Here is a 72089-nt window from a genome sequence, read left to right on the forward strand (position 1 = left end):
ATAACACTCCCTTATTAATATTAACTACTTCCTTATCAATGAAAACAAAACACTAAGCCCCTTTAAGAAGCATAATTACGTAAACATTTCCAAAGTATTGGAAATAATTTATGCCAACAGCAAAATAATAGTAAGCATTACAATGAAAGCAGGGGAGAAGAAAAAGAATTCAAATATAGAGGCACACATATACACATATGTAAGTGTGAACACACATACATACATGCACATATGCACAGAAATCATGATAAACTAAGACAAAGAAGAATAACCACAAAACCAAAAATCCCATAACATGAATTCTTAGGACTTAAAAGGTAAAAAGTAGCAAGCGGTCCTCACAAGCTAAAAATTACTTCCTTGGCACAATAAGATCTTTTGTGAAAGCAGTTTTTCAGCAAACACATTTTGACAATTGACACCCCATGAGTACCATTTGTGAAAAACATTTTTTTTAACTGTAATTTGATGAAGCAGGAAGTGGAAATCGATAGGACGTTGCCAAATGTGTTCTTTGCCGATGCTCTGTCTTTCTCTCCTTTGCTCCTGTTCTGTAGTAGATAAGAGATAGGAGGAGCTCAGAACACATATAGATTTTTTTCAAAACACAACAGAGGAAGCCACAGAACACTTTTAACTCCAGAACTGTTTTCAGCACCATGTTGCAGATTTGCTGGGTAGCAGAGCAGGCCGATTTCAAGCCCACAGGTGTGTTGGGAGTTTATATGATCCCTCAGAACTTTAGAGAGAACCTTCCTCACTGCAGCACCCATCTCTGCCTTCTCAGCACTGTTGGTTTCCATGACAACCAGGCCAGTGTCTAGTTCAGTTTTGTAAATACTTCCCAAAGCCCATTAGGCCTAAAATCTTCTGTATAGCCTCTCAAATCTGCCTTATTTCATCCAACTTTCCTACGGCATCCACTTCCTTTAATCTTCCTCAACTTGTGAGAAATGCAAGATTCTATTGCAGCAAGTTTACTTAATAGCCACACAGTGACAGATATCAGAGTAAACCAAGGAAAAGGAGCTGAAGTGGTGCCCAGGTTCCCTTCATGTTGGCTGCCTGGTCGTTGCTCAGTTTCTCATCTTGTTTTAGACTCTGGGATAATGGTCATGTGCATATTTGCTTGGCTCTTCTGAGCAGATTTGCTCCAAGTGGAAAAATTAAAGTGATGGTGTAACATAGAAGCAGAAACACAATTCTAGGAGTAAAGACCTCAGTGCTAACCTTGAGCTTCTGTCTCACTGACCTTGAACTACTCTAAAAGGACAATGGGTTAGAGGATCTGGAGGAACTTCCTGGTTTTACCATTCTATGACCTAGTATGAGCGGGTCTAGTCTCCCTGCCTTCAAATAAATTGGCTTTTCCCTAATCAAGTATTCTTGCTGCAGGCTGCTGATTAAACAGACCAATCCTAATCTTGACTCAAGAATAAGACAGAAAAAACAATCAGTTACTGTTTAGAGTATCAGAAATTCCCATTTTGTTCCACATTTCACAGAGCAGAAATGGAACTTTTAGGAACATCTCTAAAAATACAATATTTCTCTTTCATTAAAGTCAGTGCTCAGATACATGCTGGCATTTACCTGACAGATTTATCACTGATTTAAATGTTTCAAAATCATGCTACATTAACTAAACTCTTCATGAAAAACCTCTACCAGAAAACATTCTGTAAAACAAAGCTTTGTTAAAGGAGTTATTGGAATTAAAGGAGTAATTGGTCCAATGTAAAGATATGTTTACTTTTTCTGCAATTCTGCTCATCGCCAGACAAGTCAAACATTCTACTTATCTTCAGCCACCCACCAAACTCAACACAAAGGCTTGTCTAGCAAATGAACCCATTGAGGGTCATTTACATGAGACCCTCATTTATAAATGACATTGGTCATTTCTATATGAAGCAGTGCCCCTTTGTCAGAGCACTTTATGAGATCATTTTCTTACTATCATGTCAGATACTTAATTTCTTTTGAATAAAAACTCCATATGAGAGAGAGTTTCACAGTAGGCCTGATAGAGATTATACTTGAGGGGTCTGCAGGAAGGAGTGCTATGGTGAGAGAAATTACAGCCTTGAGGATGCTGGGTCCTTGGTGGGGTAGGAAGAGATCTTACTGAATGCTTTTTGGACCAACTATAATTATGGAAGTCCTGCTTTTTGTTTCTCTTGGAGATGAGGGAATTTGATTTTTTTGTGTGTGTGATTTCTGACTTCCTGGTTTTAGTATATTATATCAGAGGAGATATTATGAGACCAGGCAAATCATTCATGTTTTTAAAAATCTTCTAACTATGGGTACTTGCAGGATATTGTCTTGGGAAGTCCTGGACCAGTCCTTTTTTCTAAATCTAAGCAAATCACACCTGTTGATAGAGTTAATTTGATTGGATTAAAATTTGAGTCCCATGCCACCTTGAATGTGCCATGTTCAGATGGCTCTGTAAAGTGTTACATTTCATGGAAATGTTAGGTCATTGAAAGGGAATAAAGGTCAGTAGATATGGAAAAAGTCTGGCCTTTGGAATCTTGGTGATAAATGGACATCTTTTCATTTTCTTAAGGTTACCTGTATTGCCTGAGAAGGAGAAGGTATTTTCGTATGGGAGATAAAGGATTTGGCTGAATGCATTGCTTTTTCATTGAGCTGGGTCCTAACAACAGCCCTTTGATTACAGTTACCTTAGTTTCTGTCAGCTTAACATAAAAACACAGTCACACGCTCTCTCTCACACACACACCTAAAAATACAAAGCCTGCAGAGCATTGTTCCAAAGTAAAATGAGATCTTTAAAAATAAGCTGAAGGCTCAGTAATTAATCAGTTTTCAAACAACTGTGTTAATCCAGGAAAGAAGCCTTTTCATCCCGAATGTCCCCAAAGGACTTGGGATGTTCAACATTCTGTCGCCATCTTGCAGACCTTTGCCTTGGAAGGTGCTTTCACAGCATTACTCAACAAATTTGGAGAAAATTCAGAAAGAGGCTTATACATCAAAGTGCAGGAAAGCCAACTTAAGCTTTAGAATAAATACCTGAATCTCTTATCTTTTCATATTAGTTATTTGTTCTAATCCTTCCAAAGCAACTTCTAATAGGGCAGGGAGTGGCTGGGAAATGAGGAAGGAGGGAAATCATCAGGTTTGCATATCTAATTGAAAACAAACAAAAATAAGAATTCCAACATTCTTAAAATGTGAATTGGAGTGTGAGGGTAGGAAGAGGAAGAAGGGAAGTGTGTTCAAAATCTTTATAGTCATAAGAAAAACATATCCCCCAGTGAGAATAATTTTTCTCAAAGATTTACTGTAATTTAACTGGTGGGTTCTGATTACCATCAGGGAGAAATAGAAACTAAATCCTTGTCATTACACCCTCAAGTTCATGAACTAGAGAAACAAATATTAATAATATCTACCACATAAGTTTGGTTTTTCTTTTTTGGTACAGATTAAAATTGGTAACTACATGTAAAATGTTTAGGATAGTACCTGGTATGTTGTAAGTCTTGTGTTGTTCAGTTGCTGAGTTGCACATCAGGCACTGGAAAAGTCTTGTGTAAGAGTTTGCTATTATGATGGTTATATCCAGGAATAACGATAAGTAACATTTAACAATCCCTTAATACAGGGTTTCTTAGCAGCGGCACTGCTGACGTTTTCAGATGGATAATTCCTTCTTGTGGGGGCTGTCAGGTGCACGGCAGCATATTTAGCAGCAATCCTGGCTTCTGCTCATTGGATGTTGGTAATCCCCCCTACCCCCATGCAGTTGTAACAACCAGAGAAGTCTCCAAACCTCCAGATGTCCCTAGAGGAGCAAAGTCGGACTCATTTTGGAAATACTGCCTTCATTTATCTCTGGCACTAAACCCAGTGCCTTATTTATGTTATGCATTTAATAGGTACTATTTTCATTCCCATTTGATAGCTGCAGTAACAGAGGTGCTTAAAGGTTAGGTGATCAGCCAGAGTCATGTAACTAAAAATGCTAACGTCAGGATTTGAACTTTACAGTCTGACATTAGCCACTATATTATAATGTATGTGAAGCTTTTAGCAGAACAAACTACCATAATTATTTATTATTATTTTCTAGGTAGCGTCTTCTTGTCATTTGGGATGCTGGTGACACGGTTGATTTCTAGAAACAAAGAATACTTTTCATGTCCTGCCTCTTGTTACCATGAGATTCAACTAAAATACTGGTAAAATAGTGATATGGATATGTTAGAGTTCCTTGAGTTTTCTTTTTATTTCAGCTGTCAAAATAATGTCCTTTCATCACAATTAAACAAATACTGATACTGATTGAGCATCTAAAGATATGAGACCCTGTGCTACAAATATCTTTTAAAGACTGAGAAAGACTGGTTCTCCTGGGAGAGTTTTTCTTCCCCCCATTTTTGTAACAAGGGAGCCTGCATGCTAGCGTAGTGGACCCATGCCTCCTGGGAGCACTGTCCCAGGCCAGGAAATTTAAACCGTGAGATATCAGAGAGACTGTGTTCTCCCTATTATGGAGATGCAGGTGCGAGGTAGAAACTTTGGGAGTTAGTAGTGTTAAGGCCATCTGCGGTGACAGATACCCTGATACTCAGAGAGAAGCAAGGGTGAGATACAAAGTCTTGGAAGTCTTGAAATCCTTGTCTTCTGTTGTTTCTGAGACTGAGCTACCCTTCTGAGCCTCATGTAGCTCGATTGTTCAGTCCATTCTGATACCTGTGCCAATGAGCTTCTTTGGGCTGCTAGCCCAAAGTAGCCTGTTCTTTGCAACCAAGAGACTCTTCATTAATATTGCACCTGTGGTCAAGACATTTACAAGGCTTAAAGGTATTTGGTGGCACAGAGTATGGAGGTCTCTGCATGTCTACTACATTCAGGATCTTTTGTGGAGATTAGATAACTCTTGAAGTGTGATGAAGGCTGGTTTGTGAGCTAACAGATACCTCTGGGTAGGAGGCCTGGGGGGAACTACTGCAGAAATTCAGGGAGAAGGAAATGGACTCTTAGAGTACAGATAAAGTTGAAAAGAATGGAGATAAATTGGAGAAGATGGATAAGAATCTCTAAGTATATAGTATGATATAGGAATCAAAGAGTTGATGTTGATAGCTGTGTTCCTTTGAGAACTTGGGGTACCTTATGTAACTAAGGAGATTTTATTATCCCTGGGTAGACAGAGAGTCACAATAGAGATGAGCAATATATTTATTTCACTCAACAAATGTTTACTAAGAGCTTACCACATGGATAGTGGATGCTTTCCTAAGTGCTTGAAAGGATCAGAGGACCACAAAGACAAAAATCTATGTCTCCTGGACCTTCCAAGAGTGTTGGACAATATATGCAGACTTGAAAGTGTCAGGGAATGAAGTCAGAAGAAATTTGCAGTTTAAAATCAGAGAGGGCCCTCTGAAAAGATAATGTGTTTGTCTCAGAGATACATTTTAAACCAAGACTTAAACAGACCTCAGGAAACCTCTGTCCCCAGCAGAGAATTTACAGTTTTCTCACAATTTTACCCCTCTCTAAACATAGCAAAAGCCACCCACTTTTATGTTTAAGAGAGAGAGATGCATGCTGGGTATGGATGGGATGGGTACCTCACTACTGCAGTCTTTGCTCTTTGCCTCGGAAGTTCTCTATCTTCTTCCTGCAGCTTCCTGCCAACTGTCATAACCACAGAAGATATCTCTCTTTATCATCTCTCCTGGAACATGGGACTGCTCTCAGGTTTAGAGTCAGTAGGTATAAACAACCACAGTTGCATAGATCCCACATAACTAGCAGGAGAAAGGGGAAAGGCATAAGACGATGCTGTAACCCAGGCTGTCACCCAGTATCTTGGTTTAATACATATAAAATGCAGGCAGGAGCTCAGATATTGCTGTAGAACAGCACTGCCCCCAACAGTCTGTCTGCCATGATGGAAATGTTTCTGTCTGTGCAGTATAATACTGAAGCCACCATTCATAAGCCATTAAGAACTTAAAATATGACCAGAGTGACAAAGAAATTATACCTTAATTTAAATAGCCATGAGTGGCTAATGACTACTGGATTGACCAGCAGCCTGGGCCCTTGATTTTTATATGAAGAACCCAGGATATCCTCAGAATCCCAACTAAATCCACTGTAATATCATGAGCTATTCATTCCAAACTGAAAACCTCTAAAAGCTGAATTATACTTTTAGGCAACTAGAAGCATCCTTCAGGAGACATAGGCTCCACAGTTATCCTTGTGGATTGAGTGTCCAGAGTGGATACTCTAGTCTTTTGGATTGAGTGTCCAAAAGAACAATTGAGCACCTCCCCCCTCCCCCAGTTTATGCAGCTGCTAGAAAAGGGGAATGCTTAGCAGTTTCACTAACAGCAAAACTGTGCTCTTTCCAGAGCCCATTCCAAGGAGCAAGTACATTCTTGGTTCCACTTCCGGTGAGGCCCCTTCTGGGAGTTCCCATCTGGAGAGTCACCAAGTGTGAGGGATATATGTGGTGGCTAAAAAGCAGGTCTGTTTTTCTCTCCTCCTGTTAAGCTGCCAAAAGCATCTCCCTAGCTTACAATAGATTTCCCTACCTCCTTTCCTCTCTCCTCTTCCCCCAGGAGAGATAATTGGACTGTGTGATTTCCATTAAATGTAATGTACCACATGCAGATGAACACAATAGCAAAATGCATTAAGATAGAATCTCTTGGAAAAAAATGGTCTGGGTGTTTTTCCATTTGTTAAAATTAGCTACCAAATTATTTTTATGTTTGCACAATTAAATGCAAAGCTTTCATTCACTCTTTTTAAAGCTTATTTGCATTCCATACTCTCAAGAATGAAGATCTTGTTTTTATAAGAAAAACATCACAATTATTTTCTGTTGTTGTTCTGCCATATATGTGTGTATGTAATACGTATGTGTGTATATATATTTGAAAAAAATATATACATATTCACATACTCACGAACAGACCACATAGTGGTGCTCTAAACCTGCCAGAATCACACAGAAGAGCTTTGCTCTTGTTAGGTGAAAATGCAGTGAGCCCGACTGCAGTTAGAATTCTCTCTGAAATGGACTACTGATAAGTTTCCTTTAAAAATATGTCTTCCAGCATTCATCATTTGGCAAGATAGATCCTTTGTACACACTCTGAAATGATGAGCTGAACAAACAGCACTAAAGGAGAAAAGGCCATTTGAGAAAGCCCTGTCTCATCCATAAACCTGAAATAACAATTTCTTTTTCCTTCCATAATTATCATATTATTAGGTTTTAATTAAGTTCATGCCACAGCTCAGTGGCTAGGTTAGGAATCACATGCTCTGGACAAAAGGCAAAATGAGTTCAACAGTATCTATTTCAGACACCTATTTAATCAGTCTCCTTGTCCCATCCCCAAACCCTCTTGGCTGACAGTTGTATTTGGTTGGCTTCGAAACAGTTCAGAAGGCCAAGGTCAGAGGATTCTCACACCAACATATGCTATCAGGAACTAAACAATTGACTTTATCCTTTGAAGATGCTTGGGTTCTACCAATTAGATGGAGGAAACATGAACAATGAATTCTGCAACCTAGCACACATGTAATAAAAGTGCAGTATGATAAAAAACACTGGTTGGTTTGTTTGTTTTTAGCCAGACTGGATTGTGCTGAATTGAATTGTGTGTCCAAAGCCAATTGTCTTTTCTTTCATGACTGGCCTTAGTTATGACACTACATCCCTGTGGGGCACTAAAATTCACATGTAATTTAATTTTGTTTAGAATTGTGGGAATGAATGATTGGGGATGACCAGAGTAAACACTCTTTTCTTTCTTCTGGTGATTCAGGGAATGTGTGGAAATTGTTCTTCAGTAGTCTTTTAGAAAAGGTTTTGCCTTTTATTTGGGTTATTTACGAATCAGCTGGTTCACATATCAGTTGTCTATCATCATGATGACGCTGTGTAACAGATAACAAAACCCAGTGTCTTAAACAGTAAGAACTTCTTTATCTCATGAATATGGAGGTCTGCTGGGTGGGTCTTCTGGTTTCAGGTAGGTTTAACTGATCTCTGTCAGGCTTCTTCCTATGACTGTAATTAGATGCAAATCTGCTGGGGGCAAACTGGTCTAGGATGAGATGGCTGAGTTCTTTTCCATGTGGTCCCACATCCTCTAGTAGGCTGGTTCAGGCTTGTTTCTCTTGGCAGGAGCTGCATTCCTAGAGAGGGAGAGAGCTGAAGCATCCCGGGTCCCTTGAGGCCAAGTTCAGAGCTTGCACCCTGTCACTTCTGCCACAGTCCATTCTCCAGAGCAAGTCACAAGCCAGCCCAGATTCAAGGGATAAGAAAACAGACCTCACCTCTTGATGGAAGGAGAATCAGGGCCAATCAATCAGGAAAATATTTTGTGATGAATCTACCACAATCTATGTGCTTTTACAAAGGTAGTAGAGAGAGCTGAACTCTAAAAGTATTTCGGAACCAAGCTTCTGAGAAGTCTAACTTACTTGTGATTTAAACCCTGCCCACTGCCATCAGAGCATGTGAGATACTTAAGAAAAAAAAATGAGTAAAGAAAAAAATAACGAAACTTGACCTGTTCATGGACATTGATCAATATTGCACCAGAACAATGTTTCTCCATGTCTATTGTAATCACACCAGCAACAGGCTAGCTCAGAACTCCAGTGAAAGCAGTCCAGTGTTGTCCATTGAAGATAAGAATCTACATGATCAATTAAAGCTGTGTAGTCATAATACTGGCTATTTTTTGTGACTTGGACAAAACAGAAACAGAAAACCATTAAGCTAGAATATTTGCAATGAGGTCCTTCCTGGAGAAATTGTTAGAAAATCCTCTTGCATCAAGCTTTATGTAACCCAGAGATTCACATCATAACCCTCATTAGCCTGCATGGCAGGTGTTAGTCCTGTTAGCCAGGGGATAGAGTTCATTATTATATTCATTTCCCTTCTGTTCTGAACATAAAACTGTTCAAATTCCAACACAGGGGAAAAAAAAAAAAAAACAGCCAGACATAATTTCTCTAGCAAATCTTTGTTCTTGTTATTAGATCACATTTCTTCATATACAAGTTGCTCGAAGTTGGTGGGTGTATGTATGAACTTCTGCTTTTTTGCTGTAATTGTCAGTCAGTTCAGTCAGTTGTGTCTGACTGTTTGTGACCCCATGGACTGAAGCACACCAGGCCTCCCTGTCCATCACCAACTCCTGGAGTTTACTCAAATTCATGCCCATTGAGTCAGTGATGCCATCCAACCATCTCATTCTCTGTTGTCCCTGTCTCCTCCTGCCTTCAATCTTTCCCAGCATCAGGGTCTTTTCAGATGAGTCAATTTTTTGCATCAGGTGGCCAAAGTATTGGAGTTTCAGCTTCAACATCTCTCCTTCCAATGAATATTCAGAATGGATTTCCTTTAAGATGGTCTGGTTGGATCTCCTTGCAGTCCAAAGGACTCTCAAGACTCTTCTCCAACACCACAGTTCAAAAGCATCAATTCTTCAGCACTCAGTTTTCTTTATAGTCCAACTCTCACATCCATACATGACTACTGGAAAAACCATAGCCTTAACTAGACAGACCTTTGTTGGCAAAGTAGTGAAAAGGCTGTTATTGTGGGATGTCTAAAATGAAGACAAACTCTGGGATGATCTCTTTGGTCGCTGGTTTTCAAAACTGGTAGCACGTTAGGATCATTGAAGAATCTTTTTTTTTTTTTTTAATTTTATTTTATTTTTAAACTTTACAATATTGTATTAGTTTTGCCAAACTCAGATCTTTTCCTTAACCAAGATGAGCTCACTCTGAATCTTTGGTGAGGACTGCCAGGTATAGTATTTTTAAAAATTTCCCTGATGATTCTAATGTTTAGCTATGGTTGAGAACCACTTTAAGTGAATGATCAAAGAATCCTCTATTGTTGATTCAAGATTTGAGCCTATTCATGTACCCATTGCTTTTCCTCTCTTTTATTTCAGTCTGTAAGTGCACAATGTTGCTTGAACATCTAGACTAAAAGTTAAAAAGCAAATCAATTATCTTTATGTATATACAGTTGATTATTTTACTTTTTATCTGAATGCTTTGGTCTTTGGAGACAGATGCCTAAGAATATCTAGTGTCTCTGGAAACTTATGAATTCTTCTTGGGAAGAGTTTGGGAAGATTTGATCTCTGACAACCTCCTTTCAAGCATAAGTAAAATCCTAAATTATGATTTTTAGGCTATATAGACCTAGTTTGTTAGACCTGAGGGTAGGACAAATTCTCCCTAATTGCTAATCAACAATCCTGAGGAAAGATGAAAGAAACATCCAACATCAAAATCTTCTCTGAGTAGCCTAAGACCAAAGAGGGCTTCCCTTGTGGCTCAGCCGGTAATGCAGCCATCTGCCTGCAATGTAGGAGACCTGGGTTCGATCCCTGATCCAGGAAGATTCCCTAGAAAAGTCATTGGCTACCCACTCCAGTATTCTTGCCCAGAGAATTCCATGGACACAGCAGTCTGGTGGGCTACAATCCATGGGGTCACAAAGAGTCAGACATGACTGAGAGACCAAAGATGAAGACTAGAAAGGTGAAGGAAAAGTTTGCCCTTCTTTGTTTTATTATTAAAAGCTTACTTTGAAATAGTTTCCTTTCTGTCTCAATCTACATGAAAAGAAAGAAGGAAAGATGGGTCAGTAGAGGTTTCATTGTCATTGTACAAAGTTATGAGAGAGAAAACAGGATAGACTAATACCCGCTGCTCAGGTGTGGTGGTGGATGAACCAGAGAGTGTCTTCTTGCAGCCCTGTTGTCTAAGAGGTCTATTTAGCAGACACTTGAGTCTCATAGGAGATCTCTATCCCAGGATTGCAGCTCCTTTCCAACCTCTGGTCATTTTTGACTTGTTCAATATCAATGGAAATAGAAGTTAATGGGACAATTATTGTGTCCCCTAGACTGGACTGGGCTAGGTACTTATTCATACAGTATCTTATTTAATTCTTACAGCAGTCCTATAAAATAGCTACTATTATTATACACCATTTGGAGATATTTGTTGTTCAGTCCCAGATTTGTATCCTATTCTGTGACCCCAAGGACTGCAGCACAGCAGGGTTCACTGTCCCTCAGTATCTCCTGATCCGTTAGTTCAGTCACTCACTCATGTCTGACGCTTTGAAAAACCATGAACTGGAGCACACCAGGCCTCCCTGTCCATCACCAACTCCTGGAGTGTACTCAAACTCATGTCCATTGAGTCGGTGATACCATCCAACCATCTCATCCTCTGTCGTCCCCGTCTCCTCCCGCCTTCAATCTTTCCCAGCATCAGGGTCTTTTCCAATGAGTCAGTTCTTCACATCAGGTGGCCAAATATTGGAGTTTCAGCTTCAGCATCAGTCCTTCCAATGAATATTCAGGACTGATTTCCTTTAGGATAGACTGGTTGGATCTCCTGGCAGTCCAAGGGACTCTCAAGATTTTCCTCCAATACCACAGTTCAAAAGCATCAATTCTTTGGTGCTCAGCTTTCTTCATAGTCCCAACTGTTACATCCATACATGACTACTGGAAAAACCATAGCTTTGATTAGATGAACCTTTGTTGGCAAAGTAATGTCTCTGCTATTTAATATGCTGTCTAGGTTGGTCATAGCTTTTCTTCCAAGGAGCAAGCATCTTTTAATTTCATGGCTGCAGTCACTATCTGCAGTGATTTTGGAGCCCAGAGAAATAAAGTCTGTCATTGTTTCCACTGTTTCCCTGTTTGCCATGAAGTGATGGGACCAGATGCCATGATCTTAGTTTTCTGAATGTTGATTTTTAAGCCAACTTTTTCACTCTCCTCTTTCACTTTCATCAAGAGGCTCTTTAGTTCTTCTTTGCTTTCTGCCATAAGGGTGGTATCATCTGCATATCTGAGGTTATTGATATTTCTCCTGGCAATCTTGAATCCAGCTTGTGCTTCATCCAGCCCAGAATTTCTCATGATGTACTCTGCATATAAGCTAAATAAGCAGGGTGACAACATAAAGCCTTGGCATTCTCCTTTTCCTGTTTGGAACCAGTCTGTTATTCCATGTCCAGCTCTAACTGTTGCTTCCGACCTGCATACAGATTTTTCAGGAGGCATGTCAGGTGGTCTGGTATTCCTGTCTCTTGAAGAATTTTCCACAGTTTGTTGTGATTCACACAGTCAAAGGCTTTGGCATAGTTAATAACACAGAAGTAGATGTTTTTCTGGAACTCTTTTGCTTTTTCAATGATCCAACGGATGTTGGCAATTTGATCTCTGGTTCCTCTTCTTTTTCTAAGTCTAGCTTGAACATCTGTAAGTTCACATTTATATACTGTTGAAGCCTGGCTTGGAGAATTTTGAGCATTACTTTGCTAGCATATGAGATGAGTGCAATTGTGTGGTAGTTTGAACATTCTTTGACATTGTCTTTCTTTGGGATTGGAAAAATGACCTTTTCCAGTCCTGTGGCCACTGCTTAGTTTTCCAAATTTGCTGGCATATTAAGTGCAGCACTTTCACAGCATCATTGTTTAGGATTTGAAGTAGCTCAACTGGAATTCCATCACCTCCACTAGCTTTGTTCGTAGTGATGCTTCCTAAGGCCCGCTTGACTTTGCATTCCAGGATGTCTGGCTCTAGGTGAGTGATCACACCATTGTGAGTATCTGGGTCATGAAGATCTTTTTTGTATAGTTCTGTGTATTCTTGCCATCTCTTCTTAATATCTTCTGCTTCTGTTAAGTCTATACCATTTCTGTCTTTTATTGTGCCCATCTTTGCATGAAATGTTCCCTTGGTATCTTTGATTTTCTTGAAGAGATCTCTAGTCTTTCCCATTGTATTGTTTTCCTCTATTTCTTTGCATTTATCACTGAGGAAGGCTTTCTTATCTCTCCTTGCTATTCTTTGGAACTCTACATTCAGATGGGTATATCTTTCCTTTTCTCCTTTGCCTTTTGCTTCTCTTCTTTTCACAGCTACACATGGACACATGGACATCACCAGATGGTGAATACCTAAATAAGATTTATTATATTCTTTGCAGCCAAAGATGGAGACACTCTAAACAGTCAGCAAAAACAAGACCAGGAGCTGACTGTGGCTCAGATCATGAACTCCTTATTGCTAAATTCAGACTTAAACTGAGGAAAGAAGGGAAAACCACTAGACCATTCAGGTATGACCTAAATCAAATCCCTTATGATTATACAGCGGGAGTGAGAAATAGATTCAAGGGATTAGATCTGATAGACAGAGTGCCTGAAGAACTATGGACGGAGGTTCATGACATTGTACAGGAGGCAGTGATCAAGACCACCCCCAAGAAAAAGAAATTCAAAAAGACAAAATGGTTGTTTGAGGAGGCCTTACAAATAGTATCTCCTTGAGCTTGCTCAAACTCATGTCCATTGAGTCAGTGATGCCATCCAACCATCTATCCCATGTCACCCTCTTCTCCTCTTGCCCTCAATCTTTCCCAGCATCAGGGTTTTTTCCAATGAGTTGACTCTTCACATCAAACAGCCAAAGTATTGGAGCTTCACTTTCAGCATCAATCCTTTCAATGAATATTCAGGATTTATTTCCTTTAGGATTGACTGGTTTGATCACCTTTCAGTCCAAGGGACTCTCAAGAGTCTTCTCCAACACCACAGTTTGAAAGCATCAATTCTTTGGCACTTAGCCTTCTTTATGGTCCAGGTCTCATATATCGGTAATGACTACTGGAAAAACCATGACTTTGACTTTACAAACCTTTTTCGGCAAAGTGATGTTTCTGCTTTTTAATATACTGGCTAGGTTTGTCATAGCTTTCTTCCAAGGAGCAAGTGTCTTTTAATTTCATGGCTGCAGTCACTGTCCACAGTCATTTTGGAGTCTAAAAAAATAAAATCTGTCACTGCTTCTACTTTTTCATTTTCTATTTGCCACAAAGTGATGGAACCAGATGCTATGATCTGAGTTTTTTGAATGTTGAATTTTAAGCCAGCTTTTTCACTCTCCTCTTTACCCTCATCAAGAGGCTCTTTAGTTCCTCTTCACTTTCTGCCATTAGAGAGGTATCATCTGCATATCTGAGGTTGTTGATGTTTCTCCTGGCAATCTTGATTCCGGCTTGTGATTCATCCAGCCAGGCATTTCACATGATGTACTCTGCATATACGTTAAATAGTGTGATAATATACTACCTTGATGTACTCCTTTCCCAGTTTTGAACCCAGTCTGTTGTTCGATGTAAGGTTATGTCACTTCTTGACCTGCATACAGGTTTCTCAGGAGACAGGTAAGATGTTCTGGTATTCCCATCTCTTTAAAAATTTTTTGAGATATAGAAATGTACAATTAAGATCAGATAACTCTCCCAAGGTTATTTATCAAGTCATCTAGCTTGTGACTATATTGGGTAACTGAATCTATATTATTTAAAACTGTTATACAATGTATCAGGTATACAAACAGAAAGCCAATTCTGTTTAAAATCCAAGAAAACTTGGGGTGATGTTGTGACTTCTTTAATGTGTATTTTGGCCGTGAGTGTGGTATAGATTCTCAGCGTGTGCACATGCACACACATGTCCGTGCATGTCCGTGCATGCACATATGCGATCACACCACAGTAATTGGTATACTGCTTACTTCCCTATGACCAATAAAGTTAAGTGAAACTATATATTTTACACACTGTCAGCCTCTTCAGTATCTTTGTTCTCTCTGGCAGCAAACTGTATTTTTCTTCAGATGAGTTATGTTCCTTTTGCCATTTTTACCTTCCAGAGCTTGGAGGATTGACAGAAGTTGCTTATGTATATGCTCTGTGCTGTGTGCTCAGTCATGTCTGACTCTCTGTGACCCCATGGACTGGAGCCCACCAGGCTTCTCTGTCCGTGGAATTTTCCAGGCAGGAATACTGGAGTGGGATGCCATATCCTATTCCAGGGGATCTTCCTGACCCAGGGATCAACATGGCATCTCTTGCATTGGCAGGTGAATTCTTTACTGCTGTGCCTCCTGGGAAGTCCCCATACTACTACACCTGATCTTTGTCAAAAGGCCAAGAAGTGATATGTATATGTGTATATGCTATAAAATTTCAAAGTCTGTTTCCAGACATATGAACATTGAAGGAGTCTGGTAATTAATTTGGTTTGGCATCTTTTTAAGCAAAACCGGTCTCCTGTGAGATGATCTTGCTCTGTTTTCTTCATAGGTTCAATTCAGTGAGGAGTTTCTTTTAGTGAATTATACTTTTTCTCAATTCTAAGGAAGGCTCCTGTTTCTGGATCTCCCCTGTGGTTTCACTTAGGCCAGGCTGGATGGCCCACCATGCCAAGTTGAATTTTCTGGAACAGAATTCGCTCAATGAGCTGTCATCTCTCCAAAATTTTGGATGTGTTTTCAAAATAGCAAATGTGTATTTTGGGAGCCAATTTTTCAAAGGTCAAAACATTGCATTTTCAAAGTCTGGACTAGATTTTTGTTTCTACACACTTGTTCTGGCACATTTAGTTATCTGTATGGGTAGGCAAAGAGCTTAGCCATTTCTCATTAAATTGTGTACATATAGGTATATTTGTGTGTGTATACACATATATATGTATATATGCCAAGGTATGTCTAGAATATAGTACATAAATGTTTTAGAAGGAAAAATACCAACCAGAAGGTGCAATAGCCAATTTTTATTTACAGTTGGAATGTAACTAGCCTCTTCTAGTGAGAAATTGTTGGTACACATAGCTTGGTGGAGTAGGAACTAGGGTTATTATCTATGAACTGCTGTTGGATCAACTGTGTATCATGCCAAGTTTGGTTTTCTTCAACAATCAAAATGTAGTTGCTCTATTGTACTGTAAGCTACTTTAACTTGCCTACACTAAGATCTATTAAAAAAAATGATTACATCAACATGCATCATTTGGTAGAGCAGAAATGAAGCTACTGTATTAGAACATTTTCTTACAATCAATGTTTCTCAATTTGCCTCGACATTTACTTTCAATAAGTAACTAGCTTTACCTTGGCATTTATCTAGCAAGAGCGAACTATTATCTTATGACAGTGTTCCAACCCAATGACATTCTCTCTCATATGGATATTTTGAAAAATATATGCGGTAATGAGAAGCACATTAGGAAGAGACAAATAAATGAAGTAGCTAGGTAGGTAAATGATAAGTATTATTAAGATTCATATTCAGTAACATAAAAACAAAGTAAAAACATGAAATATATTTTGAAATTTACACTGATAACTTTGCCCAAATGGCCCCTAACATCTCTTCTTTAGGTTAAATATTTTCTTGTAGTTCTTCTTCCTTCTATATTTCTATTTTCTCCCAACAATGAGAGCTGTGGAAGTTTTGATAAAAATCCTTAAACATTTTATGATGAAATTCTGAAAATTGATGCTTCATCTTATAATAGGTACATCGTGCTTGAGTATATACGCATATAACTAGTCTTGGGGAAAGGAACAAAAGTTAGCTTGTTTCGAACAATCTGTAATAGCTTCCAGGGTCAGTCAACTGAAAAGAATACTCTAGCCTCTGCTCATGGCCAGAGACACCTAGAGGGTGTTAATAGTAGGGTTGATGTTGCTTATTTTGTCTTTAAAAAAAATTCTATTTTCTTATATTTTGTTGTTTGAGAGTGAGTTTTCCTTTACCATAAGCACAGTACCTACACAGTAGGTATGTGGTGTTCAGTTCAATTCAGTTTGGTCACTCAGTTGTGTTCGACTCTTTGGGATCCCATGAACCAAAGCACGCCAGACCTCCCTGTCCGTCACCAACTCTGAGTCCACCCAAACCCATGTCCACTGAGTCGGCGATGCCATCCAATCATCTCATCCTCTGTCATCCCCTTCTCTTCCTGCTCTCAATCTTTCCCAGCATCAGGGTCTTTTCCAATGAGTCAGCTCTTCACATCAGGTGGCCAAAGTATTAGAGTTTCAGCTTCAAAATCAGTCCTACCAATGAACACCCAGGACTGATCTCCTTTAGGATGGACTGGTTGGATCTCCTTGCAGTCCAAGGGGAATATCAAGAGTCTTCTCCAACACCACAGTTCAAAAGCATCAATTCTTTAGTGCTCAGCTTTCTTTATAGTTCAACTCTCACATCTATACATGACCACTGGAAAAACCATAGCCTTGACTAGACAGACCTTTTTTTGACAAAGTAATGTCTCTGCTTTTTAATATTCTATCTAGGTTGGTGATAATTTTCCTTCCAAGGAGTAAGTGTCTTTTAATTTCCTGGCTGCAGTCACTATCTGCAGTGATTTTGGAGCCCAGAAAAATATAGTCAGCCACTGTTTCCACTGTTTCCCCATCTATTTGCCATGAAGTGATGGGAGCGGATGCCATGATCTTAGTTTTCTAAATGTTGAGCTTTAAGCTAACTTTTTCACTCTCCTCTTTCATTTTCATCAAGAGGCTCTTTAGTTCTTCTTCACTTTGTGCCACAAGGGTGGTGTCATCTGCATATCTGAGGTTATTGATATTTCTCCCGGCAATCTTGATTCCAGCTTGTGCTTCTTCCAGCTTGTGTCCCTTAATAAGCTACTGAATTTAACTGCTAATTCCCTATGGGATTTTTGGACAAGTCATGGCAACTCTTTGGGTTTGATTTTCCTCATCTGTAAAATGGAGAAGCCTGCTTGATATCTTAAGTCTAAGCCTGCTTGATATCTTAAATCTTTCAAGTATTATGACTCTATTAAAACATCCTCAAAATACCAAAATTATAGTGAGTCAACAGTACTGATGTTCTAGTAAACTAAATTGTTATTTGTGCGATCTTCCTTGCACTCTGTTATCTTTCAGAATAGAAAGTGCATTTACTCATTCAGTACTACTTTTGGAATCAGATCAAGTATTACTGCTATCTCAAGTTCTCACTTTTTATTTTCCATGTAAATGAAATATCTAAATAAGGCATTGTTTTGCTTTGAGGGTCATATCCCATATTTTGGTGGTCAGGTTACTGTATTCTATATCTTGTGAATTTGATAGCTAGGTGTGTGTCCTCCTGAGCAGTAGTAACACATTTTTGTTGCTAAGTGGCACTCCATATTTGAGGAATAGAATCAAGTCCAGGTTTTTTGAGACCTTCTCATTTTTCATGTAGATGCTTGATCATTGCTGTTGGATGGGATAATCTGCCAAGTTGAAATAACGGTGCAGGTAATATTGATGGGGCTATTATATGATTAATATCACCCAAAGTATCATCGTATAGTAAAGAGAAAGAAGCATACTGAGTTAAGTCAAACTCTTCATATGTATTCCTTTTAGAATACACTTTGGACTTTGGGGATTTTTTTTATTATTATTAGAGGGGAGTCTTAGCTGATGATTTGCTGTGGCTCATTAACAAACTTTGGAGGAAATATTACTTAAGTCAGTGAAAATAATATGTATAGAAGTCTTGTTTTTCTTAAGTGGAGGTATTTTGTTAGAGAAGCATTTCTTGAAGGTTCTCCTGTTTTAGAATTTAAAAAATAATTCTCAAGTAATAAAGATAACTAAAGCAGGGTAAATAGAATCAATTAATTATCATTTTATTAAGACAAAATAATGCATCATTTCTGTACTTCTGTCTTTAAAACATATAATTCCATTGTATTTGTGTTACCAAACACATGTATTGAATTGAATACCTTTATGATTTCACAACTTAAAGAAAGTGGAAGTAAAATTGTTAATCACTCTGTTGTGTTAGACTCTTACAACCCCATGGACTGTAGCCCACTAGGTTCCTCTGTCGATGGGATTCTCCAGGCAATAATACTGGAATGGATTGCCCTTCCTTTCTCTAGGTGATTTTTCCAACCCAGGGATCAAACCTGGGTCTCTTACATTACAGGCAGATTCTTGACTGTCTGAGCCATCAGGGAAGCCCCATTATCTCAAGATAAAAACGACTATGTTAATTAGAGAGACCACAGTAGTGTTTAATTATGAAAGGAAACTGAATTTACCCTGATTTCAAATCCCCTATTTGCTTTATAATCACCAACAGAACAATTCTGTAAAATCATTCTTGGCTAATGACTTTGGGGGAAATGTAAGGTGAATCACCTAATAGCCTCATTAACTCAAATCACTGGCTACAGCTATCCCACTTTCAGATCCTAAGGCTTTCACTACCTTACACACTAATCTTAAAAGCAGTCATGGTTTCCTGTAAGTCCCAAAATATAATTTTAAATATGGCTCAGTTCATCTCTTTTAGATAACTTGCTAACCATAGTCAAATCAAGAATTATCTCTTTTGGATTGAGCAGGGTTGTTAAGATCAAAGGAAAAAAAACTAGTCATAACTCATCGTATTGACCCACTAACTGATCCATGATGTGCGTTATCATCCAGGATCTAAGGCTGTTGAGAGAAGAGCATAGACAGCCTGCTGGTAATCGATTTGGTTCTATTGGATTCAATCTGGCAGATATTTATTATAAATATTTTCAGGGATGTAAAAGATAGAATGATATATAAATTCTAGAACCTGTCCTCTAAGAATATGTATTCAGTTTAAAGGGATGTGATGAGTATAAGCTAGATTTAGAAAAGGCAGAGGAACCAGAGATCAAATTGCCAACATCCATTGGATCATAGAAAAACCAAAGGGATTCCAGAAAAAGCATCCACTTCTGCTTCTTTGACTATGCTAAAGCCTTTGACTGTGTGGATCACAACAAACTGTGGAAAATTCTTAGAGATGGGAGTACTAGCTTACCTGCCTCCTAAGAAACCTTTATTCAGGTCAAGAAGCAACAGTTATAACCAGATATGGATCAGTGAACTGATTCCAAGTTGGGAAAGGAGTACATCAAGGCTGTCACCCTGTTTATTTAACTTATATAAGAGTATATCATATGAAATGCCAGGCTGGATACATCACAAACTGGAGTCAAGATTGCTGGGAGAAATATCAATAACCTCAGATATGCAGATGACACCACCCTTACGGCAGAAGGTGAAGAGGACCTAAAGAGCCTCTTGATGAACGTGAAAGAGGAGAGTGAAAAAGCTGGCTTACAACTCAACATTCAAAAAATCGAAGATCATGGCATCCAGTCCCATCACTTCATGACAAATAGATGGGAAAAATGGAAACGGTGACAGAGTTTCTTTCCTTGGGCTTCAAAATAACTTTGGATGGTGACTGCAGGCATGAAATTAAAAGACGCTTGCTCCTTGGAAGGAAAATTATGGCAAACCTAGACAGAATATTAAAAAGCAGAAACGTCACTTTGCTGACAGGGGTCTGTAGAGTCAAAGCTATGCTTTTTTCTAGTAGTCCTTATGGATGTCAGAGCTGTACCATAAAGAAGGCTGAGTGCCAAATTGATGCTTTCGAATTTTGCTGCTGGCAAAGACTCTCGAGAGTCCCTTGGGCTGCAAGGAGATCATACCAGTCAATCCTAAAGGAAATCAGTCCTGAATATTCATTGGAAGGACTGATGCTGAAACTGAAACTCCAGTCCTTTGGCTACCTGATGCAAAGAGCCAACTCATTAGAAAAGACCCTGATCCTTGGAAAGATTGAGGGCAGAAGGAGAAAGGGGAAACAGAGGATGAGATGGTTGGATGGCATCACTGACTCAATGAGTTTGAGCAAATTCTGGGAGATAGTAAAGGACCAGGAAGCCTGGCATGCTGTAGTCCATGGAGTCAGAGTCAGACACGACTGAGGAGCTGAGCAACAACAAAATGATAAGTGTGTGTGTGTGTGTGTGTGTGTGTGTAATAATTCAAAGTAAAAATATAAATGCTATGGGTGATAAAATATGAAACAAAAGTTCTAAGAAAAGAACGATGCTTTTAAATTGAATGGGTTAGAAACATTGCAGGGATTAATAGCATATGGTAAGCAGAAGTGGGGAAATAACATGAGCAATGGCAAAAGTGTGGATTGAAAGTGGAGAGCAGGTTATAGTTCTGGTTTGAAAATCATCTAGGTCAGGTGTCGCCAAACATTGTTCATAAAGGACCAGAGAGTAAATATATTGGAATCTGTGGGGTATATGACCTCTGTCATCACTACTCAGCTCTACCTGTGTGGCATGAAGTCAGCAGTAGACGATACATAGAGGTGAGAGTATACACATTGTTAGTAGACATTGACAGTAGTATGGGAGGGTGAGTTTGGAGCTAGCAATACATAAATAAATGGATTTGGTTGTATTCTAATAAAACTTTATTTACAAAAGTGGTGGTGGTCTGGATGTGGCCTGTGAGGTGGGCTGTATCTTGTTGACCTTTGCCTAGTTTAGAGCCTTAAAGTATGTGGCAGTGGGAGATAAGATAATATGGGCCATATTGCTTAAATCCCCTATTGAGGAATTTGTGCTTAAGTTGGTAGCAAATAGGGAACCATTGTTAGTTTTTGAGTAAGTATAATAAGCTATATGTATTTATGCTAATTATATACTAGGTACTGTGATATGTACTTTCTAAGGATGGAATATGAGACAAAGTTGACTGGCTAGTGGGATTTTCCTTGAATTGGCATCCTTCTAAGGACCTCTTCTATCACAGAACATGAGCAAAAGCCTTAGATACTGGCATTAAAGACTATTTCTAAATATTTCCAGAGAAACTTGTAGTTAATTACACAAAACAAGTCAATTAAATGGCATTTGTGCTATTTCTATTATGTGCCAGGAAATGGGCTGAATATTGCGTGTGCAAAGATGAATAAGGCATTAGGCCATGTTTTCATGGTGCTCACAGTCTAGTAGAACATAAAGATATGTAAATAAATTATTATAGTACTAGCTGACATATAGCAGGGTGTACAACCTAAAATTGTACTAATTATAAGGGAGTGATTCTATTTAAGGAGGTCAAGAAAAGCATCACAGAAGTAATATTTAAGATGGGTGTTGAACAATATTTAAGCCTATGTCTCCAGAGGAAAAAACGAGATGATTCCAGGACAGTGTACAAAAATATCAAGATGTTAAAGTGGACTAAACATGGCTACTAGTTCACTGTATGTATTAATTTAATGTGAATAATTTTAACTAAGCATAAAGTTGTTAACTAGGTAACAGAATGCAAGAAAATAAAAAGAACAGTAACTTATTACAGAGGGATCTATTACAGCAACCAAGGTTAGGGGGAAAATGGGAAGAAATTGGAATCATGAGAACCTAGAAGTCTGGAAAAGAGGCTGTGTGGGGCTGTGGCTCAGACACCTGAGGAAGGGGAGCTAATTGCCCAGTACTGGGGTCTCTGAGGGGACCACTATGAGGCTGGTTCTGCAAATGGTAGAAAAATTGTGAACAGAATTTAGCCCCTTACATGGGAAGAAACTGCTACATCTGGGTCAAAGAGGTGTTGCTAGGATAATATACACAGTAACAAGAAGTAAACAGGAAGCACACAGGAGAAGGAAGGAATACTTTTCTATCAAAAGTAGGGAGCCTCCATCTATCAAAAATAGGGAGACACTAGAAATGCAGAAATGCTATTCATGAAGTCCCAGCCTCAGCATCACAAAGCCAAATATAGAGGAAGGTGGGTTTGGAGCTGAGAGACAAAAGTGTAGTAACTGCCACCCTAAGTATATCTAGCACATAAGGTATGTATTTGAAAATTAGGCAGAATGTGTAGTTTCATGCCAAGAGAAGGGTCTGGACTTTGTTCTGTGGGTGATGGAAGTCACCCAACGATGGATGGAAGAAGTAATGTACAGCATCATTCTTGGTTTTATGGCACAGCATATTCTCAGTTTCAGTGGAAGCTGGTCTAGTATTCTGCTTTCAGAATGGTTGGGTAATGGTAACACCTGTTCTGTATGTTCTTGAAGAGTTACCACTAAAAGGGGGTGCCAAAGCTTGGCATAACAATGATCCTATGTTTTGGATCTATTAGTAATCATTGTATTAAATTTGTTTTTATTAAGGAAGATTCACTGCTGACTCAGTGGAGTGAGTGTGTGTGTGTTTGTGTGTGTACAGTTTTTTTCCAACTCAGACTCTGTCTTTCTGTGTGTAAACTGAAGCTCTTTTTAGTTTATCTGTTTTAGAAAATGAGCTGGGCATTCTCTGTGCAGAGTGCTAAATGCTCAGGTTTCACTGTGAATTCTCTAGACCAGGCAGATGAATTGTAAGAACAAAGGAAAGAGGCGAGAAAGTCATGGGCAGGAGAGCTGGGCAGAACAGAGAGTGGTCTGTGAGTGTCCAGTAGGATCAACACCTTGGTTTGTCTTCCCCAGAAATATGTTGCTGGACCAAGAAACACTAAGAAATATTGAAAAGTGTTCAGAATCGAGCAGAGTTGTTATGGTGGATCAAGAAAGGCTGAAAAAGACTTAGAAGAGTTAAGGAGGAGGAGTGGGGGATTTCAAGGGGAACTGTTCTACATAATTCAGTGGATAGGGATAAATCCCATTCTCACTCATTAACTTGACTTTTTAATATCTTAAGGTCTTCATCTAATTTTAATAGGGGCATTTAAAATTTGATGGGCTAGAGGAAGATTGAAACTAATAACCAAATTTAGAATTAACATAGACTTATTGATGGGCTTCCTTAGTCTCAACTGTTTGCCCTATTCTTTTCTGTGACAAATCTTTTAAAATAATTATTAGTGCTTCCAAATAGTTTTAAAAAAACCAAAAAAAACCCCAAAAAACTCTGAAGCAAAATTATTTCTTCAGTATAGAATTTTTCTATGCCTGGTGTGTCATCATTTAATGGATTTGATATTAATAAATTATTGCAATAGAATCTAATAACAGTGGGTTCTTATGTGACAAGAACAAATTTTCATTGAAAGTGAGAACATATATTATGATTAGAGACAGTGGGCTTGAATTGAAGATCACCACTCCATTAAAATAAAAAATAATGAAAATGATACTAGAAAGGAAAAACATGTCAGATGGAAGCATGCTATAAAGTATAGATTATAAAAAATGTTTTCTATTAACTCTTCATGCTACTAGGGTTTTGATATGTCAACATTTACCCCTAAAAAGTACATTATATCTTGTTAGGTGACCTGTCTTGGGATTACAAATAATTTCACTTGTTTTAACTTGAAGTCTTTGATAATAAGCCATAGATTTCTTATAAACCAATAAATATCCCCAAACTACAAACCCTAATTAAAATACACAGGCAGCAATCCATTCCTGAATTCTTGCCTAGAAGATTCCACAGATAGAGGAGGCTGGCAGGTTTCAGTCCACAGGATTGCAAAGAGTCAGACATGACTGAGCACAACCATAATATTAAGCTAAAGTATGAGAGACACTAACCTCTGGAATAGAGTAAACTAGTAAGAAGCAGTGTAGCTGGAACTTAGGAGGCATTTGTCCATAATGTTGGTATCCTCTTTGAGAGAGAGACCCAAGACCAGGTGAAGCAGAAGCTTCCAGAAAACTCTAAGAAGCATTGGGTGAGGACTGGAACATCTGTGATGTGCTGGGTCTGCATCTTCATGGGGCCTTCACAGCTGTTTCAGCGCAAGCATCCCTGTTCCTGATGCTCTGTCCTTGGTGCTGTGGTCTGAAGGTTTGTGTCCCTCCCTCAAGTGCGTATGTTGAAATCATAATGTTGAGTGTGATGGTATTAGGAGGTGGGGTTTTGAGAGGTGCTTAGGTCATGAGGGCGGGGCCCTCATGAATAGGATTAGTGGCGTTATAAAAGGGACCTCTCAGAGATCCTTCACTACTTCTACCATGTGAGGAAACAATGAGACCTCTGCAGTCTGGAAGAGGGTCATCTTCAGACCCTGCTGGCATCCTGACCTAGGGATTCCAGCCTCCACAAATAAACTTCTTTTGTTTATAAGCTGCTCAGTCAGTGTCTTATCATTGTAGTAGGGTTTACTGCTATAGGGAAGCAGAGGTTGATAGTCACCCAGTATTATTCACCTTCCATGAAAAACAGGACTGGTTAGTTGATGGGCTCAGTGCAAAATGAAAATGAGGCCCCTTGTTCAAAAATGATAAAGATTGAAGATGAAGACCACAGAGCATTAAATTGGGAATGGGGGCCTTCACAGGTCTATGAAGCCAGCCTTATTAGGGATGGTTCTTTCATTTCATTAACTCACTCATTTTTCTAGCATAGATTTAGCATCTACTGTGTTATGGCTTTGTGATCAGTGCTAGGGATACAGTAGGAAATGAGTGCTCTAAACAGTTCAGTCGCTCAGTTGTGTCTGACTCTTTGAGACCCCATCGACTCAGCACACCAGGCTTCCCTGTCCATCACCAACTCCGGGAACTTACTCAAACTCATGTCCATCGCAATGGTGATGCTATCTGACCATCTCATCCTCTGTTGTCCCCTTCTCCTCCCGCCTTCAATCTTTCCCAGCATCGGGTTCTTTTCCGATGAGTTGGTTCTTGGCATCAGGTGGCCAAAGAATTGGGATTTCAGCTACAGCATCAGTCCTTCTAAAGAATATTCACGACTGATTTCCTTTAGGATTGACTGGTTGGATCTCCTTGCAGTCAAAGGGACTCTCAAGAGTCTTCTCCAACACCACAGTATAAAAGCATCAATTCTTTGGTGCTCAGCTTTCTTTATAGTCCCAACTCTCACATCCATACATGACTACTGGACAAACCATATCTTTGACTAGATTGACATTTGTTGGCAAAATAATGTCTCTGGTTTTTAATATGCTGTCTAGGTTGGTCATAGCTCTTCTTCCAAGGAGCAAGCATCTTTTAATATCCTGGCTGCAGTGACTATCTGCAGTTTTTCTGAAGCCCAGAGAAATAGTCTGTCACTGTTTCCGTTGTTTCCCCATCTATATGCCATGAAGTGATGGGAACAGATGCCATGATCTTAGTTTTCTGAATGTTGATTTTTAAGCCAACTTTTTCACTTTCCTGTTTCACTTTCATCAGGAGGCTCTTTAGTTCTTCTTTGCTTTCTGTCAAAAGGGTGGTGCCATCTGCATTTCTGAGGTTACTGATATTTCTCCCATCAATCTTGATTCTAGCTTGTGCTTCATCCAGCCTGGCCTTTCACATGATGTACTGTGCATGTAAGTTAAATAAGCAGGATAACAATATACAGTCTTGATATACTCCTTTCCCATTTTGGAACCAGTCTGTTGTTCCTTGTCCAGTTCAAACTGTTGCTTCTTGATCTGTGTACAGATTTCTCAGGAGGCAGGTCAGGTGGTCTGGTATTCCCATCTCTTTAAGAATTTTCCAGTTTGTTGTGATCTACACAGTCAAAGGCCTTGGCTTAGTCAATAGAGCAGATGTTTTTCTGGAACTCTCTTGCTTTTTTGATGATCCAACAGATGTTGGCAATTTGATCTCTGGTTCCTCTGCCTTTTCTAAAACCAGCTTGAACATCTGGAAGTTCACGGTTCATGTACCGTTGAAGCCTGGCTTGGAGAATTTTGAGCATTACTCTGCTAATGTGTGAGATGAGTGCAATTGTGAGGTAGTTTGAGCATTCTTTGGCATTGCCTTTCTTTGGGATTGGAATGAAAACTGAACTTTTCCAGTCCTATGGCCACTGCTGAGTTTTCCAAGTTTGCAGGCATATTGAGTGCAGCACTTTCACAGCATCATCTTTTAGGATATGAAAGAGCTCAACTGGAATTCCATCACCTCCACTAGCTTTGTTCATAGTGATGCTTCCTAAGGCCCACTTGACTTCGCATTAGGATGTCTGACTCTAGGTGAGTGATCACACCATTGTGATTATCTGGGTCATGAAGATCTTTTTTGTACAGTTCTTCTTAATATCTTCTGCTTCTATGCTCTAAGGATATGTGTGTTTTGTGTGTGTGGTTGTAGATATTGGGCAGATTTGGAGATGGTGTTATGGTCTTTCTCTAAACATTGCCAAATCCTCTTTCAAAATTCTTGAGACTTCCAGAATCAACACAGGGTCAAAAACTTGTGACATTATTTTATATATGCATAACACTGTCTGCTATAGCATTTATTCCTCTGTGTTCATCGTAGAAATATGTCATCCTAGCAAAAGAAAAATCCCAAACCCTTTCTAGTCTCTTGAACCCTTCTACCTTTACTTACTTATATGTTTGATATATGACCATAGGTTCCTCTTTTTCATCCAGAATCCCTTCTACAGAATAGAATGAGAAATAGAACACATTCATTTGAGTCCTCAGGTCCATAGAAATATTAACACAATTGATGAATTAACAGGGATTTCTGAGTACCTGTTCTGTGTCTGGCATAAAGGATAAAATCAGAACCCCAGAAGCGGCAACCTTCACTCGTGTTGTAAGGGTAATATTCACACATTCCATCTTCAGTCCCATGGGGTAGTTGGTATTACTAACAATGAGAAAAATAACTTCTCAAGATAAGACAACTAACAAGTGTCAAGGTGGCATATACTTGTGTTAGATGGAACATCTTTTTGAATGGGCTTAATTGGGAAAATCTTCATGTATGAGATGCCCCTGGCACTGAGGGATGGCTCCTTCCCTTGCCCCCTTATCTGAGAACTACCCATGTCCCTCCCTCTCCCAGGGTGTGAGACCGTGTTTGTAGTGGGACACTCCATGTGCCCTCCATGACCTTAAATGTTTGAGTTAAATATAAACCTGGATTCATTAGATGCTCTCTTGGGAGCCTAAAATTGGGACTCAACTTAATTATTCTTTGTTCTCTGGTAGGTAATGTAAATAAAGCCTAGGAGTTTCTTGTTTGCTTTTATTTATTTGGAAGCAGAAAAAGTCAGTCTGACTTAGGAACAGAGAAGTAGAGGAGAGAGAGAGCCTTGTAAAGACAGAAAGAAAAAGGGAAGGAGAGAAAGAGCAATAGACAGACACAGAAACACATACACACACAGAAAGGCATAGAAAAGACAGAGACACATGCAGACTCACATGCATACTGAGGAACGGAAAGATTGAGACAGAGACAAAGAAAGAGACACGGAGAAAGAAGAAGACGAGGAGGAGAAAGATTAAAAAACTAAGAAGTAGAAGTGGCCTTTTCACTAGTACAGACCCTGTGTGACTCTCCTGTCAGCTACATGGATGGTGTGTATGAGTTTAGTCACTCAGTTGTGTCCAACTCTTTGCAACCCTTAAGACTCTGACCTTTCAGGCTCCTCTCTCCATGGGATTTTCCAGGCAAGAATACTGGAGTGGGTTGCCATTTTCTCCTCCAGGGGATCTTTCTGATCCAGGGATCGAACCTATGTCTCCTGCTTTGCAGGTGGATTCTTTACCCCCTGAGCCATGGGGGAAGCCCTATCTGGATGATGACCAGGACAAGATTCCAGTGTGGAACCAAGGAGTTGTTTATTTCTCTGTCCTTTTAACCCGAACTCATCACTCCTAATTCTGGGTTCACTTTGCACTAATGATATAGCAGTGCATTCTTTTTCTTCTTTCCATATTTTTTCTCTTCCTAGATAAACCTGCACAGCTGGTATTTATTTGGGTTTCCTTTTATAGCTTGAAAAATATTTAGGCATGTTTACCACAAGTGGGAATCTGGAAGCAGCTTATGTATACATGCATATTGGCACATTTCTGTTTTGAAACGAGTTGATAATAAACACATTAATTTTTAAAACATCAGCTGATTAATAGACTCAGGCAGTTTACAGTAACTCCTTTCTTTCCGTCAGGCTCTTCCTGCTCCCAGCTCCCAGTCTTTGAAAACCAATGCTGGTTTTTGAAAGTAACATTTAGGAGGATGTGATTAAGAAATCAAATGTCGAATATCTCTGCAAACTCTTTAGTTTCTATGGCAATAACTAAGTAAAATTTAATTCCCTTATCAGGCACTAAAAGCTTAAAGTGATTCCTATTAAATTGACAAATGCAGTAGTGGGTGCCTCTTATCAGAGAAGAGCATCGGCTTGCTTGCCGTTTCATTGTTGGAATCGCTCTGTTATGCTTTATGAATGTGTTCCCTGGAATCCAGGGATAGTAGCTCTCTATCACGCTTCATGGCTTGGAGTACAGGGAGGTATTTGCATGGCTCCCGACCTGGTGGAATGTTGCCAGTACAGCTTCCTTTAAGACTGAAAGATGGATTGGCCTAGTTCTCAGAACAGTGGTGTGTGAATCCAGATTGTAATTTTGCAACATCATGTGTCATTTGTGGGGACCTTACATTTGCTCCTTGCATGGTAAATATTTTACTTGTTATGTCATTGTTGGACACGCTCTGCTCTGGTCTGTGGGTCTGATTTATACTAAATATATCGTCAGTACTTTTCAGAGGGGTCCAGTGAAACGATGGAGGTTTTCTGGAACAGCAGGCAGGTTACCACCTGTACAGGGAACCCAATATCATTGTGACTGAGAGGAAACCCTCAAAGTCAGGGTGTCACATCTCGAAACAGACTGAAGTTACTGTCTAGGGGTAAGACCTCCAAAGTCAGGTGAAATATCTCCTAGGAGGTAGTCAAATGATAAATTCCTAGCTCCAAGGAGACTTGGAAGACAGAGACATAGTTAGACAGTTGACTCTTACAACTATTTTTTCAATAAATTCTGAAGTACTTCAGGTTCTAAATTATAATCTGAAGTTGACTGAATCCAAGGAGGCAGAGAGCTGACTATGGTGTTCGACCATTTCAGATTTTACTATCATTGGAAAGCACTTAAACCAGCCCCCAAGGATGCCGACGGATGAGTGTGTATGGCTTTGATCTGAAGGTTCAAAAGTCTCATAAGACTTCTTCACACCTAATCCCACACAGCCCTTCCAGATGCATCACTATCTGTTATGCTATAGTCTGTGAATTTCAAGAGTTGATAATGTGCTTTGGATAACCTTGAACACGCTATGTATTTGGGAATCTATTACATTTCCGGCTAGAGTTATATTTTTAGAATTTCTTTCCCTCTTTTTAATTATTAGAACCACTATACTTTAGAATAAAAATCAGAGTGCTAAATTATATCTCTCTTCTCAATAGATATAAAATATTTGTTTAAAATGTTCAGAATCTACCTGTTTCTTGTGATCTTTTTTCTTGTTTTTGACATCATAGTCTCTCTTCCCTAACCAGATGGCATGGCCACACTCAAAAGTAATGTGAAGTATAAATAAAACTGTGTTTATAAAGTTATACATGATGAATAAAGGGAGAGGTACACTGATTAGAGAAAGCTGGGTCACACCACTTTTCCAAGTGTCTGTAAGTATTACAGTGAGCAATTTTTACAAATTGAAGGAGACTTAATACTTCCTTTGTGGCAACATCACCATCACTTCCTGTCTCCATATCTTTATCCATGTTCTTACCTCTGTCTAAAATTCTCGTCCCCATGTGATTGCCCTGTTAACTTCTGTTCATCCTCCCAAACCCAGTATCGGTTGTTACTTCCCCTGTGAAGCTTTACCTACATGATCTAGAAAGTGGTCACCACTCTCTTCTGAAATTGGCAACCACTTACACACAGTGTGATACAAATTATTTTAGGCCCCACATTGTTGTTGTTGTTCAGTCGCTAAGCTGTGTCTGACTGTGACCCCATGGACAGCAGCATGCCAGGCTTCCCTATCTCCCGGAGTTTGCTCAGACTCATGTCCATTGAGTCGATGATGCCATCCAATCATGTCATCCTCCGTCGTCCCCTTCTCCTCCTGTCCTCAATCTTTCCCAGCATCGGGGTCTTTTCCAATGAGTTGGCTCTTTGCATCAGGTGGACAAGGTACGGGAGCTCCAGCTTCAGCATCAATCTTTCCATGAATATTCAGGGTTGATTTACTTTAGAATGGACTGGTTTGATCTTGCTGTCCAAGGGACTGTCAAGAGTCTTCTCCATCACCAAAGTTTGAAAGCACCAATTCTTCAGTGCTCAGCCTTCTATATGCACCATAGTGATCATTTTACTCCTTGAAGTCAGCAAATGTTCTTTGATCATCTTTGCTACATTAGCACCTATAACAGCGGGTCCCATGGTAGATGCTTAACATATATTTAATGAATAAATACAAACAGAATTCACTAAATCATGATGTGGACAGTAATAGAAATTATGATCCCAGATATGTTTGTGTATATATATATGTGTGTGTGTGTATATATATACACACACATATATATACACACACATACACACACATCTATATACACATATATATAATAATATATATATACACACACACATATATATATATGTGTGTATATATATATAAAAGAAGGAAATGGCAACCCACTCCAATATTCTTGCCTGGGAAATCACATGGACAGAGGAGCCTGGTAGGCTGCAGTCCATGGGGTCACATAGAGTCAGACACGACTGAGTGACTGAGCATGCATACCTATATATAGATGGAAAAATATCCTAGAAAGATACAACTACACTAAAATATTGCAGTATTCATTTCTTGGTAGTGGTGTTACAGATAAATTTTTATATTTCTTGATTTCTATACTGAACATGCATTTTATAATCTAGGAAACAGTTAATTATGAAGAGAAGCTCAAGGCATTTAAAAGTTTCCTCCGACTTCCTTGACAGAAGTTCCTTCTCTTGCTTGGTTGTCATTTTTAACCCCATGTAGCATGTTGTGTTTCTTGACTGGACTAGTATTTAGTGTGAAGATTACCATTACTGGCCCAGCAGCCAGATGTACAAATAAATATCTGCTCTAAGTTCTCTCTGGTTTACAAATGGTTCTGAATGTAAACATAAATTAAAGCAGAGCATGTGCGTATCCTTCCTACGAGCCCACTTTCAACTGGGAGATAGAGCAAGTGAAGGCTCAGAAGAGCGGGCGGTTAGCGGTCATAGCATCACTCAGGTATTTTAATGCTTCTCTGGTATTTTAGTTTTCAGTTTTCCAACCTAAAAACCCTGAAATTAAAAGCAACCGTCTCCCTCTTTCTATTTTGTGCTCTTGTTTCGACTGTTGTTTTATAAAAACTGCATCCTTGCCATTTCAGAGAAGGATTAATATCTCCAAATCTTGTTATTGTGCAGTTGTGCCCCGGTGGTTACTTTGTTTGCACGTTGTAATTATGGATAGCACTAACTGTTCACAAAACTACCACTTTTCCTCTTTATTTTTGCATATATTTCAAATACACATTATAACTTCTGCATCTTCTGTATAGCAACTCCATTTCATGGTGGCACTGCCTTGCACAGCTTTGGTGCAATTCGTAAAGAATTCACATTATTTTGGAGCAGAGCTAAGTGTTAGGTTCAGTGTAAATCTCTTCAAAGCACTTCTTGCCATAATAGCAAGAAGTGCTATTTTTTTTTTTCCCAGGGAATGCCATCATTCTGGGTTGCATTTGTTGCTTCCTTTGGCAACCACATGTCCCATCATTGCAAATTGATGGCAGTAAAATTGACCTTTATTATGGCCTTTTTATTTGCTTAACTCCGTAGGATTTACAGCATTATATTTTGTTACCACATTGACTGTTAATGGGAACAATAAAAAAAAGACTGAATTCTACATATCCTTTTTATTTTCTAATGGCCTTGGCATTATTTACCAACTAGACTTTCAGATTTTAAGATTTCTCTCTTGGACAATACAGGAAGGGTTTTGTAAAACTAAGGCTTCTGCCTTGTGTTAGATGCATATTTCGCTATATACTGTCAAAATAATTAAATGCTTGTTGTAAATTTGGGCACTTAAAATGACAAAACCATTGCATGCAGAATAATGGAAGAAACAAAAAAAAATGTGAAGGAAAAAACCCCAAACACCTACAAGGTAATTCAGACTGCTTCATCTGTAAATAATGAAAATTTAATGAGGCTTATATTCCAAAGTCTCTCTTTTCTGAGTGCATAATGCATTTATTGTCATATTAATTGTCTTTCTTGTGGCATCCTTAGGATACTGTTCATAGAGAAAAGGTTACATTCTTGGCCAGAAAGTGAGAGCCTGGAGGATCCCAGCCTGGAGACATTCAAAACTCCTTTCAAAGGGAGAGGATTCCATAGATATGAAAGCCTGATCTCTGAGTCTTCATGTGTAAAATTTTTTGAAATTGCTAGTTGCTCAGTGGTATCTTACTCTTTGCAACCCCATGGACTATAGCCTGCCAGGCTCCTCTGTCCATGGAATTCTCCAGGCAAGAATACGGGAGTGGGTCGCCATGCCTTCTCCAGGGGATCTTCCCGACCCAGGGATTGAACCTGGGTGTCCTGCATTACAGGCAGATTCTTTACCTTCTGAGCCTCTAGGCTTCATGTGTGGTCAGGAGAGAAAAGGAAGGTAATTGTTCTGAGAGGCATGCGAGTGATTTAAGGCCCAAGCAGGTTTTGCTACCTCTGCTTCCTGCAGCTGGTTAGAGATGGCTAGAGAGGCCTCAGTGAGAGAGCCGCTGACCCCAGACACGGAGGGGAAATGTGCAGATTTGGCCCACATGCTTGGTCTCTGCCAATAAATCTGAGTTTCTGTCATTTTGCTGCCATTTTAACCAGTGTCTATTTCTCCAGTTTCCAAAGAGGCAAATGTTTTAAAAACTATCTACTCACTTTTTCTCTGCAGTGGCATTTCATTTATTGAATGTTCAGGTTTTAAAATAGGATCTGAAATATTACTAAGATTGGTCCTTGTTCATGTTTTTTAATTGGTCTTTAGATATTTCCTGTTATGGGCTCTAGATTTTAATTTAATTTGTTAGTCTGGAAAAAGTAATGCATTTGCAGAATTTAAAAGAAAAACTGGCTGGATCTCTTCAAAAAGTCAATGTTATAAAATTTTTTTTTTAAGTCTCCACACTTGAAAGAAAACAAATGTAAAAATCTAAGTACATAATACCAAAAATTATCAAAAAATGTAACAAGAGAAATAATGAGAAGCATGACTCTCACCTCTATTCCTTCTGTCTCATTTCCAATCCCATGTGCCCTAGAGATGACAAATAAGAACAAACAGTTCATACTTGTTCCTGTGTGTGTATCATAGTGAATGTAATTAGCTCTAGACTGAAAAACACCTGGTCAGTTTCCAAAGGTGTGTGATTACAACCAATATTGCAGAAAATAGGTCTATGTATACATTATTTGCCATGTGTGCTGTTGTATGTGTAGGATAAATCGCCAGGGTTCGAATTTCTGGGTCAGCTGCTAAATGTATTCATCGTTTTGTTAAATTTGCCCCCCAAATGCCCTCACAGGCACTCCCACCAGCAATGCAGGAGAGTGCCCTTTTTCCTACCGTCTTGTCAATGAAGTACCCTGTCAAAATGTTGGTTTTGCAAAGTTGACAGGTAAAAATGATATGCCAGAGTATTTCAAATTTATGTCCTCTTACTATGAATGAGATTGGATGTCTTTTTGTACATGTAGATTTCATTTATATTGCCTTTAGGTTTGTTTGTTTTTGTTAACTGTCTATTCATAGTCTCTGCCCATGTTTCTTCTGGGTTGATTGTCCGTTTCTTACTGATTTCTAGGGTCTCTTTAATATTGGGGACATTATCCCTTTTAATAGTGTGTGAGTTGTTTGCATTTTCCCACATTTGTCTTTGCTTGCAAAGTTCTTTTTGTTTGTTTTGCCAAGTGGAAGTTTTTAATTTCTGTGTTCAAAGTATCAATCTTTTCTTTTATAATTTTTGGATTTTGTTGTTGTACAGTCGTTAAGTTGTGTCCCATTCTTTGTGACCCCATGGACTGCAGCATGCCAGGCTTCCCTATCACCAACTCCCAGAGCTTACTCAAACTCATGTCCATTGAGTCGGTGATGCCATCCAACCATCTCATCCTCTGTCATCCCCTTCCCCTCCCACCTTCAATCTTTTCCAGCATCAGGGTCTTTTCCAGTGAGTCAGTTCTTCCCATCAGGTGGCCAAAGTATTGGGATTTCAATTTCAGCATCAGTCCTTCCAATGAATATTCAGGACTATTTCCTTTAGGATGGACTGGTTGGATCTTGCAGTCCAAGGGACTCTCAAGAGTCTTCTCCAACACCACAGTTCAAAAGCATGAATTCTTTGGCACTCAGCTTTCTTTATAGTCCAACTCTCACATCCATACATGACTACTGGAAAAACCACAGCTTTGACTGGACGGACCTTTGTTGGCAAGGTAATGTCTCTGCTTTTTTAATATGCTGCAGTGAATTTGGAGCCCAAGTAAATAAGGTCTCTCACTGTTTCCATTGTTTACATATGAACTATATTCCTTTCTTAATATTCATTGTTTTTCTGGACCAGGAGAAGTATTCTGTGGTGTTGGAGTATCCAGGCACTTTGAGGGTTTACACCTCAAGGACTTGACTTCTCTCGCTCCAGAGATAAGAAAAAGACTCTCCTTAAATTGTGCAAAGTACTCCTCCATCCCTCTCCCTACCTTCTGGATGCCTTACAGGATAGGGGATCAGAGCACAGAATCTGGAATCAGAGCACAAAATCTGGAATCAGGATTCCTGGGTTGAGTACTGGGTTTGTCGCTTATTAGCTGATGATCTTGGGAAAACTTGTGCCTCAGCTTTCTTATCAGTAAAATGAGATAAAAAGAGAACTTGAATCTTAGGATTGTTGTGATTAAATGGGCTAATATGTAGAGGTGCTTAGAGGAGTGCCCAGCACATAGTTAAGTGTTTGCTCTTGCTCTGCAGTTGGTCAACAAATGCAGATGAGCCCCAGTGGCTTCCTTCTGCCCTGGGTTTGCTCTCCCTGACCACAGCACCTCTGCCCAGTTCAGGGGAGCCCAGGGCCACCCTGCTTCTTCACACTGTCACAGGATACAGTCCTTGCCCCCCAAAGGGACATCTACTTTTAGAAGGTATTTTGGAAGAATCTTTCAGAGATCTGCCCTCATTGGGTTTCTCTGGATATGTTCTGGATCATCTCTCTCTGTTTCTGTATCTGAGAGTGCCCTGTGCCACCTCAGTTCTGCTCACAGCAGCCCCTCTCTGGGGAGACACTCTCCTTCAGAGACACGTCCTTTCCTGGAATTTTCTGACCTCTCCTATCCCTGGTGGTGGTGGTGGTGGTGGTGGTGGTTTAGTCGCTAAGTCATATCCAACTCTTGCAACCTGATGGACTCTAACCTGCCAGGCTGCTCTGTCCATGGGATTCTCCAGATAAGAATACTGGAGTGGGTTGCCATTTCCTTCTCCAGAGGATCTTCCCAACCCAGGAATCAAACCCATGTCTCCTGTGGCTCTTGCCTATCCCCAGACCCCTTCACATTCAGAAAACTAAGATCATGGCATCTGGTCCCATCACTTCATGGCAAATAGATAGGGAAACAGTGGAAACAGTGGCTGACTTAATTTTTCTGGGCTCCAGAATCACTACAGATGGTGACTGCAGCCATGAAATTAAAAGCCGCTTACTCCTTGGAAGGAAAGTTGTGACCAACCTAGGCAGCATATTAAAAAGCAGAGACATTACTTTGCCAACAAAGGTCCGTCTGGTCAAGGCTGTGGTTTTCCCAGTGGTCATGTATGGATGTGAGAGTTGGACTATAAAGAAATCTGAGCACCGAAGAATTGATGCTTTTGAACTGTGGTGTTGGAGAAGACTCTTGAGAGTCCCTTGGATTGCAAGGAGATCCAACCAGTCCATCCTCAAGGAGATCAGTCATGGGTGTTCATTGGAAGGACTGATGTTGAAGCTGAAACTCCAATATTTTGGCCACCTCATGCGAAGAGTTGACTCATTGGAAAAGACCCTGATGCTGGGAAAAATTGAGGGCAGGAGGAGAAGGGGACAACAGAGGATGAGATGATTGGATGGCATCACCGACTTGATGGACATGGGTTTGTGTGGACTCCCGGAGCTGGTGATGGACAGGGAGGCCTGGCGTGCTGTGGTTTGTGGGGTTGCAAAGAGTCGGACATGATGGAGTGACTGAACTGAACTGAACGAAGACCCCTTCCAAACTCCTTATTTTTTGCTAGAGCACATTCATAACTTCTGGCATAGGCTTGCTTGTCAGATGAAACTTGAAGAATACCAGCTCACAACCTGGAGTTTGTGGATATTATCTGAACCCCACCTTCACTGAAAAATTTGTGGTTTTATCCATTATCTTTGTTTCTCTGGATGGTTTCTGAGGACAAGTAGTGGGAGATTGCGCGCTAAACTTCCATGAGCTTCCTACTGGAACTGGTATCCGTTGGTTGGTTGCATACCCCAGGAATTTTCTTTCAAGAACCTGGATTGGTGTTTTGATTTTTGGCATTTCCCACAGCATCCAACATAGTGTAAAACAAATGGGTGATTGAGTGAAGAGTTTCCATGAAAATTCCTGACTGAGAGCACAACCTCCTCCAAGTTCAGATCTTGTGCAGCACAGGATTCTGAGGGGCTGCTGGGGTGTCTGAGCTCCCCTTGCTCTGCAAGGTATCCTCTCTGCCCTTCATGCTATGGGACATCCTTTCCCCATGTGGCTTCACAAAGTCCCAGGACCACCACAGAGCAGGAGCTCATAGAGGTGACAAGAAATTTCTGTCTCTATGATTTATTCCAGTTTGGGGAAGGAAGGGCTCCCAGGGCATTGGCTTAGGTGGGAATTCACTGGGTTTCACAAAAGAATTTGCATTTTTTGTCTCTTGTCTCCATCTAAGATTTTTGACCATTTACATTGTGCTTGGCCTGGGCTACAAGGATGAGTGCTTTGCATCACTAAGTCAACGTTCCCTTCACAGTCGCCCTCTGAGAGGTGGCTATGATTTTACCCATTTTATAGATAAGAAAACTGGTATGCAGAAAATGTGTATACCTTTCCAAAGGCATATGGCCAACACAGCAAAACTGGGAACTGATCTTTGGCAGTTTTGAGGTCTGTGGTGAACAAAAGTTTTATCCTTCTGTATGATTCTGACACTTAGGGGGACCTCAGACTATATGAAGAGTCTTGAAATGTACTTTACATTAGGCAAGTAGACAGGAAGCAAGTAGGATTCTAGAAATCTCAAGAAAGCTCCATTTGGGTTAACAGTGCCTAAATGTGTTCAGTCGTGTCCGACTGTTTGTGACTCTGTGGACTATAGCCCACCAGGCTCCTCTGTCCATGGGATTTCCCAGGCAAGAATACTGGAGTGGGTTGCCATTTCCTTCTCCAGGGGATCTCCCTGATCTTCCACGGGTCAAACCCATGTCTCTAACATCTCCTGCCTTGGCAGTTGGGTTCTTTACCACTAGCACCACCTGGGAAACCCACTGGGCTAAGAGTAGCAGAGGCAAATGTCACTTGGGATGTAGTCAGGAAAACTGGGCTGGGGCCCAGCCTCAGTGATAATAATCAGTAGGTTGTTAGGGCTTAACTATAGGCTTGGTACTTTTCTAAGCATTCATGCATTTACTAACTTTACCCTGACAATACCTGTATGTTGTGTATGGGATGGGCTGCGTTGTTTTGGCCCCATCAGATGAAAAATCTGAGGTCAGAGAGAGCAAATACTTTGCCCAAGGGCACATCGTATATAAGTGGCAGAGCTCAGAAAATGTCCCCGCTGACAGGGCTCTGGATCACACGTGAGCCTTGCTCTGTGAGATCTGGGGAATGTGAATGAATGAACCCCTGAATGTGGTAGTCTTATCTACCCATGGTGGACTGTTACTGGTCAAGAGATTTGATTCATAGCCTTGACTAGAACAAAACCGCTCTCCTCGTCTCAAAAGAAAATATTATAAACACTTAGAAAATCACAACCTAGAAATGTGTGTGTTTTTTATAGAACATGAAGTAATTCTCAGGGGAATAGTAAGACCGTGATTTCAACTGGAATTGTTTAGGAACTGCTTTCATTAAAGAGCATCTTCACCTTTCAAAAAGAGTTAGATGTGCAAATGAGAGAGACATAGCCACTTATGACACAATGTATTATGTACAAATATTTTTATCATCCTCCTATGTCCATAACCTTTACCTCTGAAGCATCTTCTCAGGCTTTTAACCAGTAATGATTTTCTGTTTCCACAGCAATCGTTTCACAAAACAATATTCTTCCAGTAGGTGAGGTCAAGGAATATTAGTTTATTTTCACTTCAGTCTTTTATTCTTTGTTGGTTTAGTTTTTAGTGATTTGTCCACAATAAGAACATGCATGACTTGGAGAATATCTGAAGAAGAAAAGAACCCGAGGATGGTTAATTACTAAAACAACTTGTTTCTTTCCACACTGAAGAAAGAACTGTCACCCAGCACAAAGATAAAGGATGGCAAAGATTAAAAAAATAAAAAAGTATGAAGGCTGAACACATCTGTTTCTTTGTTTGCTTTAAGAATAGAAGCCTCTCATTTTTTTCTGTTGATTTCACAAGGTAAGGCACTGAAGGAGTAGACTCAGAGAGGCTTCTTAAAGTAATTCAGAATTCGACACATTTTCTCCCCATCCGCTATTGTCCTGTTCTCCATTCAGCCTGCAACAATTAGAAAGAGCCTTTTGTGTGATAAGCACTCAAGTTGGCCTTTGTAGATCTACGCAAGGAATAATGGACTCTATCCTAGAAGGCTTGCAGTCCAAAGCTGTAAAAAGTTAAATTATACTCAACTAATTGAAGTGTAAAAAATCCAGAACATCTCCTAAAATTTTTAAATAGAAACAATCATCTTGACATGAAATTAAATTGGCTGATTTAAGCTCAACAGGTGTGTGTGTGTGTGTGTGTGTGTGTGTGTGTGTGTGTGTGTATATATCTGTATGTATGTACAGTTATGTATTACTGAATTTCTGATGGCATTACATAGCCTGTGGATATAGGGCAAATCAATTCTGGGCAAAACACATTTGTATCACCTTATTCAATTTTTTAAGCTACATTAATGTACAGTTGCAATATTGTCATTATCCTCTGATAGAGTGTAAGTGAGGGGGTATTTAATTGATAGTAGTTCAGAGAAACTGGGGGTGAAGTTAACTATTGAATGTTTCATGTATTTCATTTTCATCTCAATGTTTTCTGTAAATTATCCCTTCTTATTGACAACTCTGTTATGATGTTTAGGTAGGCATTGGTAAGCTCTTCTAATTTGTTTTCAGTATGTAGCACATTTAAAACATTACTGGAAGATTCCATTTGGCTATTGACAAGTAGAGCTGTCTATTTACATCTCTGACTTTCAACCACATTGTTTATGGATAGACAGAGTCCTCTCCCTCCTTTCCCATACTTTGCTTAGCTCCATGCCAATCCAGAGTGCCCATCCAAAGACAATTAACTAAAAGAGTTGAGGAAAATCTAATCAACAAACCAACCCTAGGCTTATTCAAATCATGAGGCATTAGGTACCACAGAGGAAATTTGCATCTTTTTTTTTTTTAAAGTAAATATATACCTACACAAACAAAAGTAGCTGGAGAAACAGTCCTCTTTGCAGATGAACAGGAACCAGTAATTCAGGATAAAGCTACAAAGTGCCAGCTGTGGTATAGATAATGTGTGTGTGGGGACCTGCTCAGAGGAGGGCCAGGGCACTGTGACGAGAGGATTAGAAGGCCAGGGAGAGCTGCTCAGAGAAAGAGGGACACATGGTGGGTCTTAAAGCAAGAGTGGGATTTAAATGAGAATTATTCTCATTTCATTTAGGCAAAAGATTAATTTATGTTTTATATTGTAAGCTTTTTCATCTCAGTACCATTTCCAGTTCTTTAAAAGTTCATTTTCATTCTCTGTCCAGCCACACCAGACTCCGAACAATATTGAATCAAAAGAAAGTTTCAATCTTTATGCTCTTGCATTATTGAACACTTTGAATATTCCCCAGGCCTGCTCTCTCTGCAAACACTTTCCTACCATATGCAACTGTCTGAGAAAATCTACTTGTATGCAGTAGATTGCTGTTATTCATTATTCATTACAACATTATTTAGTTGAACAACCTACTAAAGAAAACTTGGTTCTGTAGGGGGAAATGTACAAACTCAGAGAACTAAATTATTTTACTATAAATGCTTTAAAAAGAGCAAGCTTTATGGTCCTCATTATTTGGTCTGTGCTGAGGAAAACAAGTTTTCTCCAATGGAAAATAAGCCATAAAGGACAGAAGCTATGTGATCCAGTGTATTCAATAAAAGTTGCAGATATAACTTCTGCCAGCAACGCACTAAATGAATAAAGATCATTAAAGTGTTTACAGTCCTTAATCAAATAATAAGCATTTATTGAGTAGCCATTGTGTGCCCAGGACTTTTAGTTTCAGGAAACACATTTTACCAGCCTGGTTGTCAGAGTGCAATGACTCTGACATTCCTTAGCAAGTTGGGGTGAATGGACTTCTTTGTGATGACCAACCCTGCAGACTTGCTGTGACTTGTTTTTCCTTACTTCAGGAGGAAGTCTTGAGCTTTTCTAGTTACTCTCTGGTTAAAAAAAAAAAAAAAAAAAAAGTGTTCAATCTACTACTCAAACTCTAAGCCATTGTCCAAAATAAGATCTCTCCCTTCCCTCAGCTCTCTTTACTTCTTCTCTTACCCCAGTCTTCTCATCCACTTCCTGTGGTCCTTGTGAGTTTGGCCCGTGGGTGCTCCACTGTTCTCTACGATGACCCAGTCTGTCTCAAAGGGAGATTCACCATCCATTGCCTTGACAGCTCAAAATGAGCAGGTCATCCCAAAGCAGCCTCTTTTCTTTGATCTGACATCAGAGCATCTTGAATGTGTCAATACCAGTTCCCATGTTCCTCAAAGCCTGTATGACCCATATAAAGGACTCTGAGTAGTTCTCTTGAAATATGCTTCACTTGCCTTAAGAGCACCCCCTTAACCTTCCCCCTGTAGGGGACAGGGCCTTGTGAAATACAATTCTTGCCACAGACATCTCTTCTACCAGCCTTTAAGCTTCCCTTGAAAACCTTTTATCTCCTATTACATAGTCCAAATGTAAGTAATGAAATAATGGTTAGAATTACTTAAACATCTTAGCATATATTATATAGGTGAGCTAGCACCTCTATTTAGGATCTGGTGGTCTTGGGGATAAACTTCATTTTTCTTGGTCTTGGTTCAGAAGAACACACAGTTTCCATTTTTTCCTCTTAGATAAATGGATACTATCTAAATAGCTAACTCTTTATGGTTCTTTGTTAATAAGATGGGGCATAACCATAAAAGTATTTTACACCAAAGCTCACTCTTGATCTTATAACAAATACTTAAATGTTGTCTGACTTAAATATGTATGGCAGTTTTCCATTAGAACAAAGAAACATATAGACCATATTGACTGTGAAAGTATCTATCTGTCAGCAATTTATTAACCAGCAGATATTTTTGAAATAATACACAAATTCAATGTGTCATGTTAAAAGGGACATAGTAACAATTATTAACAAAGTAACACTTTTGAAAGAAATTGATGCTGTGAAAAGATACTCTGAATATAAATTTTTTCATTTATGTTTCATTCTTTTTATTCCTGTTATATAATATTTTGTCAAAAGCAATATATGTGCCATATATAACAATTTTCATATCTGTTCAATTAAATATTTTAGAAATGGAATTTTCTAACTGGTTCTGAAAATCTTCCAAAAAAATAGATTTTTGTGTGTGTGTCTGAATACCTTTGTTAAGAACATACAAATGCTGTACCTTCCCATTAATTTTCCAAACTGAATTTCACAAATATGAAATTGACAGTGGGGACTGAGAAGTGACTGTCATGATTCAGTAAGCAGGGCCAAAAGTCGACTCCACGGTGTGTTTATGAGGTTATAAGAGCCGTTGTAACTATGTATCCAATTAGGATGAATTTCAAATCAGACCTTTGAATCACTGTCTCCCAAAATGTTAAATGAATATTTTCAAATTAATAAAATATTGAATCACATATTTTCACCAAAATAGTATTATTAATGGTAATTTGTAAGTGGCTACAATTTTTTTTGAGCTGATAATGAAATAACTTATTTAAAGTTAAAATACCTATATATCATTATTTTTAAAGATTTTTACACTGATTTATTATTAGTACATTCATGGATAAAATAAATATGCTAATAAACAAATGTATATACAAGCATTGGGGTATGTCCCCCATGCTCACTTATGTGATAGGTAATAAGTCAACATTTGGAGACCCTGGTCTTCATTAGCTGCAGACATGGCTCTGAAATGTAGGCACATTCTCTCCATGACACTCTTTTCCCACTCCTTATGGTTCTTCACTGCTTCCAAGATAGATTCCGACTCTTTAGCAGGGCATCCGAGGTCTTTCACAGTCTGACTTTTGCTTGTTTTCTCCACTGTTGTTCTGGCTATGTTCTCTTTGTGCCCTTCCTAACAGATACACTAAGCTGTTGATAGTTCCCTAAATGGACGATACTCTCATATATCTAGTCTCCACACTTTTGCAAATATTGCCACCTCAGCCTAGAACCCACATCCATACTTACCACTCCTTCCTCCCCCACACCCCAGTCTCTTTCTGTATCTGGTTAACGTTGTCACATTCCTTAAGATGTGTCTCACACAACACAGGTGCTGTGTCTCTACCTCTGGAAGCTTGGCTGCTCATATCATTATTTTATAATAAGAAGAATAAAAAAATGTGAGTATTTTCTGTGGGCCAATTACTTGCTATAGGTTGGTTCATAAGCCTAACAATAGCTCTAAGAAAAACATACTATTAACCCTATTTCACAGATGAGAAAACTGAGGTCCAGAGGGGATAAATAACTTATTCAAGGAAATACTGATATTAAATGGTATAAATAGGGATTAAATTGGGCAGTTTAATTCTAGAATCATACCTTTATAAATCTAAGTGTCATTGTTGTTTAGTCACTAAGTCGTGTCCAACTTTTTTGCAACCCCCATGGACTAAAGCATGCCAGCCTCCTCTGTCCATGGGGTTTTCCAGGCAAGGATATTGGAATGCGTTGCCATTTCCTTCTCCAGGGGATCTTCCTCACCCAGGGATGCAACTCATGTCTCCTGCATTGGCAGGTGAATTCTTTACCACAGAGTGATCAGGGGAGCCCAAATCTATGGGTCGTGGGCTGAATAGTGTTCCTAAGAAGATATTGTCCAAGCCCTGACCCTTTGTAGCTGTGACTATAACCTTATTTGGAAATAGAGTCTTTGCAAATATAATTAAAGATCTGACAGCATCATGAATTATTGTTACCATCCTGATTATGGTGGGCCCTAAACCTAGACAAAAACGAAGACATTGAGAGATGAAAGGGAGAAGACTATGTGAAAAGAGAGGTAGAGATTGGATTTATGCTGACACAGGCCAAGGAATGCCAGGAGTCATCAGAAGCTAGAAAAAGCAAGGAAAGATTTCCCCCTGGAGTCTTTGGAGGGTGCATGGCCCTGCCAACACTTTGACTTCAAATATCTGGCCTCCATAATTCTGAAAGAATAAATTTCTGTTGTTTGAAGTCACCAAGCTTGTGGTAATTTGCTAAGGTAACCCTAGGAAACCAATAGACCAATATATTTTGCTATTTAAAGCTATTCAACAAATAGTTTCTAATAAATACATGAATGTGTTTTTCAGTGTCTCTGTGTTCCAGGGACTGTGGTAGACACTGGGAATAGGAAGATTATTAAAACCTTCTTTCTTGTCCTCAAAGATCTTGCTATGTCGTATCTTCAAAGTCTTTCTCTGAACATTGCTTCTCTCCTGCTCAGGCTCTGCATTACCTTTTGCCTTGTCCAGCACAAGGGCCTGCGAACATCTCTCTTTTCCTTTTCTTCTCTTCAAGTGTGTTAGTCACTCAGTTATGTCTGACTCTCTGTGACCTCATAGACTGTAGTCTGCCAGGCTCCTCTGTCCATGGAATTCTCCAGGCAAAAATACTGGAGTGGGTAGCCATTCCTTCCTCCAGGGATCGAACCTTGGTCTCCTGCTTTATCATCTGAGCCACGAGGGAGCCCTTCAAATCACCTTTGATATTTTTGCCAGAGTTCTTTTTCTAAAAATATTTAAACTCTGCAGAAAAAACATTCTTCTAAAACATTTAAGCTCTGTATTTTCTGTCCACCCTGGAGAAAATAAAGTCTCAACTTGTTGGCATATTATTCAAAGCCTCCTTCATCTGGATGTTTTCATGACCTCCCTTCAAGCCCTCTTTGGAGTAACTACATGAATCCAGTGCCTACCTGGTCCAGACTACCCTCGCCTTGGACCTGGATCACAATTTGCCTCCAACGGGCAAACTGAAGACATTAATTCAGAGCCTGTTACTCCCTTGCTTGGGACTTTCCAATGGTTTGTCATCTCACTGGAGCAAAGCCCCAGTCCTTTTTATGACCTGTAAGCTGCTTTTCCCATATGATCCTGTAGTCCCTCTGCTCCAATGCCCTGGCCTCCTAAGAGGTCACGAAAGTATTAGAGATAGCCCTACCTTGGGACCTTTCCACTTGCTGTCTCATTGCCTATATTGATTTTCCTGAGAAGCCCCCTGGTATCTTCCTCGTGTCCTTAGGGTCTTTACTCAAGTTTCACCATCTCAGACAGGTTCCCCTGGCTTCCCCAACCCTAGGGAAGTTTATGTTCTCTTTCTCTGCTTACTTTTTTCCTTAGTGCTTACCACTACCTAATACACTATGTATTTTCCTTATTAATTGCATTTTTTGTCTTTCTCTCCTATAAAAATGTCAGCTCCATAAGGGAAGGGTTTGTGTCTGTCTTATTCATGGCTGTCTTCCCCCAAACAGGGCCTGGTACCTGGCAGGATGCAATGCCTCATTATTGAACGACTTAGGTACTTGATGTTTTGAATAGATCAAAGTTCATTGCACCTCAGAGAATACCTCAGCTTGGCTTTGTCAACAAGGGCAGAATGGGTCAAAAGAGGAGAGCGCTAAGTCCTAGAAACAGATATGCCCCCAGGATTGGTCTAGTTTTGCTGGGATGGACTTTCTGTAGATGCTGAGGAGGCTGAGATTGATGGACAGGATTCTTCACCCAAGTATCAGCCAAGAAACAATTGGGGAAGTCCTGGCCAGTCCTGATGTGTGCAGAAGCATAGCAGCAGTGTTCAGAGATAAAAGAGACTTGTAGGCAGTTGGCATCAGGGAAACCTGTCGCCAGGGGGCAGCATTCACTTCATTAGGCTGGGGTTTGGGCAGCTCCTCGGACTGTAGGTGGAGGAGAGAAACAAAGAAGGCAGAACACTAATTCTGAAGAGTCTCTGGAGCTCTGATCTGGCTGGATAACTGACTGATGACAAACCTAAGGATTAGGAATGCATCAGAAGTTCTGTCCTAAAGTCTGGGTTACTTTGAGCAGGGAATAGGTTCAGGGTGAAGGCCTGTTATCCTCCCTAAGGGACCATTGACTCAATCGACATGAGTTTGAACAAACTCTGGGAGATAGTGAAGGACAGGGAACCCTGGTATGATGCAGTCCATGGGGGTCACAAAGAGTCAGACGTGACTTAGCAACTGAACAACAAGGGGAGCAAGATCAGAACTAATAGGAAAGAAATTTGAATGATGGGTTCCAGTGTGGGAGGCTCAATTCTTCTAAACACCTTTGATCTAAAATGCCAGAGGTCACTGGACTAAGATGAGAAGTGGACCGTGAGAGGAAGATTGCCAGTCGGAGAGCAGACACGTCCCTGGCCCTTGCCTTGCTTCACTTCTTTATCAGCAGTGGTTTCTTGATCATTGTGTTTATAACTAACTAAAGTGTGTGTGACCAAGGAAGGCCGAATCAGACCCACAGCTATATTTTGGTTTGTCGAGAAAGTTTTAAAATTGACTTTGAAACCTTTTCAGTGGGGCATTGATGGTACTGTTTGCCACTGGCTTTAGCTCTCTAGTGTTCCTCAGATTTTTGTTGCCTGGCTGGCCCTGAAGGCATTTTTTTCTGCTACCTCTAATTGTTCTCCTTACCTTCCAAAGGCCAGCCCGGGCCATTTCTGATTTTCTCCCTTCAAAATTAATTGCTTCCACTGTATATCATTGTGACTTCATTTTGTACCTTGTGCTTTTCTTTGCATTATGAATACCTGTTTACATATACATCTTCTGCTTAAGACTGAAAACTGGAGGCCAGGAACCAGGTCTGAGTCATTGTGTGCTGCTTCAGTGTCTAATAGAGCATCTTGAACTTAGAAATGCTCAATAAATATTTCAATTGGATTTATTACTCAGAGTAAACTTCACACATCCTGGAAAACAAGACTTCTTTAGAAAGTCACCGATTTATCCAGTTTTGCATCACATTTGTTATTTATGTCATCATTAAAGTTAATCACGGAGAAAAAGATCAATTTGCAAATGCTCAATCCACTCTGGCTGCTTCATGATTCAAATAACTGAATCACGCTGGTTAAGGTCAAATGATTAAGCTAATTGGATTGAATGACCACTTCTCAAGTGAGCAATCCCTTCCTCTCCAGCAATCTTTGACTAGCTGATCCGATCAGTTGTGTGTACATACAAATAATCACAGTATCATGTGACTTCACAATGAAACTGTATTTTGGGATTTGGGAGACGTGGTTCTAGATTTCTTTGTTATTTTCTATTTTTTAAGGGGGTTGGTACATGGGGTAGGGATGAAAAAGAAGGGTATATTGGCAGAAAAACTATGAGCTGAATGTCCGCTGGCCTGATACTGGAATGAGTACAGCGAGGTTTTGGGTCGGGGGGCAGAAATCTGTCTGCTCTGATAATAAGGTAAGCCTGTAAATTGGAAGGAATGCCCCAGGGGCAGCTTTGATCTGCTTTCTGCTCTAGAACTGGGTGGGGTTGATGTGGGCCTGCTGCTGCCCCATTGTCTAAATCTAGTCTTTTTAAACCCATAATGTTCTGTGTGACAACTAAATAAGCCACTGTATTAACAGCAAGAGTTACAGGGAGGCAGAGACTAACTTATTAGTTAATAGGATGGGAACAATGGTAGGTGTCAGACAGTTACCACCTTCTAGATCCTTCAGGTTTAATTGAACCATTAGTGATTGCCTCATTGGCTGCTTTAAAATGAGGGGGGGGGGGGAATCCACCATTGTAAATGTGAAGTCACAATGTCACCTCCTGAAGTGTCAGTATGTAATATTTTATATGACAAACTTTCAATTATTCATCCAAAGAATGGCTACATTTCAAGCACTTTTGTTTTGGGGATGGATCACACCTTTTCATGATGAAAGCTTTCCTGTTAAGTTTGACTTAGACTTGTAACAAACTCAGATTCCCTGAGCTCCCTGCCACTGATAATGGTAGAAGGCAATCTGAACATCACATGCTAGGTGACAAGGGAACCAGCCTGACTTGACTTAATACAGTGATCCCATATTAAAAGGATAGGCAATTGATTGTGTGTGTGTGTTTCCTATTCAAGTATGCCGTGGTTAGCTATTATTTTTTTTTTCTCTGCTAATTTGTTTGTTACTGTTGTGTTTCTATACAAGGTTCAGTGTGACAGCCTTCTTTATTTCGTGGGGGAAAACTGTAGCTGCTCATTTAACCTCTAAAAAGAGAAATTTTACTTTTCAGGCTAAGGCTGAATAGGGCAATGTTATTCCATTTCACTAGTTCCTTTGGATTGATTGGCTCCCTTTTCTGCCCTTAGGGATCTGCCTGAAATCCAGGCGACTGTAATTATTACAAGGCTTTGGGGAGAAATCAGCAGTGGCAGTGGCGATAATCATAGAGAAAATAAAAAGTACATTTTGCTTTTTATGTAGATTTTTGATTTGTTGTGTGTGAATAAAGGTTTGAAGTAAGAGTCAGGATGGAAATCAGTTTCAAAGGTGACAGCAGCTGCTGGGTCTTTTTTATTGTTCTGGGGGTTAATTCCATCTCTTGTGTACCAAAATGTGTCTAAAATTAATTGAGAAAATCCTACGAAAATGTACCTTTTTAAAGATTTTTTTTTAATGTGGACCATTTTTAAGTGTTTATTGATCTCCAACCAGGGATCAAATCCACACTCCCTGCAATGGAAGGTAAACTCTTGACCTCTGGACCACCAGGGAAGTCCCCACCTATGTGCCTTTGGGGGCAGAGGGGAATCTTCAGACTTAGAAGCTGTACTAGATGTTAAAGATTTTCTGATCCAACTGCAAATGAGCTTAAAACGACACTCAAAATAGCTTTCCAGAACTCCACAGATTAGTGAGTGTCAGGCTACACTGGATGTCTTGACACCAAGTCCAGTTCTGTTTCCCCCAGATCGTGTCTAGATATCCTGCTGTGCTTCGCCTCAAGGGGAAATACACAAGGTCCCAAAGTGGGCTGCCTTTGAATAAGCAGCAGCAATTACAAGGCTGAAATGACCCATGAGATGCCGATGCCAGGAAACAAAGGGTGAGCTCAGCAGACCAACTGTGCACACAACCCCTGTCCTTTCTTCACCCCCGTCACTGTATCCACCAGCATTTACTACCTTTCTATAGAGAGGATTTTTTGCAGTAGGGAATAGGTCCCCATTCTCATGAAGCTTCTCTTTAGGAACTCTGTCCTGAGGATGGAGATGGGAATACCAGGGGTCTCGCCTTTCCCCAGGCGGAATGGAGACACTGCTGGCCTTTCAAATATGGGGGGGTCCTGCTGCTGCTAAGTCGCTTCAGTCGTGTCCGATTCTGCACGACCCCAAAGACGACAGCCCACCAGGCTCCTACGTCCCTGGGATTCTCCAGGCAAGAACACGGGAGTGGGTTGCCATTTCCTTCTCCAATGCATGAAAGTGAAAAGTGAAAGTGAAGTCGCTCAGTCATGTCCGACTCTTAGCGACCCCATGGACTGTACCCACCAGGCTTCTCCATCCATGGGATTTTCCAGGCAAGAGTACTGGAGTGGGGTGCCATTGCCTTCTCTATATCTGCCCTTTCTATGGCCATATTTTCTGCTTTGCAATCTTTTGTGCCTAAGGTATTAACATTAAAAAAAAAAATTCACTTCTAAGAGTTTTCGAGATAGAACCTGGAAGGTGTGCAAAACTTCTCCTTCTGGACTACTTATTCTGCCAGCTTCTCTTAACTCTTCTGGCTGCTGTAGCCATTTGACTTTTCTGCTGGGCAGGTAGTAGTAATTTGGGGGGTCCCTAATTAGATTCCAGCCGCTCAATTCCCTGGTTCATTTACCCTGAACCACCTTCAAATTGAATTGGTTTTTTTCTTCCTCACTGCCAACCCAAGCAGGAGTGGATCCTGGGGAATTACAGAGAAATAACAGCCTTTTTCTCCCCTTCCCCAGCCTCTGACTCATGCGCCTGCCCTTTTGTGCCGCTCTTCCATTATGCCTTCCCAACCACATGCTCCGCGCCTTCTGCTTAAGCTGTCTGAGCTCGTTTCCTCCATGAACCATCGTGATGTACAACACGTACAGTCCCAGGGCCAGATGAATGGTTTTCCATTAGAAGTACACTGTGCCATCTGGGGCACCTGGGAAGATAATGCCACAAAGACGCCCCCATCTTTCAAACACTCGGAAGGAAAGATTTCTACTGCTCTGCCCAGCTCGCTTTGACTACTGCAATATAACGTGCTGCTGCTTGGTTCTGAAACCTGCATTTTCTCTCCCTCCCTCTCTCCCTGCAGCATCTCAGGGCACTGTGTGACTTGGGTCGGGGGTGGGGTGGGGGGGTTGGTCTTAAAATGCGATTCTGTGCACACCTAAAGGAAACGCACAATGACAGTGTGAATTGTCAACACAGATAGAAAGGTTCTTCCATTAAAGCAATCAGGTGAAATACTCGCTTTTAAAAGGGGGCTTAAAGAACAAGAGGACTGTTTGGTTTTAAAAGAGCCAGGCCTTCTCCTTGGGCCACAAAATTAGCGTTTGTTGATATTAGCATGTTTGTTATTTCTTCTGTGACTGAAAGTGATTGGTGGGGAGAAATCTCGGTTTCATCACAAGTCTCCTTAACTGATTTCTTGTGTGTGCACGCGTGCCTGTGTGCACCTCTCTTTCTTTGAAAGCCTGTTAAGACAATGCAGTTGCCTTAAAAAAAAAATCCTGATTAGTATTCTGCATAAGGTACAGTCTTCATTGCAGTAGATATATAAAATCTATCTTCACTTTCACCACCTGTCACCTGAGAATTTTAGAATGATCTAGCTTTGAGATTGCAGGAAGCAGCCTTTTTGATTCTCATCTTTGCTCGCTCCCCTCACCCCCCCACCCCCCACCCCTGCCTTTTGTCATTGGCACTGCATCTACAGTGAACTCCAGTCCATTTTTATTCCTTTGTCAAATGCTTTTATTCACGGGAAACTGAAGGCACATGTTTACTAGGGGATAGAAATAGAAACACAATAAAAAACCAGTTTGATAGATGATCTAGCCTATTCTTCACACTTCCCTGTTGTTTTATTGATTTACAGAACACAAAGACTAATCCGAATTTACATTGCTTGTATTTCCCCTGATCTCAGAGGACTTGTTCCCCTTTGCTCAGATAAACCAAGCCAATTTTGTCTTTGTATCCAGTAGCCTCTGTGACAGTCAAATAGCCTGTCAACTAATCAATGTATGCGGCAAAAACTAATTTTTACTTTAAACAAACATCCGAACATTGTGTTGACACAATTAAATGATTTCTGCGTTCTCCCATATATCTGACACACACCCCAGGGAGCAGGTAAGAGCTATGGCTGAAATCATGCACACGTGCTCCTGCATCAAATTAAATATTTTCCCCTTAATCCTACCACCAGCAGCTGTTAGGTACTGCGGCTTATTGCATATGGCCTACATAATGAGACCGATCCAGGCGGTTCCGGCTTCTCCACTGAATGCTGAGTAGCTGTCTTCCCCCCAAGGACATGAAGAGTTACTGCTATTGAAAGAAGTTCTCATGCCGGATGAAGTGTCTGGGCATACACGTTTGGAGATGAGGGAAGAAAGCATTTAAAGCCGGAGCTTCTCCCTTGATTAAAATGAAAGGGATTGGCGCTCTGCAAAGACTTGAATGAAACTGGCAAAGTCCCCAGAGTTATGGCAGGATGAAGAGGGAGACAGGGTAGGTACGGCAAGCAAGGAAATCTTTGCTCTCTTCGAAACCTGTCAGAAAATTAGGTCAACATGATTTTGTATTTTAATGAAATAACTTAAGGGTAAGCCTGAGACTTGGAGGCCGCTGAGACTTTTATGCTAGAGTGGCTTGTCATGCTTGACGTAATGTCTGGCTCCGTATGAGAGGGGTATCGAAGCTAATGTTCTCCATGGCTAATCGGCCTTTAGCTGCTCCTGTCCTTTTAAGTTCTCAGTAGCTGGAGCATCAATATGGATGTGCCTGTCTCTCTCAGTCTAAACACGGGGCAGGCTGCACATCATCATTTCAATTGTCAAAACAGATGAAAGGATTTCTGATACTCCAATTAAACGAACTTGGAAAAATCATTTTAAAATATGCTCCATAAAATAACCTGAATGTTAAAACACTAGAACCTTCCAACCGTTTCCTCCGGCTGTGTCATTAGCATCCCCTCCTGCCCCCCACCTCCCACCACACACATACACACAGCCCTTATCTGATTTGATTACTTTTAGAATGAATTTGGTTTTGAACATGAAAGCTGAGGAAGCTAAATTGGAAGAATAATGGCTTGGCATTTTATGTCATTTGGTTGAAATTGCAGGTGTGGGAGTCAGGCCTGCTTCTCCGACTCATGCTTGGCTATTTCCCCTTTAATTTACCGAATTTGAAATGGATTGCCGCTTCCAAATTACACTACACTTAAGGGACTTGCAAAGAATGCTTGTGATTTAGGATCCTACAGTATTGCCTTGATGAAAAATTATGCAGGCACACTCACTGCCCTACAAGAAAACTACTTCTTGTAAAACAAGAGTATTTGACAAACACCAGGAAGCTGAAGATGATAAAACACATTCTAAGCTCCTTTTCTTATTAATCAAGAGGGGGGACTGTGTTAATGGCAGCCTGAGGGATTGAATGGAAAAGAATCAGTGCAAGAGGGTATATAACAGAGGATCAAGGTGGTCAGAAAGAGTAATAAACATTGTATGGATGACTGTATTAAAATTCTCTCATCTGAAGCCACAGAGGTTAAGAGATAGTTTTTAAAAACCAGGATTGCAATTGCTTTCAAGTACCCAAAGTAATTTTCATTACAAACAACACTGGTATTTCCAAGTGGAAGGGGCACCTTTGATGAATGAGCAATACACATCTTTATCAGTATTACGTTCTTAAAGGAGATACAGACTTTAATTCCAAAGTTTTGCTTTGTATTCTAGCTTTAGTTCATCTACGTAAATATTAATTTGTTTCTGTAAAGTTGATACTCTAGAAATATTACATATTTTACATAGTCCAGAGACAAATGTGAGGTTGAATATTTCAGGTTTCAAATGACTAATTCAAGCCTGAGTATCCTCTCTAAGCAACTGTGTTCATCCCTCTGCTACTCATCATGTGCCTGAAACATTCCCAGGAGATAGGGAAATAGGGTGTGTTGTTTAACAACCAAATATGGTCCAGAATATGGTCAATCTTACTGATATGCAAAGTACTGGTGAAAAGCGGGCATATTCTGCTGTTTGTGGGTAGAGTATTCCATAAAGGTCATTAGGTTGAGTTCAGTAATGTTTCTCAAGCCTCCTGTATCCTTGCTGGTTATTGACCTACTTGCAGTACCAATGACTGTAACAGGAGATTTTAGGTCTCTGAAAATAATTGTGGACTTTATTTAATCTTTAGTTCTATCAGTTTCTGATTTATATATTCTTCGCTGTCTGTGGGTAGGTACATATGCATTTAGGTTTGTTATGTTTCCTTAGTGAACGGACCCTTTTGTCAACATGTAATGTACTGCTTTATTCCTGGTGATTTTCTTAATTTTGAAATCTACATTTTCTCCGTGTGGCTTTTTTAGATTAGTGTATGCATGGAATTTTTTCTATCGTTTCAGTTTCAATATAGCATTATAATTAAAGTGAATTATTGTAGACAGCTTATACATAGTTTGATTTTATCTTTTAAATGCAATCTGATAATCTCTGTCTTTTCAATTGGTGCCTTTAGATCATTTATATTCAGATTGATGTATATAGTTGATATATTTGTATTTGTCTCTTCTTTCATCATTTTGTCTGTCTGTTTCCTCTGAATTTTTTTCTCTTTCTCTTTCTTATCCTCTTTTAGGTTACTTAAATATTTTTAGTATCTCATTTAATTCCTTCATTAACATTTTGTATCTTTTTATACTATTTGTTGCTCTAGGGATTATAATTCACATACTTAATTTTCTAGTCTACTTATAACTCACATTTTACCACTTCAAGCAAAATGTAGACAGTGCCTTACAACCATATATGTCCCATTCGGCCTTTCTTTATGTTGTAGTTTTCGTATATATTATATCTGCATACATTAAACCTTCAGGTTTCAGATTACTAATTCAAGCCTGAGTATCCTCTTACTCATCATGTGCCTGAAACATTCCCAAGAGACAGGGAAATAAGGTGTGTTGTTTAACATCCAAATATGTTGCACTTTTTTCTTTCAAGAATCACATATATTATAAAGAACATAATAGAAGAAAATAATCTATTATATTTACCCAAATGTTAACATTTCTGTTGCTCTTCCTTTACTCCTCAAGCTCTGAGTTTTCCCTCTGATACCACTCCTCTTCAGTCTGATAAACTCCCTCTAGCATTTTTTTACAGCAGGTCTGATGGTGACAAAGTCTGTTAGTTTTCCTTCATGTGATAATTTCTCCTTCATTCCTGAAGGATCATTTCACTGAATATGGAATTTTGGATTGATAGGCTTTTTTGATCTGGTTGTTTGCCTTCTGTTTTCATCACTTAAAATATGGTGTTTCTACTGTTTTCTAGTGATTTCTGATGAGAAATCTGCAGCTATTTCTATCATTTCCTTGTATGTAATATGTTGTTTTCTCTGGCTACTTTCAGGACTTTTTCTTGATATTTGGTTTTGCCTCAGTTTGATTATGATGTCTCTCTGAGCATGATTTTCTTTGTGTTTATCCTGTTTAGGGTTCATCTTTGTGTTTATCCTGTTTCAGGTTCACTGAATTTCTTGAATCTGTAGGTTTGTGTCAGCAGTTTACTGTTCTATAATTCATTAGGAAAATTACCTTTACAGCTATTGTAGATCTTCTAATTGGGAGGAAAACTGATAGTGTATTTCTGATACTAAATTTAAAAAATTGGCCCAGATGAAAGACATACTGAAGATGAGAAAGTACAGTGTTTACTTTTTAAAAGATAAAGTACACAACCAAAGAATTTGTCTGCAGTCTTATGTGAATTTTAAAAACATGTTATTATGAAGACGTTAGGTACAGAGTTAAAAAGATCATCAGGAGTCAGCATGAATTCATTTCAGAAAAATCATATCAGATAGATGTAATTTCTTCTTTAGATAGACTTATTAGACTGTAAATTGGGAAATTGATTACAAGTAACATAGTTCTCAGCACCAGGGCAGAAGGTCAGACCTTCCATGCTATTCTTTTGGGCAAAAGGGAAAACCTTAGAGAGAGTATTACCGTCACTGAATGCATCCTAACTGGTTTGACAACTACCAAAGTGTCCCAAACAGTCAATTGATTTCATCCTTGGAAAGCTATTTCTTATGCATCTGTCATGACTTCTATTTTAAACCCATGATTGGGTGAAATTTTAAAGGTGGAAGTTATAACAAATATTTTGGATGACTGAATCAAGATCTAAAATAGTAACATTTACCACTAATACCAAGATCTATAATCATAACATTTGGCAAAAACACACCAGGCAGTGTTCTAGAGCTGGGAACTGAGGCTGATGTGTAACTCCTCAAATTACCCAAATTCTTAGCAGGATTCAGTAGAATACAGTAGTAATCGTTTACTCTTTCTTGGTACTCCCATCCCAGGATATCATTCTCTCATGGCTCCTCTCCTATCCCACTGATCTCTCTTTTTTTTTGTCTCCACTGCTATTTCTTCCCAATTTTGGAGGGCCTAAGGAGACACTCTTTTTCTTCTCATTCTCTAGGAAACTTTCAGAGTTCCATGACTTATACACATCTATAGTTTTGAGCATCCAGTGTCAAATTTTCAGTCTAGACCTTTCTCCTGAACTCCTGGTATGTGTGTGTGTGTGTGTGTGTGTGTTTTTAACTGCCTACTTGACATTACCATTCATTGTCTTAATAGGCATTTCAACTTAACATATCTAAAACAGAACCCTGGATGCCAACCTTCTGCTTATTATCAAATTTCTCCTCCTGCAGCCTTCCTAATTCACTGAATGGTACCTCTGTTCTTTTAACTGTCCTTCAAAAGATAATTCCTAAATAATAGACATTTCATCCCCTATTAACAGAGGAAAATGAGACTCAAGTGAAAGGTCTTTGTAAAAGATTACATAGGCATTAATAAGTAGTGTCAGGGTCAAACATGAACTCATCTGATGCTTACTCATCCCCAGATGTTTCCCATTTTAATAAGATTACACTGAAGTTTTGTGCTCATGTCAACAAAATAATTTTTTTTAATCTGTGAATATAATTCATAATATAATTTAAAAATGCTTACTCTGTGAAAGAAAAGCTATGACAAAACTAGACAGCATATTAAAAAGCAGAGACATTACTTTGCTGACAAAGGTCTATATAGTCAAAGCTATGGTTTTTCCAGTAGTCATGTATGGATGTGAGAGTTGAACCAAAAAGAAGACTGAGCTCTGAAGAATCGATGCTTTCAAATTGTGGTGTTGGAGAAGACTCTTGAGAGTCCCTTTGACAACAAGGAGATCAAACCAGTCAATCCTGAAGGAAATCAGTCCTGAATTTTCATTGAAAGGACTGACGCTGAAGCTGAAACTCCAATACTTCGGCCACCTGATGTGAAGAGCTGACTCATTTAGAAAAGACCCTGAGCTGGGAAGGATTGAAGGCAGGAAGAGAAAGGCATGACAGAGGGTGAGGTGGATGGAATGCAGGATGACAGAATTTGAGCAAACTCTGGGAGATAGTAAAGGACAGGGAAGCCTGGTGTGTTGCAGTCCGTGGGGTCACAAGGAGTCAGAACTGAGAGACTGGACAAAATGAATATAGTTCAGGAAAACACTGGCCTGTAGCAGCAGCCTCTGATAAAGGACTTATTTAAGTAACCATGTCTTTCCATAGGAGGTAGCTGCCGGCACAGGATACTTTAATTCTTGGCTGCATTATTTGAAGAGTAGTCTTTAGGTTGATGGGGTTGCCAGTTCACTATACTCTGTACTTGTGAGAACAGATTTGCAATATTCTGTTTTATTCCGGGGACAGCATAACTAGAAAGAGATGACAAATAAAAGTCATTCAGTGAGAAGACATCAGGATGATAAGTAAGTTCACAGTCATGACTAAAGAGGAATTCTTCAAGGCCTGGAGATAATATGGCCTGGCAGATGCTCTTTTTAGCTCTGCATTTCAGTTCTAGTTAATAAACAGAGAATGAAATCCTACTATGTGTCAATCGGACATTGTCACAAGCACTGGAAATACGAAGATTAAAAATCATGGTCCTTGCTTTCACTATCAGAGAATAGGTATAGAAGTTACAGAGAGATAGAAAGATTTGTCCTTTACATTGAGCCAAAATCTAATGGAATTATTCAAGGATGAAATGAGGTAGCCTTTTGCCATCACTAAAGATATTCAAGCACATGCTGGAAGTCTACTCGGTGTAGGAAGAAGGCTGTGGAATTAAATTAACCATCATATGAGTGATCAAACTGCAGGACCTTTAAGCACTTCCAACCCCGAGATGCTATGATTCTTTCATCTGTGCTATCCCTGTCCTTTAATACCATAAATAATTGAGACATAACTGTAAAAAATTGCATTTACATGACAAATGTAAATCATCCACTTGCTTGGGTGAGACTTGTTCATTCTCTTTTAAGCTCACGTCATTTTGTGTGTCTTTCTTCTGTCCTAGAGAAGATTATAGGAATCACAAGCTAAAACAGGTACATCTATCAAAGTTAGAAATGAAAGGGGTTCAAAATTATGAACATCTATATATGTTTATTTTTGTGTTCTAATTGCATCTTATAGAACCCACTTTAAAAATATATAGATAAAGGATAAGCCTAAGCTTCTTGCAAAATATCATTTTAAGGTTTATGTGACAATAAACTAGGATCCAGTGTAATTTTAGCATTTAATTTTATGCTACTGAATGATCACTGTGCTCTGATCATAGCCATCTCTAGTGGTGTTGTCATCATTTGAGCAGCAGGTGAGTCCATTTCTTTTTATGAATTTTATAAGTTAAGACATTCCATATGTTGATTTGATCAGGTGGGAAAGAAGCATAAGAGCAAACTGACAGAAGAGTTTTGAAAAGAGTGTGGCAGAATTTGATCAGTTTCCATGGTTTTGTAAGAACAAAGGAAAATGCTCAGATTTGAAGTTTTGAAAAAAAAAAAATGATAAAGGCAAGAAGAGAAGGGCAAGGAAACTTATTAATTCAAGATACATCTTCAACTGTTTTGAATATGATCATTCTAATAAGCCACATATGTAGTTTCAGATCCTGGTATGCATTATTTCACAAGGCATTTTACAATGGCTGCATTACTTTTTAAATGGTCTCTTGGCTGAGAGAGGTGACAGAGCTTCCAAATAAATTCAGGCCAAGGTGCACAGTGATTCAAAACTGACCAACAGCCAAGTGCAAATATATATGCATGATTGAGCAACTGCTATATGCTACTAATTGCGATTTCATATAACTCCAAGAACAGTTCTTGGAAGTTGGTGTTGCTATGTAGTTTTACACATGAAAACATGTGATCTTAGCAGGCCACACCTATGCTGATTGATTTCAACTCTGCTGCTTTTTGTGCAAATCCATGATGGCCAATCATGGCATAGATTGAGAGTCAATTTAATTTACTGCTAATATAATTACTGAGGTATTTTACATCTTCTGATACACAGGCAAACAAAAGTAGCCATGTTGCTGCAAAGGTAGAAAACAAACAAACAAAGTGACCAACCAGTCAAACTGCCTACCCCTGAAGGAAATTTAGACAGTCCAATTCTTAGTCTTCTCTCTGGGGTCTTCTGGATTTCAGCCCCAGGCCAACATCATTGCTGGGTTTGGGGTGCGAAAGGTTGGTTATTTGGTTGTGAGCTAGGTTGAACTTGGCAGGAACACATCACAAACTGAAAGCTCCTTAGGAAAATCTAAAATTGGATTTGGATTCAGGCCAAAAGCAACAGACAGGGATAGCTACGCACTGTTTAGTACAAAATGAAAAGGCAGGTCCCTTGTTAAGATGGCTCAGATGGTAAAGAACCTGCCTACGATGCAGGAGGCAAGTGTTCAATCCCTGGGTCAGGAAGGGCCCCTGGAAAAGGAAATGGCAACCCTGTCCTGTATTTGTGCCTGGAAAGTCCCATGGACAGAGGATCCTGGAGGGCTACAGCCCATGGGGTCGCAAAGAGAAGGGCATGGCTCAGTGACTAACACTTTTACTGTGTTAAAAAATTAGGAAAGAAGTGTTATTAAAAGAACTAAGTACAAAGATTTTTCTTTTCTTCTGTGGTCAGTCTCGTCATAGTATTTTTATTAACTATTTAGTGTTGTTCTAAGTTTAAAAAAATAAAATGTTAAATGGAAAATTTAAAAAATTGTTAAATGTAAAATTCATACTAATAATGTATCTGTATATTGTACAATGGCAATTTAAATGAAAATATAAGGGCATTTAACTCTTATGCAGAATCACTGAAACTACACAGTTCATATGTACCTGTATAATTTGTTCTTACCAGAAGAGTAGAAACCAACGCAACTGTTCTTATTTCACTTCTTTCTTTACTCACATTTGACCCATACTCTCGAGCTTGCCCCTCCTAACAAATAGAGGAGGACTGACAGGAAAAGGGATTATTTTATAAAGGAATGTTTATCTTTTCCTTTTCTTCTAAGTCATCAGTTTCAGTGTAAATTGTTGGCTGAAATAGGGAAGTAACATGAGTAAGGATTTGATAGGTCTCCTTGGTCATTTGTGTTTCTTATTAAATTCCATTGTCTTATTTCTGTGTTCAAAGCAAGTTTTGATCCTAACAGAAGGTAAGGTTTTTTGGGGGATGGTGGCATCCCTGCTTACTTAGTTACAGATATAACACAATTACCTTGTACTTGCCTTGAGACCCATGGAACTTCCGTGCCTTGTGGGTCTACTGGAATTTTGCACTCATGGAACATCATGAACGCTACATGTTAGTGGGGACAGCAAGGAGGAGTAATGTAGGTGCATATGGGATGGATTTCCTGTGTCCACAGACATGCTCCATTATCTCATCGAACTTCATTCACACAAGTTCAAAGATAAAATCACTAAGAATTTCAAGATGGCAATGATAGAGCATTAACCCAAAGACAGGACCCTTCCAAGCACTAGACTCCATGTGACTTCTTTGACTGCACAGTTAGGAAGCTGGCCTTCATAGCTGACAAATTTAGAAGAAAAGCTGAGGTTTTTAGTACCTGGCAAGATGGAGTTGTTATTGTTCAATTGCTCAGTTGTATCCTGTGACCCTATGGACTGCAGCACACCAGGCTTCTCTGTCCTTCACTAACTCCTGGAGTTTGCTCAAACTCATGTCCATTGAGCCGATGATACCATCCAACCATCTCATCCTAGGTCGCCCCCTTCTCCTCCTGCCCCCAGTCTTTCCCAGCAGCAGGGTTTTTTTTTTCCAGTGAGTCGGCTCTTTGCATCAGACAGCCAAAGTATTGGAGGTTCAGCATCAGTCCTTCCAATGAATATTCAGGATTGATTTCCTTTAGGATTGACTGGTTTGATCTCCTTGCTGTCCAAGGAACTCCCAAGTGTATTCTCCAAAACCACAGTTTGAAGGTATCAATCCTTTGATGCTCAGCCTTCTTTATGGTCCAACTCTCACATATGTACCTGACTACTAGAAAACTATAGCTTTGACTATACAGACCTTTGTATAGTCTTGGGGAGACATTCCATGCTTGGGGAGACATTCCTTTCTGCCCTGGGGCCTGGTCTAGATACAGCACATGGGAGTTCTCATCAAGCTTGGACACATTGCTTGAGGAGGGTTGCTGAGAGACAGCATCTTACAGAGATGAAATAAAAAGCAAAGGAGACCAACAGACAAAATTTGTCAGCAGGAAAGGGACAGACAGCACGGGGGAAAAACCAGATCACAGCTGAGACGAGCAGAGGGTGGGAGGAGTTGTCTGAGACCCCCCACAGTGGTGTTTATCAGGAGCCCACAGGCTCTCCAGATGAAGACAGGATGGTTGCTGTTCAAGCTGCGGACCCAGTGTGGGCGCTGATCATGTGGCTTCTAGGGTGCCGAGCTCTTTCCTTTTTTCTTTCTGTGGCCATGTCACTCTACTCTCCAGGCTCCGACTGATTTCTCTCCATTTCCTTACTGTGGTGTCATGGTACGTGGGCACTTGAAGTAAACTTTAATATTTTCTTCTGCCTCAAAAAGAGTTCCTGTTGCTTAATCCCGACCAGCTCCTTTGAGAACACAGTGGCCTTCTGTCTGCACAGGATGCTGCTCATGGAGGTCTGTCTGCCCTCTGCCTCCCTTGCTCGCTTCATCCACAGCCTTCCTCTTGAAGCATGCCTCCTGACCCAGTTCACACTCACTCCCATCTTCTGATGTTATTACTTTCCATTTCTGACCTTTTTCCCTCCCTCGGGCCTCAGTACTGTCTTTCCAGCTACAAACTTTGCTTTTTTTCTTTTTTCTTTTTCTAGTTTTTCTCCAGTGTCACTGCCTCCAGCAGTAAACAGTCATTCGGGTCAGCCCCACCCCAGAGACCATCCATTGGCACAGCTCCTGTGGTCTCTTGTCCAGGGAACCTGCTTGAACCTTCCATATGGAATCTAGCCGCCACTCTCTTACTGAGAAATCTGTCATCTCACAGTGGTAGGAGAGAGGGACTCAGCTACAGTATTTACCACTCTCATGGCGGCTGTTTGCCTCTGGTAAAAAAAAAAAAAAAAAAGACAAATTTAGCACACCTTCTGCAGGCCACTAAAATGGACTTCGTTGGCTTCTGCACCTTTGTGTTACCAACTGGAATTACTGTTCTTTATGGTTTTCTTTCCTGGTTCCTTTAACGGACTTACAGAAAATTAGCTGTATAGTACAATGCTCTTGTACCCTTGCTCCCTTAAAGAGTGAGCTTTAAAAATTTTCTTCTTCATAATGTCTCTCATTCCTTTTTCTATTATACAGGGACAATTTAAGGTGGAAAATGTCAGCAAATTTCCACAGTTATCTTTAGCTTGCTGGTGTATTTCAGCAGGCCCTACACTGTCTTTTAAAAACAATGCAAAAAAAAAACCACAAAACCCTGAATGATCTAGGAACTGCATAGATAATCCACAGTATTTATTTTCCATTCAGTGTTTCATTTTGTTTTTTCAACTCATTTTCCATCTAAATGGTGAACAAGAAACAAAGAGGAAGTACTTAGCTTTTACTTCACTTCCCATCTCATTTATAATAGTAGATAGCAAGAGAGATAAGCAGGATGTGTGAATTTATTCAAGGCTTCGCCTATGTATTAGAGACAAACCTAAGAACTAGGTTCACAGAGTTGAGAGAACAGTGTCTGTTTTCCAGTTCATGGCCTGATGGGGGATGGGGACCTACATACAACAAAACACAACATAAATATTGAGAGAGGAGCATTTTAAGGAGGAGCATTCCATTTATGTGGAATATTTAAAGCTACCTGAGGGAGAAGAGGGCTTAGGGGAAGCTTGTAAGAGCCTGAGAAGCGGTGATGCCTGTGCTGAGTCACTTAAGGATGAGGAGGCTTGACCAGATAGAGAAGGATGTTGATTTCAGGTAGAGGGACCAGCACTGAAAGGGTGGGAGGCAAGAAAAACGGAGAACTATGCTGGATTGAAGGAAATTGGATATGTCTGGAGTATGGGGATGTGGAAGTGCTGAAAAGGAGTGAGGATGGGAAGAAGAAAGCGTAGGGCTGGGCCACGGGAAGCCTTATATGTCTGTCTATGCAATCTGAGCTATAGGAGGTGGGCTGGAAAGCCACTGATGAAATTGAAGCCATAGAAGGGCATGGTGACATTTATGCTTTCAAAGAGAATTTTGGCTCCAGTGTAGCTGATGGTTTAGAATGGGACAAGACTAGAGGCAAGAATATGATCATTAAATTCATACAGGGAAAAGTACTAAGGGTCTGAATTAAGGCAGAAGCAATGAAAATTAAAAGGAAAGAACTGAGGAAGGTTAGGGGGTTATCGCTGAAAGAATATGGTCCTATTCTGCTTATGTAAAGGTGACAGAGATGAAGAAATATACAATAATTACCAGGTTTATTTTTTCTGTTTAAGTAACTGGATGGACTTTGTAATAATAGAGGGATTGTATTGTGGGGGAAAAAAAAGCTGACATTTATTGAGCACTTCCTAAGAGCTAAGCAGTTTATGTATATTGCCTCACTTTATCTTTAAAATAACACTTTGGCGTAGGTACTATTAAGCATGTTTTACAAATGGGAAAATGGCATGGAAAAGGCAAGTTTCTTTTCCAGAATCACACAAATAGGTGGCCATATTGGGATTTGAATACAGGTGTGAATGCCTCCAGAATTTGGGGTTGCTGCACTGCCGTATTTTGTGCACGAGATGGACTCCATTCAGGGAGGAGGTGATGAGTCCTGATTGGGATATGCAGGTAGATTTCTAGTAGACAGTTGTGATGTGGGTCTGAAGGTTGAGTGAGTGATTTGAGCTGGAGATTGTTATCGAGGGAAGGAGACAGACAACCAGGAGTTCACTGAATTATCCAAACCATGACCCACAGTGATCCTTAGATTCCTGTCTTTGTTACTCCACGAGAGAAGAAAGACACAGTCATCTTGAGCGAGGTCAGACCAGGCTGCCACGGTCGGCCCTTTACCCTCAGCCCAGCTCATCACTGTGCCTCTGTGACAGGAGTGGGTTAAATTTTCTCCACTTTCTCTTTTCCTTATGATGATTCTTATCATGAGAACATTAATCTTGTGCTATTTTCTGTTTTCATTACAATCTTTGTCACACAAGTGGAGCCTCAGAATGTTAATGCCTCATATCTTCTGTGAAGGATAGTAGAATTCTCCATTGCTTTGACCTTTCCAATGTTCTGTATTTCGATTGGGTCTGGAAGTTGATGATTAATGATAATTACAATAATTACACCAAGGGACTCGAAATATAAATTACCAAATGTTCAAAGGAAGCCACTTGAAACCTTTAATAGAATCTTGAACAATCTCTGTCCAAATGTTCCCACTTCCTCTGTCAGACATCCCTCGGTGAGTAGGTTGGGAGAGATTCAGCCTAGGTTGCAGCCAGAAGAATAAAAGAGCTGTGATTTGTGAGCCATGTTTTAGTTATATGAAGGGGGAAAAAAAGAAATCAATTTTTAAATCAATAGAATGGTCCTTCGCCCAAACAGCTTTGCTTAACAAAGAGTGAGCATTCTATAAAACAAGACTTCGCTTTTGATTCAGATCATTAACTACGATTCCCATTAGGCGGGAGGTGCCATGAGGAAAGGGGATATTTACTTGTCTCCTCTGCTCTGGTTTCCGGGCTTTAATTTTAGGGAGGTGTAGCTTTCCAGTATGGAGGGGTCAGGACTCCATGCAGCCTTTGCACATTTGTGCACAGATGACACCCAAACTTAGCACCAGGGTTAGCACAATCGTATTCTATGTGAGCCTTTGCAATGGGCAAGATGCAGATTTCCTGAGGCTTTCAGTTTTTAAAACAAGTAGTAAGAACACTGGGATGAGGGTTTCATTCTGAGACCTCTGGCTATTTTCTTCCCGCTGCAGTAAATTCTACCTTATTTTGTGGTACCAGTGTGACCTATAGAGTATCTCAATCTTTATCCAGAGGGTTAGAGGGGTTGCCATCATGCTAGGCTTCCAAAGGGAAGAATTTATTGTGACAAGACATCTGTGGGTAGGTTGCTATGGAGTGTATTCTTATATGATGATGGGATGGGAAGAACTGTCTCTTCCTGCAGCTTTGACACACTTACCTGAATACAGGTATTGTGACTGCTTTTGACTGTGTCAGTATTTGTGGTATAGCGTGTGTGTGCTCAGTCATGTCTGACTCCTTGTGACCCCATGAATTGGGACCCACCAGGCTCCTCCATCCATTGGATTTCCCAGGCAAGAATAGTGGAGTGGGTTGCCGTTCCCTTCTCCAGGGTGTCTTCCTGAGCCAGGGACTGAACTCAACATCTCTTGCATCTCCTGCATTGGCAGAAGGATTCTTTACCACTTGCGCCACCTGGGAAATCCAAAGTGTTAGGTTATACACTAAGTCTAATTAGCCTTAGCCAGATTCTTAGCATTTAGAAGTCTGTGTATTGAGAAGAATATAGGGGAGTAGAGGGATATCTCGGGAAGAGTGATGGGCAGTCCTTACAGTGTTGTTCTCCAGACATATATCGGACACTGAAAGTTTTCATGGAGGTCAGAATGACTGAAACTGAGTGCTAATGTGAGAGCATTTGCAACAGGCAAGGTGCAGATATCCTGAGTTCTGCTAAGTTTTTGAATAAGAATAGTCAAAGTTATGTAGCTCCAGATGGACCTTCTGGCCAGTAGACAGCAGCCCTCCTTCTTCTTTTTGCTCTGGGATCTCTGGGGTCCTGAGAGCACCATGGGATTTTCCAGATGCACACCATGATGGTCACTTGGAAGAGTCTCGGGTGCAGATAAGCAGACCCCTATTCAACTAACAGCTATGGTACCTTGGGGTGTTTCCTTTTTCCAGAAGATCCTATCAGGTCCCCAAGGTTTTTAATGAATCAGCCTGGCGCACAGGTAATACCTAACCTATAAGAGGTAGTCATAAAAATCATGGTGCTGTACTTGTATGTGCATGTGGGTGCATTGTATGCATATTTCTGCTTATCTTAAAATTTCCCCTTTGGGAGGTGCCATGTAGGAAACAGGAGTTTTAATCCAGGATGTGAACTGGACTGTGTTATCTTTGTTACCACTTCTGTTCTGAGCTTGGCTTTAATTGCAGAAACAGAGTCTTAGAAGAATAACACGAACTCCGTCTTGATGCCCATCAGTTAATAAATCAGTCCAGAAGCATTTGGTATGTTCCTCTCTTCAAGTGAGGTACGCTTTCTTGAGCTTTTTGTGCTGCAGAGATACTCAGAGCTTGTAAACATGAACTCAAGAAAATTCAAACTGTGACAAGTTGATCTTGTAACCTGGGCAGTTGCTACTATATTAAACTGCATCCTGATTGTTTGGAAAGCACAATGCTTTTGATCAGCGATTGAGGCCATGTTTGTGGGGTCAAGTATCTCATTACACTTGTATTTTCTTCCAAATGAATTTGTACCTTTATTTTAGTCTGCTGGTTGTTTTTTCTGGCTTGTTATTACAGCCTATTATTGCAGCCTTAAAAATAACTCCTATTTCCACTCCCAGAAGTTAAAAGAAACATTCCTAAAAAAAAAAAAAAAAAAAGTCTAATGAAAAAGTTAATATACTAGTTTCCCAATTTGTGTGAATGTGGAGTGTGTATGTGTGAGTGTGTGTGTGTGTGTTGAGAGAGTTAGTTAATATATATTTGTACCTGAATGTAAGAGTGACTGAAGACATATTATCTTGGCTTAGCAAAGTGGAGACAGAGGATTCAGATGCACAAGGTAAAAAGGATCAGTACCAGAAGGACTAGATGGCAATACTGAGCAGTGTGCAAGAATGAACCAGTGCAAGTGCTACAAGCCAATTATTGTTTGCAGGCTGCCTAATGAGTTTGGAAAACTACCCAACTTCCAAGGTTCTATAACTGACTCACTTAGCTTTGATTTTTATAAATAGTCACATTCGTTCCAACCTCTGTCTCCGTTCCTGTTAGTAATATCAGTTAATTTATATATGTGTAGTGGGAAGTACATTAATTTAGATTCCCTGAACATCTGCTGGTCTCTAGATGGACTTGAACTGAAATTAAAATCATTGAGTCATTCACCCCACAAATATTTACTGAGCATACTGGGGCCAATGCAGACTGTCAGAGGCTCCCTCATCAACCAGAGGCTCTCTGTGAGACGAAACACTCAAGAGAATTGGGAAAAGGAACAAAAAGCCATTTGAAGCAGGCCCCGGAGAATTCAGTCATCTCTTCCTTTGTGACTATTACCCTTCCTAAGACTCTGATCCACTAGGGCATCTACATTCCTAGCTTGAATTTGAGACTGGCTTTTCTAGGTTTGTCTTTCCTTTGCTTGTCTGCCTCTTGTTTCTGGATTCATTCCTCCTCCAGCTACTGTATGTTTCTGTTTAGACCCATTTGATTTCCTGACTCCCTACTCTAGGCAGGCTAGCTTCAAGCCCTACCTTCCATGTCTTCATCTTAATATGTGGACACTGACCCGGAATTGGAAGGAAATAAGACAAAGTCCCCCATTATCAAGTAGCTCTAGACCAGGAACTTTTAATCATACAACAGAATGGACTCACGTTCTAAGTGAGAGAGAAACAGCCTGGCCTGGATGTCCTTGGCTTTTTCCGAGGTCATGTCAATTTCAGTGTTCCTGAAAGATTCCGTGGCTTCTCCCACTGTGCCCTGTGACAATCCGTGCTGATGGTGTTTGGGCGTGACCGCGGTCCCTTGCTGGGCATAGACTAAGCTAAATGGGGCAAGAGGATGAACTAGTTTCCAATTCTGGCTCTCTGCAACTCTGCTTTCACTCTTTCCTGTCCATATCCTGCAGGGTGTGATAATCACTTGCTGATCGATTTCAACATCTTTTGGTGCTGAGTGAAAGCGCTTGTAATCCATTAAAGTCACGAGGATTCTATTGGTGTTCCATTGCAGCAGACTCTGAATGATACCCTACCATGAAATAGTTAATTCAGCTGTCGAAATAGCCCCTCTTAGACTGAGATGAACTGACTCATTGTGTTTCCTGGTTTTTTCTTTCACATGCGCTGTTACATCAATCACGCTGAAGTCCCTCTTTTAAATGATTACCACATGTCAGTGCCAGTGTCATACTCGTATATATGATATCCACATTTACCTGTATTGTAATGTTTCAAATTTACAGAAGTTATGCCATGTGTGCATTTTGTGCGACAGTTGTGGTTTGTGGACCCATAACAAATATGAAATAATCAGCATCACCAGTGAATCCTCCAGACCTAAGTTTGTAAATGAAACATTGACCTTCCAGATTCATATATTTTATTCATTTCTAGAGCTCCTGATAACTTACTTCTTCCGTGGCATTCTTAGTAAGTGCATTCACTTTGTGATTCCTCTGAAGGCTGAAAACTCAAAATATTGAGCAAACTGAGAAGTCAGAGCCCCTCGTTCTCTCAATCATTAATCACTGGCTGGCTGTGTGTGTCAGAACTCTGTGCTGCTCTGATTTCGCTCTTCTGCCCTTTGGGCAGAAACCTCGTCTTATTTGTGTCTCCTGGAGCACCCAGTACACTGCCGGAGCTCCATAAATAATTAATCTCGCCAATAATAATGGGAAGCAGAGGCTTCCAAGAGCCTTCCTCTTCCCTGTTCTGTGAAACTGGTGTTATGGTATTTTGACTATCAAAACAATGATTAAGCAGCTTTGGCACATTTTATGTTTGGGCTAAATGCGATTTTGCTAATGCACCATCTCATTGCTCCCTCCCCCAACACTCGTATTTTAATGATTTCTAATTAATATTGTAATATTTCTTGAATAATTCATGTTTTTAAACAAGAAAGGCTGGCATAAATTTATGTCAATCTGTTTGTGTATTGCAGTGCTGTGCATAACAAACAAACACAGTCTGCTTCCCTCGGAGACTGGCGGGGAGAGGCAAGGGAAGAGCAGCATCTGAATAGGGGGCTGGAATTCAAGTTCATCCCCAGAAGGGAGAGGTGCCCCCAGGTGCCTTCTGAAGTTCCCAGACAGACTCTGTAGTCTTTCTATCACCCCCTTATCAGGTCATCTTTTCTCCTGGCAGGTGCCCGAGGCCCATCACCCAGAATCCTCCTCTCCTCCCTCCCCAGCTGTTCCCTGATCCCATGTCCCCTCTGCTCTAGCCCCACCTCAAATGTGTCTCTCACTGCCTCTCTGGACACTGCTCAGGGTAGGCACAGACGGTAATCTGATAGGCTAGTCAGGGCTAAGTGGCTAACAGTTGGGAGTCGGCTTATTCATTTAGCTGACAAGTATTTAATGGGCACCTGCTGCCTGCTTGGAACTGTACAAAGCCTGAGGGCACCATACACATTAGTTATTGGGTCATGTTGGCCAAGTAACCCCATGGCTCCTTTACTGGGGCTCCTGAAGAATACACTTGGGATGCTCTGGAAGGCTAAGGGGGATTTTTTTTTTTTTTTAAGGCTTTAAAACCCACTTCTGTACAGCTGCTGAAAGGAAGGGTTTTAGCAGAAAAGATGGGTGCCATACTGCCCCTGCCAACCTGCCTCTGAACTTCACGGCGTGGTGATTTCTTTTCCTCAGTCCTTGTTCAGGACTAAGTTTCACATTCTATTAAATTTCAGCATAAAATTGCTCAGAGATCTGGAAGCAGGAAGTCACTTTCATACAGTACTTTCTCTTTCTCTTAGGTTTGGGGAAGCCTGCTGCTTTAGAGAGTTGTTTCCATTGGATATCAGCTGTCAGGTGATGTTTATTTCCCCCCTTCTTCCTTGGGGCTGGAGAAAAGTGTTTAATATCTATCATTTCTGCCTGCAGTATAGCACTACGATTGCTGTGTTGACCCTGTGGCTGGGGCCATTAATGCGTGTCATTGTTAATTAGCAGCCAGTGGAATACCCAAGCCCGTGACATGGTTCACTGAGATGGATGCAGTTGTTTTGATTGCATTGCTATTGTTAGGCAAACCATCATTTGTACTAATAATTTCCAAGTTGATAGCAAAAAGGTAGGTGGGAAGTGACTTAATTTGATCCCCCCCCCACCCCTACACACACACCACACATCACACACTACACACCCACACCGATTCTAGTGGTGAGAACACTCTGGGAGGCAATAGCGCCTGAATTCAGTGAGGCTTTTATAAAGACAGATTGCCATTAACTGATCATATCAAGGTAGGGAGTGTTGGTGCTGGTGTATCCATATCATCCTCCACCAATGGAGAGAATGTTATCTGCCCTCCGATGGCCTGCAGGTGGCGTCTGTGGACACAGCCAGCCTGCAGACAGAGGAGGTGCCCAGTGTTGTTCTCCTAATGACACTGGAAAGGGGAGTTGAAAGGAAATGCAAAGTAGGAAGAATATGCTGCTGGCAGGAAGAGAAGAAAGTTGGTTTGTCTCTGACATCCTCAGGAAGTCAGGATGGAACTGAGAAGATGGTTATATCTTCTGGAGGGAAGTTGAGTGTCTTAACAACTTTGAAAATTTTCAGAATGCACACTGTCCTTCTTGTCTGCTCCATGTCCCCTTGACATTTGGATAGAATGTTGCTGCATCCAACCCATAAGGCTAGGATTAAGAATGGGCATCTGCCTAAAACTAGACTGGAACCAGAAACTTGGGTCTCTAAACTCAGTTATCCATCAACATGAATGGACAGGTTTTATATGTGTCTTTCTCCATGTACTTCCTGTCCTCAGCCTTTACATTCAGGGATTCTTCCAAACTTGTGTCTTCAAACTCTGTTCCCCTTCTCTCTCACTTCTGGCATTTAGCAGTCGGGGAAGAACATGCTCAGATCAACTTCACTGTTAGGAAACATCTAAATTTGCACCCATTTTCCTCCTGTTCAAGACCATTACTACCTCCAGCATTTAGGAATCTTTGGGGCTATGCTCCTTTTGCCATTTTCCTCTGTCCTGGATCTTTAGCCTTCCAGTTTCATTGGTCTCTTTCAAGTTTCTCTTATTGCAAAAGAAAAACCTTAATTTTACCTTCCATGTTCTTTGAGCTAGAAGCCTGTATTTCCCCTTCCCTTCATAGGCAAGTTCTTTGAAATACCAATCAAGAATGAATACCTCCACTTCTTACTTTACACCCTTTCCTCAGTTAGCAATAGGCTCAGCCTCTGTTCCCTTCACTCCACTAACCTGCCAGCAAAGACCACAAACAGCCTTCTTGTAACCATAGTAGGTGATGGATGTTCAGTTCTCATCTGAACTGGCTTTTCAGTGGAATGTAACAGAGATCAGGTTCTTTCTTTATTGGGGTTGGTTTCCATGGCAGTTCTGTCTCTTATCTTATGCCTCTGGTGATACCTTGATTGTGAGATGTTCATTCTATACCCATCACTTAGACTTTGGAGTCCTCAGGGGCTCCTTCTGTTGCTCTCTCGTATTTTTCACCCTTGTGGTCTTTCAAAGAAATCTTATCCAAAGTTTTCGTTACCACATAAAAAGCTGGCATTGCATCCTCTGGCCTCCTCCCAACCCTCTTTTAAAATCTCTGATTCTCTTCTTAAGCACAAGACTTTTTCATCAAGACTCCACATATTCTCCTCTGACTCAGTATATTCAAAACCAATCATTCTTTTCTCAGAGCCTAAAATCTGATCTCCCTTCTATATTTCCTGTCCAAGGACAGACAACCGTCTGCCCAACTGTTCCAAGTAGAAACCTGGCCCTATCTTCTCTCTTACCCTCCCCCATCATCCCAGGATATATTAATAACTAAGTCCTTGGACTCTAGTTCATCATCGCCTTCACTGTCACTGCTCTAATTTGCATCCTCCTCATTGTAAAATGATTTTTCTAACTTGTATATCATTTTCCTTCTCAGAATTCTTGAATTCTTTCCGGTTTTTCCCAAGTTAATAGATGTTGGGTCCTTTTGACCTTTCCAACCCCACTGCCCCACCATTCTGCCTCCCATATGGCACGCCGCACCAAGCTACTGGCTAAAATTCTGGGTGATGCCAGAGTTTCATTTCTCCACACATCTGGGCCATGCTGGATCTACTGTCTGAATGTCCCTTTCCTGGTCAGCTCCTATCTTTCCATATTCCAGCTAAAATGCTACCTCCTCTATCAAGCTTTCCATGACCCCACAGGGAAGATGGAAGGTTCTTTCTGTGTTTTATTCTCCTCAAACTCCAGGGTATGGTTTTCTTTTGTTTTATGCATCTTTCTACCTACTGGACTTAAAGCATCTTGAAGGAATGAATCTTTCTTTTTATATTTGTAACACCTGCTCACTGCCTAGCACAGTATAAATCCTAAGTAAATGTTTGTTGGAGTTATGTAACGATTCCACCCCTCCCTCAAAGT

At 40.1% G+C, this 72089-nt stretch overlaps 1 long non-coding RNA gene and 1 other non-coding gene across 2 annotated transcripts; one reads left to right on the top strand and one right to left on the bottom strand.

Annotated features, from left to right (window-relative positions):
- Positions 1–7979: 7979 nt before the first annotated feature.
- On the bottom strand, positions 7980–24602 carry LOC132343364 (uncharacterized). The gene is made up of 2 exons (XR_009492167.1): positions 24298–24602; positions 7980–8211 (listed from the first exon to the last, which is right to left on the bottom strand). It is a non-coding gene; the product is annotated as an uncharacterized lncRNA (long non-coding RNA).
- Positions 24603–50375: 25773 nt separating this feature from the next.
- On the top strand, positions 50376–50440 carry MIR2888-1 (microRNA mir-2888-1). Its single transcript, NR_036354.1, has one exon. It is a non-coding gene; the product is annotated as a microRNA mir-2888-1 (primary transcript).
- The last annotated feature ends 21649 nt before the right edge of the window (positions 50441–72089 follow it).

This window comes from Bos taurus, chromosome 21, assembly GCF_002263795.3.
Source record: "Bos taurus isolate L1 Dominette 01449 registration number 42190680 breed Hereford chromosome 21, ARS-UCD2.0, whole genome shotgun sequence".
NCBI classification, from domain to species: Eukaryota; Metazoa; Chordata; class Mammalia; order Artiodactyla; family Bovidae; genus Bos; species Bos taurus.